The following is a 72089-nucleotide window of genomic DNA, read 5'->3' as shown; positions in this document are numbered from 1 at the left end:
AAGTGGAATAGCGTCAACGTCATTAGACTGAGGTTGATCAAAAATATGCTTGAATAATGAAGTATTGTCGGGTGACGTCGCGTTCCACCGTCACACTGGTGTGTCTACTTAAATTCGAATAAACCGGAAGGTTTGAATAATTTCTAAGAATTAACTTTAGATTTGGAAGATGAAAATATCCATGTAGCAGTGAGCAGTCAGCAGTTAGCAGCAAGATGCGGAACCTAACCTTTGTGAGCACAAGTGTGGAAAATAAAAACGAGACGCGCACACGTGGCCGCGACCGGACGAGCGCGCGCCACAGAGCACGACAAGCGCCAGTGCAACAACTTCTTATTAGTTTTGACCTATGATCGCCACATCTGATTGTACAGTTATTGGAATAGCATTATTATTAATACTGTTGCTCTACGAAAAGTAATCTCTTATTCGGCCAACTAGCTATTTATTTAATAAATAAAAATAAATGATTTTAATCACCAAGGACTGTTTTCTTTTTCTTTCCCCGTTTTAGTTAGGTAAGTTCAAAGAATAATATCGTATAACAAATTTTATTTAAAAATTATTTACAGCCAGATGAAATAGTGTCAGGATAGTCAATGCGAATAGTCAGGATAGCATATTTCTAAAAGTGAGATATCATCAAGAGGTCTGGGCGGTGGTCGCACTGCTCGCACCTCCCTGCTCTGTGGACTCGCAACTGCGCTGGCAGCCGGCAGGCAGTCGCTCCTAGTATTTAATCGCTTATTTAAATTTCAATGAGGTTCAACGAGAATGTGCTAGAACTGTTTATCAGTGGACATTTGCTTGCTGCCGCAAGACGCACTCCGCACGTTGCGCGTAACACGCTGCATAACGCACACCGAACGGCACATATAAAACAACACTCACGCACACACACATACGGTTAGATAACCTTTTTTGAACTAGATTCAAATTGAAGTGATTTAATGTAAAATCTTATCCATACTTATCAACTCAATATGACCAAAACGCCAAGATGAATATGATATCTCGTGACTGAAATAGGTGACAGACAATGTAGGTACCGTTCTTGCTTAGAGTCTGAGGCGGGGCTTGAATCCGTTCCTTGAATAACTTGTAACGTGTTGCATCTCTGTTGTCTCACCGGCCGCTAAACTAGAGCTCGGCTTGACCTTTTTATCAGCAGTTTTTGTCCAACGTTGCTGGTTTTATTTAAAATACAAGCCGACATGTTCAATGTCATAGCTACATAATCTTTATCAGCTCGTCGCCGACAGCCATCATTTGGGTTCGGGATTCAGCTCTGTTCATCAACAGTTCACTTGGTATCTTAAAAAAACATTTTCATCCGACGAACAATACAAGTCGTATTGTTAGTTTTTGCTTTATCAGCCTATTTTGTAACATTGTTTTACGATACAATCAAATATGTTAATTAGGAAATAATTCAACACAAACACTAATAGGACAGATTCCCTTTCTTGTCACGAGTATACTTGTTTATTACCTTTATCTATATATATAAAAGAAAGTTGTGTTAGTTACACCATTTATAACTCAAGAACGGCTGAATCGATTTAGCTGAAAATTGTTGGGTAGGTAGCTTAGAACCAGGAAAAGGACATAGGATTTTACCCCGTTTTCTTTTCTTTTTTTTTTTTATTCCGCGCGGACGGAGTCGCGGGTAAAAGCTAGTTACCTATATAAGTATTTCCTAGCGGACCATTTTTTTTTGTAAATCGGATTACATTTCATGAAAGAAAATTGTTCGTATAGTAGATATACTAGGCTGTCGGCCCGTTGGTATGGCACTACATAAATACCAAAACGTGTCGGTATTTCCCAGCAAATCCACAGAATCGCTCCCTTATAAGCAAAAGGAGGCGGCCTGGGTGCAGCCGTTTTTACGTCGTTTTTACTAATGCCAGAGGACATCACCGTGAACCCTATTACTATTGACATGACATAATACAAATCAGATGTCATGTGATTTACCACCCGGCCGAAGCCGGGGCGAGTTGCTAGTAATGTAACATAGGACATCATGTGTGAGCGACAGGCCGGCTGGCTGGCTTCCCGGCTGCCCTCGAGAATATTTTACCATCGATTTAAATAAATAAATGTATTTTTTTATTTCGTTCATGACCTTACCTTCCGGCGTATGATTTAACACATTATACTCAGATCAGCGATATTTCACTTTTCTTGGCGACTCAAACTATGAAATTAAATAATGCAAATTATGAATTATACTAGCTATCTACCGCGACTCTGTCCACGAAGAATTAAAAAAAATAATAGTAGCCTATGTGTTCTTGCAGACAGCCTAAATGCTCTACTTCTATGCCAAATATCATAGAGATCCATGCAGCTGTACTGCTGCGTGATACCTTCAAACAAACATACATCTATCCATCCATCTAAACATTTGCATTTATAACATTAGTAATTTGAAGATCGCCACCTTAATGTGTTTTCATTCCAGTCCCACTTCCTTAGGTCTTTTCTTCCTCACTCCGTCGCACGAGGCCGCACGAGGCCGCACGTGAGCATGTCATCGGTGTTTGAGCAGGTGCGACTGGTAGTGTTGTGCCTATGCTCATATCTATGTCAATGTCCAACCGGCAGCGACATCGCGGTGCACATTACTCGACATTACATTAATTCAATCACCACCAACGTCTGCAACCGACAGGGGTGGGCAGAGATTAATCATTAGAACCAGCTGATGTAGCATTATATTATTGCAGTGAACTTCCTACGACATCTACGGTTCCAAAAAAAGGCACAGGAGGGAGTCGGGTTCTAGAGCATCCTCTTCGACGGCGAAGCAAGGAGTTGCACAACAAAGTTTTGTTATTGTCAGAGGTTGACTTAAAGATCGCGCTATCGGCGCCATTAAATCGTATCGCGTTGTTTGTGTCAGAGGACGGGTCGGAGCGACCTCGCCGGCCCCGGCCGATAGCCGCGCCGGGTTCAGGGGCCGCGGCTTATCACCGCGCGCCGCCGCACGCCATTCCCGCCTCTGGGCCCACATCGCAGGTCCCAAAGTGCCGCGCGCAGACCTGCACTCGACTTGAGGTCGAGATGCTATCGCCGGCTGCGTTCGTTATTTTCCGATCGGTGATTAAGATGTATGTGCGAGTTTGTTTGTATGTGTGTACGAGTCGGTGTCGACGACGATGTCGAGTGTCGCCGCTCTATTTGTGTCCGCGGCTGCGCCGGACTGATAACGAGTTGCTAACGGTCCTTGGATGTTACGAATTTTGTCCTAAATCAGTGAACCAGAATTTTTTGGAAAAAATTAACTCTTAAGTACTTTTTCCAACAAGAAAAGGATATAGATATATAGATAGAATCGGAATTCTAAACCGTCATTTTATCCACATGGCCACCGAGCACGTGGCATTACACGTAACCTAGGTCACTAGGTCATCAGTCACTCATGAGAGGCGGTGTGGTAAGCAGAGGTTAGGGCTTTACATTCGGCGCTACCTGCCTGCACCGCACCATACCTTGCTCGCCTCTCCCACGTTCATACACATTAGGTAACTATACGATAAATATATATTTACACTACTAATTTAAATATCCGCATTAATTACTTTGACCGCACAAATGCACTGCAATATTTTATATGTTAGCAATACAGCAAGTCAGCAGTCAATAGTCAGCATTAGATAACTAGGATGATATATGACGAGAATGTCGTTCAATGACCTCTGTACGTTCTACTTTAATAAAATGTAAGCACTTAGGTACTTAGTGATTTGCTAATTGTGTTATTTGTGTAAGCAAAATTTATCGTCGCCCGTGAACTAAATTTAGATACTGTGTGTTTTTTACGAATCTGTTCTACGTGAGGATAGTCTATTGCGTTAGGCGAGGATAGACTTTAGGGAGGAACTGGACCACTACAAAGATCCGTCGCATCCACTAAACGAGAGGCAAGGCAGCAGCGGAATGATGAGCTAGGACACGACTAGAAAGTTGAGTGAAAGTTATCAACTCATCAGCATAATATGAAGACAGTCGCGAAAGTGGAAATTTGTTGGTCGTTAAACTTAATTTAATGTACTTAATTATAAAAAGCGGCTGCGCCCACCTCGCGCCACGCATTCGACTCTCACTCGTCCCGCGCGCCGTGCCTTAGCTCGCGGCCCTCGCCCGGCAATTTCTAGGGTGCGGAGGGGATCGTTTGCTTGTTGACACAATTCACAACTGTACATTCGGTATAAACCCCGTGTGCGGTTGAGTCCGAACATACAGTGCGGAAGGCACAAGGGATGAACCAGCATTAATCAACAGTAGACACCACTGTAGGTCGCGGTTAAATAAGACCACCTAATGTTGGTTAACAAAGAATGCTTTATTGGTAGAGATGTATCGCCTTATATTTCTCTTAAACAGCTGATCAAGCATAATCATTTACACCGTTTACATATTGTTTGTTTGTGTGTTCTAGTGAGCGAATATAACGAGGCTGAGAGTGTGCATTACGTGCGTTGCCCCAGTCTTCTAGATTTACTGTTTAAAATATTACTTGCACAGAAGATGTTTGCCCGTGTCCTACATAATCTTCTCCTTATTACATTGATTGCGCATCTTCTAATTTAGCGCACAAGCTCTACTTTGACCAAGGTCGTCAATTTGAATACAGCAGTATTAGGAAATGGAATTCCAAAGTTGCGCCGAACTCGCAATGTTCAAGACACATCGAAGTCTAGAAAGAATAAAATTGAAACGCCAATAGGTTTAATGGTTAAGCTTAATAAATTTAAGGTTAATCATTACCGACCACGCTGTTGTGAGTTCGAGTGTCGAATGTCGGACAGTATCTCAGCACGAGCATAGAACTTTGAAAGTTTATAACCACACCATCGCTTAAAATATTTTTAAAACTAGCAAACTTGACATGTTTTTATATTTCTATTCGCTTTACAACGATCGTAATATTTTTCGTGCGTATACAACTTTGTTTCATTTATGTAAATGCCACTGTGACGGCCTAGAGCCCAAAGTACTGAACCGATTTTGAAGAGTGAAGCGTCATTCGATTTCCTTCTTTCCTGAGGTGTCAATACGAGTATAACATCGGGACAAGACACTTAATATAGTGAACGTGAGAGATGAAAAAAAAATCTAAATATTTTTTATGTTTTCAAGTATATTCTAAGAAAGTGTTCATATAATATTTCTTTTAACGTGGACAATAGATGGCGTTATTTCATCTTTTAAAACCTCAATCAGTCAGTTTTTTTAAACAAGGTTTGGTTATTGTAATAGTGTACCTTCAAATAACCAAAAGGAAAAAGGTATATTTCATAACAAAATAATTTGCTAATTTACATTACAAAATATGTGAAATGGCCGCACTATTAACTACAGCGTTGTCTCGTAATTTGTAATTACATTGAACTAATTAGAGTTGAATATAAACAAGTGGACAAGTGGGCCGCGGCCGCGTCGCAACAGTGGCCGGCGCCGCGGCGGGCGGGCGGGGGGCGCGAGTTGTCATTCGTCGGCGGCGGGTGGCCGGCGGGGGTGCGAACTGTCACCCGGCGGCGGCGGGCGACGGGCGGCGGTAGCACAGATAACGATAACTGGGTGCGTGTCACTCAGGGCACTGGAATTTTGATGTTCTGTGTTGTGCTGTGTTTAACATACAAAGTAAGTGTAGACAAGCCTACATAAAATTTGCTTCTTTGTCTATGAATGTAGAACTAACTATTTAAAAAAATTATAATCAGAAATATTAAAAAAAAACAAAGTAGCTGACTCGTATCAACATAGGCGAATAATACCGGACCTTTAATTAATGATGTAGCAAGAACACAGACACAGAAGTTGGTGTATTACGAAAAATAACAACTTCTGGTCAAGACCATAGTTATTTTTTTCATATAGTTTCATATGAAAAAAATAATTATTCAGGTTTTTAATTTTTCTAAGAAATATAATTCCAGCGCCATCTAGGTAGTATAGGACGCATATCTGAGAAAATACTTTTTTATGTGCGCACAATACTCGTTGTTCATGTAGGTTACGAGATGGTACTAGTCTTACACATGAAGCTAATGGAAGGAATTCAAAAGTGTGCAAGCATTTATTTGAAATATGTTTTGCATTTGAAATTTTTTGTAAAGCAATATTTTATACGAGTCAGAATAAAAAAAACTTTTAAATGCAAAAATATAAAAGCTCTGTGCGTTTCCGCCAATTCGTAACAGATGTCTCTTTTCCTTTATAATTATTGAAGTCTTAGAAAAATTTTACTACATAATTGAAACTAATCGTTAATATTTTGGCAAATATTAAAATATTAAAAAAATTAGTCATTACTAAATTATACATGAATTTTCGAACATATTGTTAGTGTGTAATGAATAAGTAACGCCATCTGCTGACACCAGCGTGAACCTTTGAAAGTTTGTTTCACAAAATAGCAAACGCTTCAGCGAAATGTGATGTTTTTTGACAAATCTGTAACGGAGAGTAAATTTGTGCAGAATGGTTTTATTTTGTACACAATGTTCTTCTTTGTTGACTTACTATAATGTAAAGGATAGAACAAAATTATCTTTCGGCAGAAACTCACCGGCGAGATGAGACTATTGGACCGCGTCATCTTACTCTAGAGTTCTTTTATCAATGGAATAAATAATGATCCTCGGAAATGTGAAATACTAGCTGTCACCCGCGACTCCGTCCGCGCGAAATTAAAAAATGTGTACCTACCTAATGTAACAATACATAAATAAAAAATAAAAAAAAAACATAATAAGTACCCTATGTGTTCTTCCAGACTATTATGATCTACATATGTGCCAAATATAATCGAGATCCATTGAGCCGTTCTGGAGATACCTTCAAACAAATATCCATCCATCCATCCATCCATCCATCCAAACATTCGCATTTATAATAATTAGTAAGGTTACGAGCATGTCAACATTATGTAAGTGCTTTTGCGGGAAAGATCTATGTAACTTAGTATATAGTTAAAAAAAAAAATGTTTACAATGAAGGCGCGCAAATATTTCATCTTCCCATTGAGCGCGTTTCCATTGACGTAGTAGCTACTCTTATTAGTTGAATCGAAGAAAAGTATTGGAACTGAAGTAGTCCAGGACAAATAAGGTTAGAAACGTAAAATGTCACAAGTTTATGCAGTTACAAGGTTACCCGCGGAAGTGGCGACGCGCGGCGGCGGCTAGCTCTAACTTATTGTAAGTGTAATTTAATTAGGTCAGTGAGAGCCGAGCTGCACTTCATTAGCACTGCCGCCCTCGCTCTTGCAAGATTTATGCCCCTATAAAGATGTACTCTTCTGACGGTACATGTTTTTCTCTGAGGGCGGCCGCGTCACGCTTGCTCCGTGCCCCGGCTTATATAGATACTTACTTTTAATCATAATTTGTGGTACGACACATGTATTATAAAACCAAAGAAAGATTGGGCTTCGCTCTCGTATATCTATATCCATATGCTTCTTTGAACGAAAAGTTTCGGAATATAATATTCAGAAACTTTTTAAACCACAGCAGAACATTTTAAAGTTTTCAATATTTATTTACAAGGGGTTCCGGTTGGAGATAAGCACCGTGGCAAAGATCCGGGCGCGCGAAGAGCGTGACTTATCAGCGCTATGGTTTGTTATCAACTCCATTAAGCTAACAAAAGCTATCTAAACTACAAAGTGCTCTTTTACGACAGTTTTATTACAATAGAACTTTTAATCGTGATATAAATAGCACAGGAAAATCAGGAAAAAGAGAAAATCGCAGAAATTAAAAATAGCCGAAGTACAAAAGTACATTGGAGCGAACCAGACACGTATCCTGTGTAATTGGTGAAGTGAAAGGAGAGGTCGCAGTGGGATGATAATGACGACAGACACTGGTCGGTGCCTTGCAGCGGCCAGTGTCTGTCGTCATCGTACAAAGCTCTAGGACATTTTATTGTGTATGTCGTTTAGAGACTATAATCGCCGCGTTTTGAAGATTTATAAAAGCATTGTATACGAAGCAGATACAAACTTTGACCGTAACCTTCATCGTAGCGTTTTTTCCATCATTCTTAAAATTTATAGGAATATAGAATGTCTCTTATAATAGTATGTGTGTTCGGAACATCACTATTGCGTGCGGAACATCACTATCACGCGACGCGTGCGCTTGCACCGCTCGGTGACGCGACCGCTTTGACATTTCATTACCGCCACAAGTTTAACAAGAAGACGTGTTGTTCAAATGTATTAAAAAATTGTTATAATAAATTGGCGTAATCAATGTGACATACGAAAGTATTTTATTTAACTCAAGTACAAGAACAATAATGAAAGACTTTTGTTCAGAAAAATGTAAAATAGCAATATTTTTGATACAATTCCCTTAAATTGTTTTGTTCAATATGTTTTGTATCACGTTATTTGAATATATCGTTGCTTCAGAAAAGACAAATATTAGATTAGAAATATAACGTTCAAACATGGAACGATATAAAAGGAATGAACCGATGAGTTCACAATTTGCTAAGATTTAAGAACGACGTTGGCACAATAGTAACTGTCGGAGGTAGCGGCGGCGGCGGCGGCGGCGTCGGCGTGTACTCGCAACACTACTAAGTGCCACGTATTTTATTGAATATACTGTTTTTGCTTATAGCAGTGACTGCAATTATTCTACTCGTTTCAGATTCCAGATCAAACTTTTCATAAATACGTAAGAACGCACTCAAACTCTCATAAAGATGTTAATAACGTCAATAGTCTAGGAGCGCAGTTTATGGGCCACAAAGTTACTGTTCGTTTCCATTAAGTACACAAAAGCAGGCTGTAAACTTGTTCTTTGTGTTTTAAGTACTGTGAGGGCGCTGCGATGACATTGAGGCCAGAGCTGGCTGTGGCGGCGCCGGACTCCATCAGTGGCATACCTGCTGCCTTGCAGCCTGCAGCTGGTCCATTCTGCTGGTTCCATCATATCAGTGTCTAGCTATACTTAGTTTAGACTTCTCATAACAAATACACATTTACTCAGTATTAGTGAGCACTAACTCACTCTGGGTGCTAATGTAATGCTTGTATTCGTTAAATTAAAAGTATCTTGAAGCAAATCATCTAATACAATGAATACGACAACGAAATAATATTAATTAGTATAAAAATTAATTGTGCGATGAACTATGTAACGGTCTTATTGTTAAGAACATCTCAGTATTTATGTCAACTGTTTTCGTAAAATGTTTACATTTAATAAGAACAAACACTATACTGTGTATATAAAAGCGGGCTCGAGCTCCGCCGTGACTTTTATATTTCTCGGAGCGTTTCCCGATTGCAGTCTCGAGTCTCTCGAGATCGAGACAAACAATCAAAGTGGAAATATTTTTCTTTATAATTGCTTGTGCACTTACAGGAAACTTTCTACCTGAAATAAAAATTGTACTGCAATCTATCTGTGTTCTTATATACATTTTATTTGAGAAATTATTGTTAGTAGGGAAATAAGGGATAGAATTAAGACACTTATACAGTTCTAATTTTTCCAAAATTCTAGAAGTCTTTATTGTTTTAGTTAGAGCACAAAGATAGTACTTAGTTAATAAATAGTTTCGTCACACGTCATAGTATAACTTGCGAGATCAAAGGGAGCCGCCTCGAGGCTGGTCTACGGATGTTGAATGCGTCGGCGACTATTTCACTACTGAGAATGCTCTACTCTGGAATATGATGATATGAATGTGAGATGTCACATTCACAATTACGTTATTGTTGGTTTATGTAATAATATTAAAAATCAATGTTTGGTCTGTGAGGTTAACACTTAAACCGCCCATCGTCGTCTAATTTCTTAGCTGCGTCACGTGACTTCGACATTAATTAGTGGATGAAGTGAAGCGAGATGTTTAATACTCATTCAAATTAATGTAAATCGTGCTCAGAATACACACGAGATGCACGTGCGGGAATGTTACTGATGCTGTTTATATGTACTTTAATTATAGTTCATAGCACATACGTATGTTATGAACTAGTTGAAAGTTAATCACATGTGCATTTCGAGGACATCTCGCTACTTACATCTGCGTATAGTACGTCAAACGGATGAGGGTCACTAAGGACACAGAGGGTCTCCAAGGGCACAATGAATGAGATTGAAAACTCGTCAAATTAAACGTTGAAGTGTTCACGGTTCAAGTACTTGGCGCGTAATCTTTCGACTTTCATTGTAGGTTCTTAAGTCTCAAGTATACTCGAGTAGCAAACTGACTCCCAACATTGGAAGAGTGATACAAAAGTTAAACAAGTCATTTAACTGGGACTTGAACTACGATTTATCGAAAGCAGTAGGAGACGAACGAGGCATTGAGTAATAGAAGGATTAAAGCACGTCCCCGATCGGGGTCGGGTTCGAGTTCGTCCTTGTTGTGGAACTTTTAATTGGATGTGAGGAGATGCTACACTGCCATACGGATCGCGGACTGTCAATCGATTGACGGATAAATGTCACCCTCGGCGCGGTAACTTTAACTGCTCTAATTTGTTATTTAAATTATGTACAAAAAGATAATTTCTATTTATCCATAATTAACTAATTTTCATATTAAAGTGAGCAATGTGCATTATCTCTCATCTGTTAATGTCAAAGCGTTCATGTTATGAAAACCCTAAAGTCATAAAGTTAAAAAACGCAGTTCAAAAATGTCTTTAAATCCGCTCTTCTTTTACGGATATTCTTCAAGTATATGTAAATACAATTAATTAAGTTAAAATCTAAATACATTTCATTGTATTGGGTGGAGATAGTTTTTTTACACGAGCGAATAAAGAATTTGATTACAGTTTTATAACTGTGAGACCGCTCCGACCTCTCTAAATAATTACTTACGTTATTTTAATTCGACTGAAACAGAACTAAATTCGTCTGAGGTGGAATATAACGCTAACAATAGTCGGTGGTTTTAAAACAAATTATTACGAAGATTTAGAACTTGGAGCTGATAACGAAGATATAAATATTTCTGTGCGAGGCAACTTGTAGATGAATGTCTCTTAAACCTCGGTTTTTCGATTCGTTAACTATTTCTATTGAAGAGGTTTACGTCAAAGACATGTAATAAATCCTGCAAATTTGACAGTTCCAAAAACAAGGGTAAAGCAAAAGTCACATGACGACCTTTACATTGCGTTGTATTGAGAATAATGAAGCGTCTCGTCTAGCGATTGGTAGTTGGAAGGCTTGTCGTGACATTAACGCTAACCTTCGGCGTGGGCACCGAAGTGTCATAGTTCGGCACCGTCACGCCTTAGTCTGTAAAACATTATTTTCTGCCTGCAACAAAGCGGGAACCTGAATGATTCCCGCTCTGAGCGACGTGCGATGATCGCTGCAGGATTGCGGTTAGTTTTCGACGTGTTGCCATGTGATGACGGCGCGCTAATTTAACAGCGGTAGAGTCCCCTTCTCATTACACATGGCCGAAAAATCTTGTAAAGGTCCACACGGAAAGCGGTCTTGAAGTGGAAGTAATTCCGCGTTAAGTTGGATGAATGGGCGTGCCGGAGGCCCATTTCTAGTATCCTTTCCCTTCCATTCCATTTCTTATAAGGAAAGGATGGAAAGGGGAAGTGAATTCGGTGCGGGGACATATGGAAAGCGGAGATATCCTTTATGAACGTACCTAATCTGACCGTTTTATGAAGGCAACGCATCGCCAACCTGTCAACTGGTTGATGTATATGAACAGGTCACTCGTTTGTCAATTTTCACTATAAAAAATGTTGAAGGGAAGACGCACAACAGGTGTTGATATATCATATCTATAATTGTATCAATGTCTATAACTATTACATGCATATTATATGTACATAGCAGAGTTGAAGTCTGTAGTGAAAAAGGTACATAGTTCTCATGCAAACGAGTCGTGGGTAGCTCCAGCACTGGAACAGATAACATCTGGGAGAGCTCGCCCGCGGCTGGCATACGGGAGCGCGTTTGTTGGCGGCGCGGGCGGAGCACCGAGCAGATTGAGAAAGGAGCTCGTGTCCCTATCTAAACGTCTTGTATTGCCGGCGAACTGTACGAACGGATAAACTTTTATTGTTTTCCGATGTTATTTCAAAATAAAATGCGCGTTCGTGCGAAACTACGTGAAACACGTTTTTTATATTTGGATACGCAATATTAAAGATGTAATATTAACTTGTGCTCTGCACAAGATGAAATATTAAGTATTTTGTAACAATGTACCAACAAAATACAATACAATGAGAAGACTGATATGAGAGTACTAGTGAGGATTAGTAAACCATTATGTGCGTTATTTAAGTTATCGGTAGAACGGCTTTCTGAGTGGGAGGTTTAACAATGTGTACAGTCTCGAAAAACGGACGACGGATAAATTGATTTTTACACTCTTGCGTTTTTAATCATTTTTGTAATGTACAGATATTGTAAACTTTATTATCTGTTTCCATATGAACCATATAAATTGTGGCATAGCTAAAGACGTGATTCAATGTCACATTGCATATGTTTTTCACAAAGACATTGTCCGGGCGACTCGCCGGAACGCACGAGTCGTTAAAGCTTTACGCCGCCCATTATGTGATCTATTTATTGTTTTATGGTGCACGTATCGAAGCCCTTATACTTATTTATGGCGCGGCGGTAACATTAAACTATATTTACGACTTAGTTTTTAAAGAATTTTCAATTCACAACGCGTTTTTAGTGATTTATAGAAAAAATTAAAGGAATAAATGTTACAACGAGTTAAATGGCGCATTACTCGAGCGCATTGTCTGCTAATGCCAGACAAAAAATGACTGACCATGAAAGAAGAAAATCAATAAGTATGTCTTATTTATTCACACACCTAATAATATATTAAATAACAGCCGTTTCTTCTCATGAGAAGATTGTGATTTTTTATATGACCAAAGTTAACAATAAGCTGTGGAGATGTGACCACGTCGGCGGCCTATAGGTTTCTTACCAGATCGACATTTGCAAAACAATGCCGTTCTTTCAATTCGTCAAGCGATAATGGCACCATATCTACATTAGTACTTTTTATTAGAATGGTGGTATGTATTTATGTCACCATATTTACTTCAATTATAACACAAACTGAAGACTTTGAAAGCGCGCAGCTGGCGAGTGATAAACTTGCCGACACAAATGTTCAGTTCAAAGTTAGATATTCAGTTCGGTTTGTCTCTTGGTTTAGTATTTCACTTTCTCCGCACTTCAGTTTAAGCGAAAGTGAAAACAGGTCTCGAGTTGGGAGTTAGGAAAACTTACTTTGGCTACGGGTGTGTTTGCAATGAATCTTTGGTGGTTGCTTCATTTGCGCTACATTGCGGCGTCTGTCCGTCGTTCAACATATTGGCAGCAGTGGGATAGGGGAAGGAGTTGACGTCAATCTCCCAAAGACTAGATGCTGGCAGCGACGCTAACCGTGTTAAATAAACTCACAGAATCTGTGTATGTCGCACAGCGCCACACCTGTTAAGAAAAAATACACACACACTCTTTTAAGCTTTATATCAATTTATGTAAAGCAGTAAAAATCCTGAAACCGATAATACAAAATTACTCATAAAATGCTTCGATACCACTTTCAATAAAAGCTTTGACGTAAATTTTATGTCTCTGCAACTCCTTTTTATTATATACCTGACAACATAATCGACCTAAACGTGTGTTATTTGTGCTGGTGTGTGCAAAAAATTTAAATTATAAAATATATTTAGTATGAAAATTAAAAATAAAATAAAAACAAACAAAAAAATGCAAGGGATTGGGCAAAGGGCTGGGGCTCAGTAAAAGCTGCTCCTGGTGGCTGATTGCTTTCTTTACCTTCGGGACATGAGATATGCTCGGCAAGCGGCCGGGCAGGTTTCACATGGCGTGTTATACAAGTGTGAATAAGATTGTGTTAGCCTGACGATCCCTCTGGAGGCGGATAAGCGAATATGATTGTATCTCAGTCATATTAAAAAGAAGGCATGCGTCAGAGTTACAAAACATAAGGTGTCATAAAACATATGGGTCAGAGTTATCACGAGCGACGGTTTTACTGCTTTTTTATTAAAAGCTTCAAGGAGTAAAGGCCATTGACGTGCTCTCAAAAAGGAAGAAATAAAATTTGCGAAAGATGTTCACCGCGTTGAAGAATGGCTCACTTATCTTTATTATCAACATCAAATATACTGCGCGAGGCGGCAAGGCTGCGGAAGGCTGTGAGTCGCGGGGACAAACAATGTATATTGATACCGGGCTACGACTCGCCGCACCAGAACTCCTCACACAAATTTATTACAACTATGAACTTCGATGGAAACTATTTTCGTCCAAAATATGGAGCTTTGACCTGGCGAGCATCAATCCCACCCAGTCAGTATAGCTACACAGTTTTAAACTATTATCAAAATATGCGCTTGCCTAGTCTTTGTCAACTACTTTCCCCAGTTTTCTTTCAATTTATGTGTATCCTTGAGTATTTTATAGCCATAGTAATATGAGCATAAATGTATTATCGTGACTCGGGGGGGAGGGGAGAGGGGAGAGAGATGAGGGGCGAGGGGTGAGGGGCTACGTTTGTGTAAATTTATTATATTTGTCCGCTTCATCGTAGTCAATTTGGGTTATGAAAATCTATAAAAATAATATTACCTAATAAACGTACTACTTTATACGAAGAAGCGCAGAAAACTTATTGTGATCGGCGCTTTACTTTCCACTTTATGACGAGCTGTTCTCGAATGATATATGTTTATTATCTAGTAAAGGAAAAATCTGGTTCAAGTAGTGACATCCAGTGGCGAGTTTGCAACAGCAACAATACAATCACGTGCAGATGCTGTGATGTACAGATTTTTGTGCGCCGCTTTGTATTTATCTTGAGTTGATTGATGGTTATTTACCTAATATTAAAGAAAATAGCAAATATCGCAATTACAATGTTTTTTCGCAAATGACGTTTTCAAGACGCAAATAAAATAGAACTTTTTGTAGAACGTTTTTCTTTTATCCTGTGCTACTAATATTTTTTTCGTAGCAGTAAAGAGATACGTTACCATAGTTTTGTGTTGAGGAATATATCCGTAGATGTAGTACTGCGAAAAGCGGCGAGAAAGTCGACACAAATAAGAGAGTAGCGGCTATTGAAATGACTGTCAATAGAAACGTTTAAAAGTGGGAAAAGTTTAAAGAATTCACAATAATACATTTTCATGGAATTCATTTTACCGAGCGACAAACGACACAAAGAAAAATAAATGTTTTTTTTCCGAAGGAAGTATTTCATGGGTTATAATAAACGACAAATTTTTATTGTCCGCGCTCGGAGGTTGTCTTTCTCCGCCTACAGATTAAATAAGGCTGAGAAGGAAGGAAGGATGTCAAGACGATGAATTGCTCAACAACATTAAGTAACAATATTTGGTTCACTTTGTCTTGCGCACGGATTTAGGTGGCTTCACCCCAACATTTTTACTTTTTGAAGACCGATTTTGATAGACATAAATTGTACTTGATATATCAGTTTCCAATAAACATACAGTCATTATCGGTACATATAAAATAAAATAATTATAAATTTTCCTACACATTATGTTTGTGACAGTCAGAACTTTGTTATCACTGTCACGTGCTCATCATATAAGATGCTCATTGGTATTTGTTTGGGATTACGAAACCCTGAAGTTCGACCTCTGAAATATTTCAGAACTTAATTAAAATGTTCGAGCCGAGTTTCGGAGATAAAGCAATTATTTTAAAAAATTTCAAATATTTCCCTTGGGATGTTAGAATGTAAACTGCAGTGCCAGGAGCAAGGAATTGCTGTTTTTAAATTAATCTTACAGATTTTTTTATTGTAGAATTATGTTTTACATATCCAGTAACATTGTAGATATTGTAGACCGCACAAAATCAGAGTTTAAGAATTAATTAATCAAATGGAGTGATAAAATCAAAGCATATTTGAACGGTATCGGCTTGGCGGGCGGTCGGCGCAGCCAGTCGGCAGCGCTATTGAAATAAACCTTCTGGAAAATTGATTGTAATGCATTCGCTTTGATCAAATTGACAGCCTAACAGTTTGGAAATTATTTATACAACAGAGCAAAGTATCTTTTGCTCGTCATTACTGCGATTGAGAATTTTGATTGAATTTTCTCGATTACTTCAAAATAACTAGTTGTTAATAATAACTACACGTATTAAATGTCAATCAAAATCATGTCATCAAATCAAAAAACTTAAACAGTGTTTCAAATAATATTTATGGTGAAATATATCACAACTTTGCTGTCAATAACAACAATCAGCAGCGGTGAAAGGGTTAAACACTTTTTTAACTATTCAGTGTCTGATTGTTTTTTTTGGAGTAATACAGTTTGTACACAATACTTAACAAACCTTTTTGTTTTTATAGTATATAATGTATACATAATAATATAATTGTTTATTTTACGCAATGTCCATTCTGTGCGCGCTACGACCTTGTGAACTCTGTAAGAATGTAACAGAGACGCAAAATGATGCGCTACGAAACATATATCTATATGTAAATTAATTTATGTTCTCACAATAATTGTTACAGCCAAGGAGGCCTTGTAGTTAATTACTATAGTGAAATTGTAAATGGCGTTGGCTTCATGCAACGCCATTTGTAGCGCGGCTCCTTTCAGCGGCAACACAATGGATATCGCTGCTTTACAAATTTACGGCGATTAATTGATCTTGTATAACTTGTAGGCGGCCAATTAGACTCATATTAATAAATCATATACTGTTTTGATATTTGCACAGAATCAAATTAAAATAAAAAAATCTAATTAAAATTCACGGACTGTCATGTCAAAAAAGTGCAGGCCGCTTCTCGAGACATGCCGCTCTTAACGATATCGTGCGCCGGTCTCTTGCCAACGTCAACGTGCCAAGTCTTCTTGAACCGACTGGTATTGCCAGAGACGATGGCAAGAGGCCGGACGGTATGAGTTTGATTCCATGGAAGATGGGTCGGGTGCTGGTATGGGATGCAACCTGTTCAGACACACTGGCCCCTTCTCATCTACATGGAACAATCAATAGAGCTGGTGCGGCTTGTGAAGCGGCTGAAAAAGCTAAAGCTTGCAAATACAGGGGTCTGGGCACCGAATACGAATTTGTCCCATTCGGTGTCGAGACCCTTGGTCCGTGGGGTCCTAGCGCTAGAAAGCTTTTTAAGGAAGTACCAAAAAGGTTAGTCGACATCACAGGAGACCGAAGAGCTGGCAGCTACCTCGAACAAAGAATAAGTTTAGCTATTCAAAGGGGGAACGCTGCCAGTATCTTCGGAACCTTGCCTAAAGGGACTCCTTTTAATGATATATTTTAGCTTTTATATTATATTTAAGATAGTTGATCATATTAAAATTATATCATTTCATGTTGTATTGTATTTCATTACAACAATTTCTAAGTAACGTGGACTAAAGAAATCCTAAGAAGTAATGTTATTAGAACCTTTATTTCTTGTATTTTGTAATTAAATAGTATGTCTAAGTTACTTGGCAATAAAATGGCGGACAAGCGTTGTCCTACATTTCATCGTCGCCGTCGTAAGCGACGTCGCTGGCGCGGTGCGCGGGTTGCGGGGGGGAGCTCATATCACTCGCTTCACGGATAAATATTTATTGGTGCTCGCTGAGAACCTATATCCAATAGAATGTGTACGTTTCATTGTTTGTTCGGAATATATTGGCAAACACGCGCGGCCGGCGTGACGTCAGCTGTCGCCGGACATGATCGACGACCGCCGACCCCCGTCTACATTAAATTCATAACAATTTAATTTTTAAAGACACCAGTATTTCTATTAAATAAAAATGTTTTACAAACTTTTCTTTACAAACAGTTAATTAATAAAATAAGTTTAGTTTTAACTATCTGTATAACTAATTGCTACAACTAGGTAATGTCATTACGAAGTAGAAACTCGAACAGAAAACACTTTGTTATTTTGAAAACGTCGTTCGTCGCTGAAGAAAATAAACTGTTAAGAATTCGTTAAAATAATACAATGAGAATTATTCAGAGTCGAAATCGAATTTAGCAGCGGCCGTTTGTTTTGATGATGTCTTCCTGCCCTCAAGAATATTCACGTCTTAGGAATAATTTCCAAATTAATGTTTTAAATAACGCGTCATAAAAATGTACCTGAATTACATATTATTCAGATAAAGTACTACAAGTATAATAAATAGTTGACTTTAAATTGTAAGTCTTAATAATGTTAGACACGAAACAGTTTTGTGAATCAATCTTAAACCTTACCCGAATATTATCTCTACTTAACAACATCCCATTAACACTAGGAACACTAAAGTACGATGCGGGTTTCAACCGCAACCTATAACATAAAGGTCTTATAGGCATACAGCCTTCACAAAGTAGCAACAAAGTAGGGACAAGTGAAAAAATTAACTTTACTGTATCATAATTTACACACCACAACATATTTAAACTAGTTTATTTAATAGAATAACTATCGAATTTACGTTTGTTCCAATAAAATAAACGTCAAAAACTAAATTAGGCTAATGTTTAAAAAATAAATGTTATTAAAAAATATAAATGATTTAAGACTTAGTGTGACTATTTAACACGTGAAAACTGTACACACTCTACCTCTATGTACCCTTTATTGCGTATTTATTTTTTTGAGCAATGACACTTATTTCTGTTGTCCGAAAATAAAGAAATTTGAATTTGAATGATCCGTGAGGTGTTATCACTGCGGCTCAATCGTAGAGGGCCTACGTCGCTACGCCGCTACGGTGCTACACCGCTACTTGCCGACGTCTGCCAGGTTATCAGCGATGGCTGCGGGCACCAGGCAGTCAGTTCGCGCGCCGCGCTCGTCTCTGCTGCACGTGTCTTTCTCCCGGCCGATCGAGAAACTTTATTCGCACACTTCGTGTTCACATCGGGTTTGGATTTCTGTTTTAGTGATTTCATATTATAGTTAGTTACCAAGCTATGTAATTTTAAAAATCTTTGTGATCATCGCGATATTTCGTTGGAGAAAATTCAAGTAAGTACATACTTTTGAAAAGTTGTATGAAATCTAATTTTTATTTTTTATTTAAATCGTTTAGAATCTATTACAACTATGAACCTTATTGACCAACAAAAGCTTGAATTGTATGGAATTTTGTAAATAAAATTAGTAGGAGATCTGTTTATAATATACACACGTTATACATCCAACTATAAAATGGTATTGTTGAAAATATAATTTAAAATTCTATTTTCAACTAATTTCATAAATGCTTAGCCTGTCTTTTCCTTTAAATAATCGCAGTTATTGCTGGAAAATAAGTTAGCCTACATACGTTGTATGCCGGCTTACTGGATTGAACTAATCTTTCTGGCCCATATAACCCTTCAGCGATATATCCAAATCTTTACGACTTAGGATTCCTTAAGAAGCGAGCGATCCTTTACCTTAAAAACTGGCAACGTATCTGTGATTCCTCCGGTTACAAATTAAGGATCCCACATCTCGTTTGGCCTTTTATCATGTGAAAAAATATGTAACTGTGAGCGACCATTTTCATCTAGAATATTTTCAAGTTAAAGAAAAGGCTACACTACTTTACAGATCAAAACCTTCACCTATATTAAATACAACCGCAAGGCCTTCACGGCCAGATGCTACATTGAATATTATCAAAGCGGTATTTAGTCTGTTTGGTTTTGAGCGGAGTGTAACCGTGTTTTATCAGCGGTTAAATTTCACGCCGGTTGCGAAAACACGCACAAATGTGAATTCATTATTTATCATTTTTGTACTGATATGAGCTGAATGGGTATTCCCATTAAATACTTAAACATTTATTAGAGAAATATTACACTGTTCTACGTTAAACATTAAAGTTCAATTTATAACAACAATGTATCGGATATTTTACTTATATTTTGATAGCAATGATTTGGTCAATCAGAAGGTTATGTCGTTTGTACTGTATGATGTAGCTGTAGAAGCAGCGGGGGTAAGTGACAACAACCACGCCTGGGGAGAAAAACGGGATGGCATAGCGCTGCCTTAAAAAAATCGTCGTTTATGGCGCAAACTGGCACAATTACTATAAGAGATTAAGTACACGAACTTAGCATTGTAATGTTAAAATTTTCTTCACATAAAACACGCCGAATAAACTGTTCTAAGTATTAGGTAGATTCAGGATCGTATTTTGCAAAGATTTTATTTTGAATTACATGTCTAGAAAGGTTAGGAAATTTGGCAACTGAGGCAACAGAAAATGCTCTCGTGTACTTCTTTAGGTAAATGATTTCGGTGCGCTGTCAGGTTTTTAGTATTATCTGTGGTGAATGCTAAAATCTAGGTTATGGGAAACTAGGCAAAATTGTCCGTAGCCAAATCGCGCAGTGTGCCACCGAGACACAAACGGGACTATTTTGTACAGTATTCGATCACACAGACTTGATAAACAGTATTTTTCGCTGTGAGTCATAAGGATATATAAAATAGTTGATATTTACTTACATGAAACAATCGTTAGTAATATGCAACAATTTTGTTTATTATGTATTGCAAAGCCTTTGTGATAAATAAACTTTGTTGTCGAGTTTTGTTTCGACGCGTACTAATGAACACTTTATTACGGCTCGAAGGATTCATGAGCAACAAAAACGTACGAGTTCCAGCGTATTTGATCAAGTAAAAGGAGGCCAATTAAATAGCAAAGAAAATTAAGCGATTCTGCAAGGTCGGCTACATATGCGCTCGTTGCGAGACTCGTGCGCTGCCGTCTGCTGACGTCAGACTCTTCTTGTAGCGGAAGAGCTTCTTATCAAAGGCCAAAAAAAAACTCCTTGTGCCAAAAATTATCAATACCTACGTTGACTGTATGGAGGTCGAAATGTGACTCACAAGTATTTACATTCAAATGAAAATTCGCTGAATTGGAATCGTGAACGATATAGTAAAGTTCCCACATAATTGAAATCAAGGAATTCAATTAATTCAACATTACACATTACGCCTCATAACCGATAATAACTTCTCAACATATAAAAGAATATAGGTATGTATTTTTTTCTGTAAACACTAACTATTTTTACTTTTATAACAGAGAAAATGTAGAGCATTTTCACTTGGAAGCAATAATCAATTCGTGCAAATTACAATACTTTTGTCACTACCCGTATTGAAAACCAGAGATTTTAATTGAAATGAAACGATCGCAGGCCAATTTTTGTGTGACCCCCACATCCCCGCGACCCCGCGCCCCGTGCCTCAAACACCATGGCGGTACTCTTTACCATAGTGACATATAAGTTCGTATTTGAGTATAAGAAACTAAAATTTAGAGAATATGAAATATAAATTGAAATGTGTTAAAACTCTACAATATTTTGATTATTGATTTTTTTTAATAGGAAAAGCAGAAATATCAACAGAGTTTGAATATATGTGTGCTCTCAAAACACTTTCAGTACGATCCTCTCCGGTGTGCTCCCGCGTTCTTATTTACACGACATGCAACAAGAATGTCTAACTAACATTATCATAGCACATTAATTTGGGTGAAAATAATTCAAATCCAAATTATTTAACGAAAGTACCTCGGCGTCTGTAGGTAGGCGAAATATTTGAATTATTAAATCGCTCAACTCAACGAGCAATGCCAACTGATAACAATATTTTATGTTCAAATTAATGCAAAATATCGCGGCATTACCGACACAACATTTGGCGATGGCGAGGCGAGGGCGGGGCTAATCTCGACAGCCATTTATCTGCGTGTAAAGAGTTGCGTCATTTTAACGAACACGTGATGACATTGTTTGATAAGTTAACTGAAGTCGACTCAGAAGCGTTCCTGTCTATCTGAGTGCCTGTCTGCCCGAAAGTAATGTTTCCATAATTAGTAAAAAACGATTTTTTAGTTTTGTTAAGATTATTTAAAAGGCGATCTACGATCGTTGTCCATTTTTGAGGAAAATGGAATTATCTAGTAAATGAGTAATACCAATTTTTATAGTTTTTGTGTAGAAGGTATAATAATAAGTTATAAAAATAAGAATATTTGATAACTTTTATTCCTATTTAGAAATGTAATGCTCCCAAAGTATTTACTTTGTGACGTAACGAGACGTACGCTGTTGTCGATGCGAGGCGACATTTAGTAAACTACCGAACGGAGTCGACACACTAGTCGTAACTTTGCAATAAGTCAATTGCAGTTTAAGATCCTTATTTTTGCAAAAAAGAGTTACCCAGGAAGCATATCATTGAAATTAATTCATCTTAATTTTAAGTGAGTCAACAAATCGAAGAGAATTTTAGCGTCCCAAAATAAAATGGCAAAGATATAATAATTTCTGTCAACGTAATATACATAAAAAGATTTCTTCGATACGCACCGATTACAAATAATTCGTGAATAAAATGTAACAAAATAAGCAGATATCAAAAAATACAAAGTTCGTTTAATGTTCGAGGAGCTTCTATTTGAGGTATAGTTTGTTTGTGTTGGCCTGCTTTGCCCCGAGCCGCGCCGCACCATTCCACAGACACTTTTCATTTGTGCTCACCTGTTTATAGCGCGGCGATGTAGAGTGATCGCTGCGCCGACAAACTAACGGCTTACCATTTGCTGAGCGACCAAATTTACAAAAAAAAAACATGTCACTCACTTCTTTGCGATCTAAAGCAACCATAAACGTAAACAGAAATGTGGAAAGTTAGTTGTAATGATTTTTTTGCAGAAATATCAGTTTTTTAATAAATTTGTTATACAAAATGTCTGAAACAAATTCATACTCAGTCAGTACCATATTCAGTTAAACCAAATAATTTTCTTTTTCATTAACACCTTCGAAAATAACACTGATTGAACGGCGTATTCCTCGTCTGTCGTAGTTATCTGCTCAAAATCATAAAAAGTGACAAAAACGAAAGCGTCCTCCGCTGCGCGGTAAAGCTTTGTCCAACTTCAACCAGATGAAAACTACGTTACGTCGCCGTCCGCCGCCGCCAGAGCCGAACGGCGCGCAGCCGATGGTCCTCTGTACTCAGCACAGTATGAAAGTAGTATTAAACAGTGACAAAAATATGTGTTTGGGAACGTAGGCTTAGGCAAAGTCTTTTTGCGATGTAAAATTATTACAAATTGGTAAAGAAATTCTTCTTTGCTGAGAATAAATTTAGTTTAAAGATTTAGGGAAAGGAAATCTGATAACCATTATGTTCAAGCTATAATCTTGTAATTAAATGTGTATTTAAGCTAGATCATTTTAATTAGTATTCATTAGAGTGTGCTTTGGGCGGGGTAATTACAGCGTATTACAAGCGGTATTTCAACAGAGACAAGGGGTGGGCTCTGCCGCGTACATGGGAACCCGTCTTAATGAACGCGGCGCGACACAACATCAACAGTGCTGAAGACGATATTGTGGATATAATCAGTACATTTTGTGCCCCCGGAAACGCTAATAACAACACCAACACTGCTTTGGTATCAACCTCGTCAACGACGCCGGCGCACCCCGCGCCCCCCGCCCCCTCAAGACGCGCCCTAAGAGCGCAGGCGCGCAGTGAGCGACGGGCCGCGTCCGCGAAATAATACCAATCCCACTCACCCTGATGAAGAGCCCCCGTAGGGCTCGAAACTAGTCGGTGACGACACCGGATATATATACGTGAGTGTTTTAGCCGTTTCTATATAAGTTAATTACAGCGTGTACTCGGGGCGGCCGTAAAGCGCGCTGGGCTCGTTCGTTTTACGATGCGACGCGCCGACGGTGACGGGACGATGTCGCGTCTTCCCTCCGCCCTTATCTAGTTTTTTTTATAGATTACAACCGTTTACACCTGTGTGCCTTCCACCAGCCGCATTCACTTTTCTCTTTATTATGTTTTAAACGGGCCAAACCTGTGTTTCTACGATTTGAGAGGTTTGCTTTACTTTGTTATATTGTAATTGTCTTGTCTGACCAATTATGCGCGTCGGTCTTGCACACGGCGCTTGTATCGAATCTCCAAGTCGTGATATATTTTGGACTTAGTGTTTTTGCAATTTAACAATTCAGCTAGTTAATGTGAAATAAATTTAACGGCAACTTTGTAAGTAGATTTGGATCAAAATCGAACAAATTGCACTAAAATACAAACATAACAAAAGAATTACACAACAATAAAATGTGTCGTTGTAAACAGTAATCGGACAAATGCATCAACGAGGACACAAATATCCCGCCTCAGTGTATTCATGAATGCTCAAGCGCTCGTTGTGCCGCCGCGCCGCGTAGTGCCGACTTGACGAGGTTTACGTTCGCATTATAATGGAGTACCTTCTTTGAATATCGTATCGGAGCTGAATCTGTTTACTTCTCCGCACGTTTTATGGTAAGTAATTGTGCGGGACACATAGGAATTATGTCGGTAAACAGAATAACTTTACAAAGATAATTTATATAGTTTTATTCGTCGAGTCAGTGCAGCGGATGTTTTTAAAAATGTTGCTTGTAAACAAAACACTGAAGCGTTCAGAAACAAAGTAAGATTTAGAGTTGATAGGTCGATGTTTATTCAGAGTGAATAATGCTTAGTGACAGTTTTTTTCTTCCTGATGACAACAGTTATGTTACACGCTGTGCTAGGGGTAGATCTCTTCCCGGGGAGGTGGATTATTTTGTACGAAATTTAAATCTCTTTGAAAATTTTGTTGCTTTCATTAAAAAGGTGGTAAAACAAATAACCGGCAGGTGTGACTTTTTCAATGTAGCGGCGAAAGATAAATGCATGTAGAGAGTTCGATAACCACAACACAGGCGGTGGCGGCGGCGCGCCCTCTGGCGATGTCATGCCCTGTGCCCCTCGTCCCTTCGCCACGGCACTCCGTTACACGTGCACTGAAAATGCAACCTCTAGAGCTTTTGTTTTACGTCTATAATGATAGACATAATACTTTAATTGTATTAAAACTCTCTAATTATTCGCGGACGTCAAAATATGTATTGTGCGTAACAAATATAATGACAGTTTAAAGATGATTTATTTTCCTGTAAGTCTCCTTATTTACTTTTGATGATATGCTAATTGTTGCAGAAATAACTGTCTGTTTCTCAATTGTTACCTCAATTATAAATCAACAAGCTAACCCATGTCCAGCTAAATATTGCAACAAGTGAATGTTTATGTCGATAGAGTTCTTTGTTGCCTTCTTGCTTGTCGGGATGGCAGAGCATGCAGAGCGCGGGCGCTGTCTAGTCGGCGCGGCCGGCGTCGGGCACGCGATAAGATAATAAGTTGTGTCTGTTAATTACACGCGTGCGGCTGGAGAGGGCGGCTTAGCGTATCGCGTATCGGCAACGACAAGAGATAAGCCGGCCCCCGCCCGCGCCCGCGCCCGCGCCTGCTCGCTGTGCCCGTCGCGCACTGTGCCCACAACTTAATTGAATAATTAAACATTACGTAGATACGATTCCTATGTTATCGTTTGTTGTATGAATGGGGAATTTTCTTTATCTAGTTCAAATATTTAGCTCAGTAATATATTTAGCGGGAATTTGTCTATTGTAAGAATGTATCGTTGGATGCAACACAACTGTGAAGGATCCGAAGAACACTCACTAAATCCATGCACATTGAGAAAACAAATAACGATTCCGCAAAGGCAGCGTAAGGGGATGATAATATAAATGGTGACAAAAGTAAAATGTAATTTGAATCCATATAAATGTGAGTCAAATTCGGGCATTAGACGACAGGCCGTGAACAGCGCGGCGCGGTGCTTGCGCCCGCCTTCTTCTCGCTGCTGGCGCTGTATTTCGAGTCCAACCTTCGCTACAAATGTGAAGGTGATGGATGTGCACGGTTTGCCAATCATTATTTGTGGAACTAGATACGTGTTCTACAAATAGTCGGCGGTCATATTTCATCTGTTTTCGTTAAATATAATCAATAATTGGGTGTGAAATTTTGACAAGGCATAGGCATACATAATATTTTAATATGTTTTAGTTCTGATTACAGTTATAATAAAAGCAAACCTAACGAACCTATCTCAGAAAGCTTCATTCCAAGGACGAGACTTAAATAGAAGTATTGAGTAGTGAGGTAATTATTGACACTCCGATGATTGCTCTCACAAATAACGTTGGCAATGTGGTTGTAGTACTTCGTCAAAGAAATCGGCTAACACAAAGTAAATATTAACTAATATATTTTGTGTGAGATAAAAGAAATATCTTCGGCATGGGGGGACGGCGAGGGCGTATTTTTGTTGACGTTTAATTAACTCCATACTACACTCGCTCACGTCGATGTCAATGGCCGCCCGAATGGCCGCTCGGACGGTGCAATAGCACGACCATACAGAAGACAGGCGTTAAATGGTAGTAATTTCGCGTAACGTCTAGGTTCCGAACATCCTCTACTCTGTTTATTAAAGGTGTCTATAGTCTATAAGAATATGGTACACATAAAATATATAAATTAAACGTTCAGACACGTGTTTAGTCACGTTCCGTAAATTTTACAAAAGCTATAAAGTAAAAGGATCGCGTCAACAGAGCAGCTGCGGTGCCAGTATAACACAAAATGATATATTATGAGCTACGAGTACAGTACTGCAAGTAGTCTAACGAAGACTTTTATATACAAGAAGTAATCAGTCTTTTACCGCGTTCGGTTCTCGTTTTTCATCTGGAGACTTTTGACCCGATTCCTAACAACTAGCTACTACTACTACTAGCTTCTACAATATAAATAGATAAATAATTTTACGTGTTGTTGTTAAAATGATGATCAAAACAATTTCAATAATGATAAGCGACTTGATCATTATTTTAAACAAGCAAAAGTGGAATCACAGAAACTTTGCAACGACAAGTAATTACGGAAATATGCGTTCAGAGAGCGCCCGGCTGCTGCCAAGCCGCGGCGGCTTATTTGTTACATCTCAGCTATTTTATTGGCGGGGATCTTAGTTGAATTAATGGTACGTATGTCCCGGCCCGCGCCCCCCCCCCGCATCGCCCCGCGCGCCTTCCCGCTCAGCGAGATTAATTGACTCGACAAAAATCGCCCCACTTATATATTTGAATTGATAAATGTATTTGCATTGTTACGCAAGTCTGATCTTTTGTTAACTTAATATATCGACCTCGGTGATATCAGATCGGCGGTAGCTCGGTCGCCGTGCTGCTGTAAGAAAAATTATAATGCATTCTAACAAAATAAATATATTATGAGAACAGGTTCCACACGGCGTGGTCATGGTATTCACAGCGTTGTTACAGCCCGCAGCGATGGATTAGAGAGGTGCCCTCTCAGAATTTGCATTAATACATGGATACCCAACGTATGCAAATGAGGTATACGGAAGTTATTGATTGCAGACTTATAGATAATCCTTTGCGAAGTCATCGTACCGATATCCCTTACCCATCTTATTTCAGTCTGACATGACATGGGCAGACAGACTGACACGTGTGGGCATTTATGCACGCTTGTTACTTAGGATCACCATTCTATTGCTCTCGTTTTTCCGGATGTTGGTCTCTCTATGTAAAGATATGTAGGTGATGTCATGATTTTATTATTAGAGTGGAAAATGTTTCAAATCTCCTAGTATTTCCAGCAGCAGTGCTCTTTGCACAGGCGGCCTGGTAGTTGAGAGCATTGCGGCTATTTTTATCTGCAAACTGTTAGGTAAAGCGCGTATCAAAGTAAAAGGGCACTACATGTCATGGTCGGTGCTACGACCATCGACACTTTCTACCTCATATCCGTCTCGTTGACCTGGACATTATTAAACATATAGAGAAATTTAATTTAGGTATTATCTGACTACTAGCGCTGGCTCACAACTAGAGAAACTAAACCTACACTTGGGAATGCTATAGCTTCACTTTCACTATTTTGTTGCTAAATTTGTGGAAAAAGTTTATGAGAAATATTCGAGAAAATAAATCATAGTAATGGCGGTAGTTAAGGGAACATGGTGCGGTGCGGAGTATTTTTGTTTCACGGTTAATTAAGGTTTACTTCCTTATTGAGGCCCGAGTAGGGGCGAGGGACGCGGGGCGCAGGGAGCGGGGAAACTATGAAGGAAAATAAAATTTTGAATAAAGTGTGAGAAGTTGTTGTAAAATGTATTTGTTCTGAAGTCGTTATTTAGTTTCCAAGTGATTTATTAGCTTCACATACAGTAGTACTTTATGGTTAAAAAATAAGGTTCCGAAAACTTACTCTGACGTCTTCAGCTGTCCGTTGTCTGCATTATGCAGACAAAAAGCCTTCGCCGAGCCATAATAAAGTTAGCGAATATTCTGATAGGCAAATAAATTTACTAAACAAATACCTTTACAAAAGCCGGTTCTTCGTGTTTTGGACGCTTCTTCCTGACATTTTATTTGAACCTACAGGGAAACGCCGGAAACACTTATCAATTTTGTTAGAATTGGGAAACGATAGCTTTATGAAAACCTGAGTACGACTTATTATAAATTCAGCCTTTGATTAGTTCAACTTCAAAAGAGTTTCAAGATGTTTTTGATTATAATACTGTTTGATATGAAACATGGCGGAGCTGTGGGGACTCGAAGCATTATACTACTATTTGTAATTGGCACAAACCGTAGGAGTACGAGTAATTTTTACCTTTAAAAAACCAAAACACGAGGCAAAAATATAGCTTCTTGTGTCGCAAGTCACCGACCACGCGCTCCTTTATGACTGCACCTGGTTGTTTACAAGAAGCGCAACGCAATAAAATGATAAACGTGTGAGCACTAAGTTTGCTTGCGAAGCAAACAGGACGCATTGTCTGGGAAATTCTCGGATTAAATTATAACAACAGTGGAGAGTTCCGTGGTACAGTGCTTATGTGTGTGTGTGCACATGCATGTTATTATGAACAATTGTAGGCATATTGTGCAAACATACGCCACGCGTCTCTCTAATGATAATAGTAATACAATGTTTGTCTATCTCTTCGTTTGTCCCACGTAGTTGGACGCTGATTACTGCAACCTAACTAGCTCGCGTGTAAACGTTGAAAATAAAAAAAAATATCTAATATTTTATTAAGGAAAGTTACAGTTCAGAAAGAGTTGTCTAACTTTCAACAATCCAATTCACAGAGACTATTAAATATGTAATTGTCGAAATCAAATTAAGAACAACAAATCATTAATATGCTGTGAGAACCTTCTTAGAAAGAATAGGATCAGAAAGTGCGTCTTAAAATGTCCTCAAAATGACTTTTGCATTCATTTTAATCTCCTCAGATTTTAATTTTAATAAAAAAATAAAGAGAAAGAGTTGAAAAAGTTCCAGTAGTAATAAAGTTAACGAGGGAAAATAACCTCATTTCAGACTCGACTTCAACAATTACTATCTCTTAAACGTAATTTACGAGCGAGTCGCATCGTTTCGTATTTACGAAATTCTTAAAGCTTGCGAGTGTAATGTTTCGGGAAAACGTCTTGACCGTAATTCTGGCGACTTGTAACAATTAATATGACGTTAACGTCTTGGAGGATAACATATTAACCCAGCGGGTTGTAACGTGCGCTGCTGATTGTCGCACAATGTGGCGGCGGCGCGTGCGTCACGCGGATACTTCGCTAACAAACATCGCAGGAGAGCTGTTAACACAGAGAATCTGCCGGTACTTTTAACGTCTACATTACGTCGTCAGCATTGACATGATTTATGACATCTTTACGTGTTTACAGAGGTACCTTAAAACATTTTAATTTATGTGGCAAAAAGAATGGAACGATTAAGGTTCGTCAGGGGCTGCCATTGCACAATGATAATTTTTAGATAGTAATTTTTTATATTAATATAAAACGTGTGAACATGAAAGAGGATAACCTTAAGATTACCTTAAAAAAATGTAAAAGTTTTCAACAAGACAAAGGTGTATTCTTTATGAGAACTATGAGTACTGCTCTGTACTCCTCAGCTGTTGCTCCGCACGGACATAATGATGATAAATAACCACTGAAGATGCGCATTTCCATAACGTAACATATTAAAACGTGTATTTTTAGCCTTCATATATATGTTTATATTATTTTCATTAATAACTAATTAAGTGATGTGGTAAATATTTATAACATTTCACATGAAACAGATTTATTGCCACTGCAGCGAAATTAAAGCATTCCAAATAATATTTTTGTATGAAATTAAGTCGATGTTGTTGAAAACGGCGCGTCATGTGTATTTTGATTTATCAAGCAATTCTGGCAAAATAAAATCTTTAGTGTCGGCAATAATTTTAGCAATAAACCCGCAAATCCCTTCCCCATTGGATTTGGCCGCGAGCCGTATATTACGACAAAACATTATTAAAGTCAGACGTCATGCAACAAATTCAATGTTCAGCTCAGTTGTGCTACACGACAAAGTAAAAAGTAAGTCTAACATTCTCGATAAAAATGTGAATGCAGAATAAAAATAAATCTAAATAAAAAATAGGCATCTCTATAAATAGGACCCGCCCCTTCTTAAATCTCATATATTATGTTAAGGCAAATATTATGTTAATAATGTTTTACGTGTGTTCTGAAGCAAAACATTCATTGTTTGTAGCCTACATCTTTCTTACTTCAATGTTTATAAAGAGCACAGAATATTTATCACAAAAGTACTTCCAACTATTTATCAATTATGAAATAAACCCAGCAATATGTGTTAATTTTCATACGAATACCAGTAAATATAATTTGGTAATGTCTTCAGAAAAAATATCGTTTGCAAAACATCGGCTTAAGTCTTGATCCTGTCGCCATTTGTCTCTCTCGTTGACAACGTGATACATCAATTTCACAAAACTTGTGACTCGTGTCTCATTGTGGGATGATAATTTCTCAGTTTACATATAAATTTCTTTGTCAGATCGTTCTTTTTAAATTATGTTTTTATTTTACTTTACAGCTCATTAAATGACACGTGTATGTTATTAACAGTATAATTGTTATATTTTTATGTTATTACATTATTTTTTTACATTACATACATATCTATGTAGTTTTATATCTACATTCTTCTAGTTGTTTTAAGTAATAAAGGGTTAATCTAAATTATCATTACGAGAGTAACTTACACTTTTGTATTTTACAATAAAGTGAGCATGGACGCGATACTTATCTAGACCAACATTCTCACTGTGTATTCTCTTAGCCATTCATCATATTCAGAATATTTTTTTAGATGACATTGAATACCAACAACGTAAATGACTACGTCAAAGAACGTACACGTTACAGACGGTAGTGTAGCGGGAACTGTAAACAGAGGCGAGGGCCCGCGTGCTGCGCGACGCGAAATGTATGGCGAATAGAGCTGGAGCACGCAGCATTCAGCCTCGCGCCGCGCCGCGCACAATGCTCACACGATGAGCGCGCCATGAATAAAACATTGTAACCTTTTGTCGCCGAGAAGTGCTGTTATGAATGTTTGACTCGATTATTTATATAATTTTACTGCTACATGTCCGGGTGTTTCATTTCAGAAAAAAATTCTACGCCTCGCAATAAACAAAAGAAAACGATAATTCAAACAATATTTATGTTCCACGCGGCGAGCGACGATTGATGCGGAAATTTTGATTTGTTATGTTGGCCTCCGCGGCGCGCGAAATAACTTACTGCATATCGCATAGGAGTAGCCACTGTAGATGACTTCTAAGGCTTATCCTAGCTGAGTCATAGATTCCATCATAGCTACTAACGTGTTAGTAGTGACGGGGCGTAGGAAACAAGTTATGGCATATAATTGCATCGGAGAAAAACAAACGATGTTATGCACACCGTTGCATTTTATTGTTTGTTTGCCAAGTGTACGGCACAGTGGGGTGCAGAAAGGGAGTGCTGCGACGCACGGGGTTGTCGGCCGCGCCGCGAGCGATGACCTGTCCGCGACACTTCTGAAACCTCGCCTATACCGACATTGTACACCTTGCAATACGTTACACCCTATAACAGTACACACTACACGTGAACTTAATTGACTCAAGCTCAATAACCTAGCGGATGTGACCAATGTTTACTATTCTTATATTCTATCTCAGGTTGCACTTCTTTCAAGCACTTATTAGAAATATTATTATAGGTACAATGAAAAGTTAGATTTTTTATTACAAGGTGGCAAACGAGCAAGCGGTCACCTAAATTCGTCAAAATATCCAACCGACCGCTCCTAAACCTACCTTTGATCGACAGAGGAGGGAATCGACAGAAAGAGGATATTTTCCTTTCAAATGTCAAATCCAGATCCCCATTTCATCTTCCTTTCAAGCAAAGGATGTGAAGGGGAAGAGGATCAAAATTAGATTTCCGATGGGCACACTCATGGGACGAAATTGATTCAGTGTGGTCGTGGTATTTCACCGGACGAGCCGACAAATTCCTGCAACAGATGATGTTGCTTGCTCTACCACTGATAAAGTTTTGAAGATATTTGTTTATTCAAATGTCGAAAGTTAAATTCATGATATTTAAGATGTGGCCTAAATTGGCTGTTATTTTGATAAGGCGGGGGTTTTTGGCGGTTATGAACTCGTCGTCGCGCGGTGCTCCGGGGCCCCGCCTTAGCGCTTCCACAACAATCAATCAGTGTCCGCGTACGCCACGGCCGCTAACGAATTTATAGTTTAAATTGAGTTAAAACAGAATAACTAACGGGCCCAGTTGTTTGTCGGTCTGTGGTCGGTGGTCGGTGCTACGCCTACGCTTACAGAGAAGAATCCTATACTCAACTTTACGGCCTCGCTTAATAGATATACTAAGTACTTAGACTTATTAACTTTAACTAATTAAATACCTCTTCATAGTTTAGTTAAAATTGTAAGCAGACTTGTTGGCTACCTATATTGCAATAAGTACTTTGTTGTCCGAGTTTGGTTCGTAAACGTAAAGCGCGGCCGCGAGCCAGGGGCGGTCGTAAGTTTTGTGTCACAAGTAAGTCGTCGTTTGTCGTTTATGAAAGTACAGGAACTGAAATTATCACTTATAGGGGTTTAATAAATTAAACAGCAAATGCGCAGAACAAACACAAATATAGTTTTTGTTACTTATAGACGTAACGTACGCTCAACTCTCAGTTATACAGGTATAGATACGTAGCAGTCTCACTTATCGAGATCTATGCAAAAAAATTGAAGGCCGCCACTCTCGCTTATACAGGTCTCCACTTCTCTCTTACAGAGATTTTAGGGGTTAAAAAGTCAGGACCAGATGTTGGGATGACGCTCGCTTATAGGGATTTCTCGCTTATTTAGTTCTTTTTTTATAAGAGAAGGGGGCATACGAGCAGCGGGAACACCAAGGTGTTCATCGACGCCCATGGACATCTGCAATACCAGAGGAATCGCAGATGCGTTGCAGTTTTTGCTCATTGCGCTTACATTATGAGGAGATATTTATACCGTTTACATTGTTTTCATAATTTCACAACAAATTCATATCTCTCCAAAGTTTGAAATACTTTTAGTTTGCTAAGTTATTTTGAGCTACAGGAATAAATCTTCATTAATTTGTTGAGCGGCCGCCTACAGACAGCCGACACCCGAAAGTCTAGAATAAATCAGCGGCGCTCAGAGATCCGCTGACGCGGGCGCTCTTTGGAATTTCATTCGCTATGACGTCTCCGATCGATACTCAGAGATGGACATCGGACAGATTATTTACTGATCGTACGATAAAATGTTTATGAGTCTCCAAAAATGACTTCCTATTTTCGTTAATATTGGCTACATTGGCCTCGTGGCGCCCTCTGGTTCGATAAACGAAGCGTTAAAATCTTGGTAAAAAAAGTTCCCTGAAGGAATACCATTGCACTCTGTGATCTGCGAGCATCAAAACCTACCGCGGGACAGTTAACGGGCAGACGTCCGCAGTTCGGTTCAAGTCTTAAGTACCGTGGGCCTAAGGAGCCGAGCACAAGGGCGCGGGCCGCCGCCACTTTCTCCAACATTACCAAAGCTAATATAACATTGTTACGCAAACATTTTCTTTATGTGAACTGAATGAAACTTTCGTATAGTTCAAGTTGAATATTTACACAAGATTTTGAAATAAGTAAGTAACTTGTGTCTGAGCAAATATTTTCATCAGTGTTCTGTTGTTGTTACAAAAATTTTTTTTTCTACGTCATTCAATTCTACGTGGTTTTGAAGCCGTAATTGATTCTGATATCAAGTAACTAAAACCAGGTCTGGTTAAAAGCCAGACTCTTTCGAAGACAGTCTTAAACACTTTTCATCTTATGATTGTTTAGTTATATTATTTGTTTTGTGTCAGTGGTCAGTTTACGTGTCCATTTCCAACGCACGGGCAGCTTTGTTGAATTGAGTAATAGAATGGTTGGTGCAAAAACATCTTAATTTATTATGCATGATGTGCCGCCGCGGTCGGACGCGGACGGTGCACGGGCGGAGGCGCGGAGAGTTGATTTCGTGTAATTGTTATGGCGGTGGTTTAGGAATTCATAAATTCTTTTGAATTTAACTTTATTTTTGTGTTATTTCCACATTCGTCGAAAAACAAAATTTTGCATTTGAACAATTTTATTTTCTTATTCTGCCACTTATGTCTATTAGCTATACTAGAATCTGATCGATATAGGTACGATAACAATGAATCAACAAGGAAACAAAAGTACTTAACTGTCACAGCCGGTACAGGTAGAGCCGCGTTATATTTTGAATGTAGTCGTATAGATATAAAATAGTTTATTAAAAGAAAAAAAAAGGATATTAGTTATTACGTGTGGCAAAATGCCAACACCGCGCCGCGCCGGGAACGAATCACAAGTTCCTGATGAATTTTGTTGTTAGTATAATTTAAAAATGTGTTATCAACAGTTAGTAATAAATGTTATTGTTGTAGTTGCGCGTGTATCCGATGCCCATAGACATCCTCAATTGCAGACGCGTTGCTTACCTTTAATCGACGGAGGATGGGACCCACAGTAAGAGAATCTTTCCCCTTCATATGCGTCCCCTCCTCCATGAAATCAACTTCCCCTTTCCTTATATTAATAGGGTGGAAAGAAAAAGAAGACTAAAATTAGACCCACTAATTGGTAGCCTATGTGTTCTTTCAGACTATGTTCTACATCTATGCCAAATTTTAACCTTCAAACAAACATCCATCCATCCATCCATCTATACATTCCCATTTATAATATTAGTAAGATTAATAAGATTTATACCAATATTATAAAGAGGAAAGATTTGATTGTTTGTTTGTTTATGTGTTTGAATTGTCTTTTACTGTTAAAAATCTCTTGTAGCTAATCGTTTTAGGTTTTGTATTTGTGTAAAAAGGGTAAAGGAGTACACAGGGTAGAGGAGGATCGGGTTCGCGGTGGAACCTGGCGGCGGGCGCGGTCGCTCTGCATGCGGCGTATACCTTTATTGCAAGAATACATGGCTGAAAAATGCCTTTATATTTACAGCTCTAATTAAACATTTATGCTTTTTAAACAAATTACATTAATAAAGTGTTGTGTACCTACATTAAGTAATATGACTATAACACAATTGAGTTAATTAACGAATAGATGGTGTGGGTGGTGTGCCATTAGCAATTGTGTGGTGTTCGCCCTTAGTGCTTTCTTTACGACTATATTTTACGAGCAAAAACATATCGGATATTTAAAATAAGTAGGAGTTAGTATTGTTGTTAGTGTATTCGTGGATATTTATACTATTGTGAGTATGTAATACCACGCACATTATTTGCTTTAATTTTACCTTAAAAATACTCACATATTTTAAAAACGCGTATAGTATAATCACCATAGTAATCACAAAAGGTAATTAATGTTGGAAAATGTAAATGTAAAGGGTCGGCACATTTTAATACGCAGAAAGTGCTTGCGAGGCGGAGATACGGCGCGGCTGGCATGGCGGCTCGCAGTGACGGCTGGCGCGGGACGGGAATCGCTCAGATAAAACATTCAAAACCGTAATCACTCGGTATTTTTCTGTGTCGTATCAGTATTGCCAGAATGGTCGTAGTCATACGTTATACTCGGCATCTCCACTAATTTAGGTATAACACACAGGTAAAAAATAATTTATACAATATTTTGTTGCCAGTCTTTGACATGTAGACGATGGCGGTGCTCAGTGCATGGGCTTCTTAATATATCTTGGGAATGTGACTGAGAAAAAGAATGAAATAATGCCCATAGACGTTAGTTTTCCCGAGTAAAGTTAGAACTGACGTGTGACCAGTCCTTTTTCGTTTCTTTAAATAAAGCTATTATTGTCTCGATCTCGGCATAAACAAAGTAATAAACATAACTTTTTGTTTATAATCATGTTTATTTACTACAAACACCAACCACAATGTCACAGGATTCTTTCCTATTTACACTTACCACATTTGCTAAACACTCTTAAATTCTTTTAGGCGCGTGGTGAGAGTTCAACGACCTCCGCGCCCCATGCCGCCCGGCCAGGCCGCTAGCGGGACGCGCAGCGACGTAAACACATTTTCCTTGTTCTGATCTTGGAAATTCATTTAATAAAAGAGGAAAATTTTGTTATTTACCGTCACATTAATGTTCACACAGACGCATCCAAAACAAAAGTTAAATATGGTGTTGATTAGTAATTTTTTAAACATTACATTTATTTTTAGACAACAATAATATTCTCAAAAACGAATGTATTAAAAATTAACAAAATTATACCGTGTTATTGTGTATTTACTGTTAAAGCTGTACTCTATTGTTTATTGCCTATAGTAGTTAAAATACTTAAGTTATTAAATAGAAAGTTCAAAACCTTTATGAAATTAGCGAAATCCTAAATATATTGTGAGAAGACACGCGAGAGTGCGCGAAGTGCGCGGAGTGCGGAGGCCGTTTACACCGCCCGCGCCGCTCCGTCGGACTGTATACCAGACTGTCCATTTATTAATGTCACCAAAGATATTTGTTGATACAAACAGTTCACTGCCTATTGTTATAATACCTAAATCAGTTTGTACTAGGAATTAATAAATTTGTTTTTCCGCTACGATATTTTAAGTTACCTTAAGATCATATTGTAAAAATATTCCGTCCTATATCACATTAGTAGGGTCGTAAATCACACGAGCATCCTCAACACGCGAATTTTAAATAACAATATTTTTTCTATTCCAAATACGTTAAAGTCCTGAGTGAACGATACGGTACGATAATAATGACTCGACAGTTCATCACCATCAATGTGTGGTCACATCGTTATAATGATCGTCTACACTTAAGACATACAGGACGGATGTGAAGCAACAGAGAAGAGAGTAACAGTGGTAGATCCCGCAGCAACAATATTTGTTGGGTGCACGAATGGGCTGATTCGATCGGTGAAATACCACGACCATACAGAAGACAGGCATCGAATGGAAGCAATTCCGCGTTTCGTCTGATGAGTGTGGTGCCGGAGGCCTAATTTTAGTCCACATTCCCTCCACATCTTTTTCTTATACGGAAAGGATGAGAAGGTGAAGTGGATTTGATGGACGAAGGGACGCATAGCAAGCGGATGTATCCTCCTCTGTCGATTAAAAGTAGGCAACGTATCTGTGGATGTTTATGGGCAGCGGTCGCTTCGCTTTTTAAGCGTATTCAAAGATATGAACAGGACAGGGTATAATGAAAAGCGGCCATAAAACACATTGTATACCATTAGCCGCTTGTTGCTTAAACACTTTTCATCTTCGTTCAATCCAAGCTTAAAAGCTGAGGCGTTTAAAAAAATATCGCGATAATTTTTATTATGCTATACAAAGCTTTTCTTTGTTGTATCCACGAAAAACGGCCTGTGAAGGGAAGTTAAAGCCATTATAAACCTTTGTAACCTCACATTTATAAAGATAAAGTAACTTTTTGTGATTTTTTCGCGCCTAACAAAGACTTTTTATATTTATGTATATATTTTATATTAAAACATTAATTAACGAGACAAGACCTTTTCAGTTTTTTGTACATTTGCATTATGAAAAGCACATTTATTTATTTTATTATTTATTTATTTATTTATTTACAATACAATAAAAAAACCTAAAATAGAACTATGTCCCACAAAATTATATAAATTAATTCGACTGTGGGATCAAGAAATTTAATTTCAATTTAAATTGATATAATATAAAATTAGATTAGTATGATAATTAAAAATTAAATTAAATTTCATTTAAATTTAAATTTATATAAAATAAAATTAGATAAGTATGATAATTAAAATTAAAATAAATTTAAAGAAAGTATAATGAAATCAGTTATGAGAAAAGAAGTTATGGCAATGCATGTAATAAATATTTTTTGAGCTTTGTTTTAAATTTCCCTTTGATACTTTCATCCGTAATGAATGCAGGTAAACTATTAAATATATACGGTACATCTTTTTTAAGAGTTCGGTCTCCGTATATATTATGTACCCTGGGCACCTATTGGCATATATTTACCTGCAATCATTGCTCGCGTATTTTTATATTTTATAAAATATATGTAATACCTACAGGTATTACATATATTTTAAAAAATATATGTAATACCTACAGGTATTACATATATTTTAAAAAATATATGTAATACCTACAGGTATTACATATATTTAAAAAAAAAGAAGTATGCTCACGATTGTTAACTGCAATTAAATATTTATGTTTGACACTAACAGGAAGTATTTTACATATTTTACATGTACATTTAAAAATTCATATCAAATTCATTATTGTTATTCACAAATTATATTCTTACAAAGTTGTTTTATCAACTAAGAAGACTCATAGTAAACGCTTTCCAAGAACTTGTAACAGACGGGTTTAGAATATACAATAGAGCGCGACGACTGAACCTTTGTCTTCGGGCTGTAATTGCCTCGGCTGAAACCAATATTATCGATCATCTTTATTTGAAACAGAGCACAAATATCAAAGTACAAATTGATCGAATGATCGACCTCAAAAAGATAGATCACTTTTTCTATAGCGATGTTTACAGCCTTTAAATAAGAGTCAAGTGGATTAAGATTTTAATTGTAAATAATGCGGATAAGCAAAAATGGTTCAAGATAGAATATTGATGTAGGCCGTAAATGTGTTGCTCTCACTCGAGCCCAAACAATGTTCTATTTCGGCGGCCACCAATCATCGTAGCGTAAACAAACGACTACGCTTCGAGACTCGTTCCGAGTTGCGTTGAGCGCCAACATATGTACGGGCTGCGATACCTGTTCTATGATTATTGTTTATATTTTTTAAACTATAATTAAATAGGATTTGAGTATCTCATAACACATCTCATATCTCTAAACATATCTCACTGAAATTTGGCATAAACGTAGAACACAGTCTAGAAGAACACATAGGCTACTAATTTGTTATTTTTTTAATTTCGCGCCAACGAAGTTGTGTGCAAATTACATCAGTTCATTTAGCATTATAATCACAATGTACGAATAAAAGGAGCTGTTTATTTCGGGCGTAAAAAAAATTTCAACTAAAATTTAACTTTAAACTTTATTTTTTGTATGAAAATAATATTTTTCGAATATTCCGTTGAAAATAACTTGCATAAATAACAATTGTTGTAAACTTTACACAAATGTTTCAGCAGGTTTATGTTATATTGCCGCTGAAACAACATAACATTTGTAACATGTACGAGTATTTACACCTTTGTTTCAATCTTCAACTAATATTTAAAGCTGTAGAATAAACAACTGGCTGCAATGCAATAATTATTTCCACGGCAATATTATTCAATAAAATAATTGTTATTGTTTTTCGTAAAATTTTTGAATGAATACTGAATTATAGGTATAATTATTATACGATATATATAAAATGTGTAACATTTATGTTGTTTGCAACTTGCTAGAAATTTAATATAATAAAAAAAATAATGAATGGATAAAGAATTTATTTTTTGCGTAATATTGTAATAAATTTAGTGGAAAATAATTGTATTTGCATTGTTTCAGATGGCTGTTTATGAAGTTTTGCGAAAATATTGTGCGCTGCTCGCTGGCTGTCGCTAGTAGCTACGTGCTCGTACAATGTAAGCAATACGATAATCATATCTGCTTCACATGACTTGCTCAGTTAGTAACTTATTATATTATGCTATTTTTCTAAGAAGCTGACCGAAATGCAATACAGTAATTTCTCAATTGCAATTGTTACTCTTATGGTAGAGAATAATAAGATCAAAAGTACAAGGTCAGACCTGTTGTGCCTTAGTATTTGTTCTAATAAGTAAGAAAAATACATAGTAATAAAAAATATAACGATTTTTTGTTTTCAGGTAAAGCCGAGTGGAAGAAGACATTTTATTTCAAGAAATAAAAACATCGCCAAGATGGAGATCGAGGAAGTGGAGATGTACGGCCACAGCAATTACTCCTTCGACGAGAACTCGACGTTGAACGGCACTTACGAGAACTGCCCCAACATAAACCTGCCCGTCGTGTACGTGGTGACGCAGGTGTTGTACGCACTCGTGTGCGTCGTCGGTCTGCTGGGCAACACGCTCGTTATCTACGTCGTGCTGCGCTACTCCAAGATGCAGACCGTCACCAACATGTACATCGTCAATTTGGCCATTGCTGACGAGTGCTTCCTCATAGGGATCCCCTTTCTCATAATAACGATGTCGGTGCGCTCTTGGCCGTTCGGACGCTTCATGTGCAAGGCGTATATGATATCGACCGGCATCAACCAGTTCACGAGCAGCATCTTCCTGTGCATCATGAGCGCGGACCGGTACATCGCGGTGTGTCACCCCATCGCCGCGCCGCGCCTGCGCACGCCTTTCGTGTCGCGCCTCGTGTCTGCCGCCGCGTGGACCGCCTCCGCGCTTGTCATGACGCCCATCTTCATGTACACCACGCTGATACAGAGCGACAATGGGCTCTCGTGCAACATCGTATGGCCCGAGCGCGAGTTCGCCAAGGGTCAGGCCTCCTTCACACTCTACTCCTTCGCGTTGGGCTTCGCTGCACCCCTCACTCTTATATTCATCTTCTACTGCCTTGTCATCCGCAAGCTGAAAACCGTTGGTCCGAAAAATAAGTCAAAGGAGAAGAAGCGCTCGCACAGGAAAGTAACAAAGCTGGTGTTGACGGTGATAGCGGTGTACGTGCTGTGCTGGCTGCCGTACTGGGCGTTCCAGGTGGCGCTGATCTACTCACCGCCCACCGAGTGCGCCAGCAGGATCACCATCACCGTGTTCCTGGTGGCGGCTTGTTTCAGTTACAGCAACTCCGCCATGAATCCCATCCTGTATGCCTTCCTGTCGGACAACTTCAAGAAGAGCTTCCTGAAGGCGTGCTCCTGTGCTGCCGGAAAAGACGTGAACGCCACGTTACACGTGGAGAACAGTGTGATACCGAGGAAGAAGGGCGGTGGGACTGCTCGAGCGCAAGCGCGAGCCGCGGCGGAGACGCGCGGACTGACAGCTGGCGTCGGCGCGAGCGGCGCAGCACGCGCGGTCTGCCCAGCCGGCTCGCGTTCTGAGGCCTCAACCGCAGTAACGTCGAGGTCGGCGGCGAGCGAGGCGCTGGCGCTGGAGGCACGCCCTGCGGCGTCCCCTGCTACTCTCACGCCCCTCATAGCGCACAACGGCGTGTCGCACTCGCGGCTCTGAGTGCGGGCCTCTCGCCCTCGTCGCGAGCCCTCGAGTGCTGTACTCGAGGAGGATACTCTCATCGTGTCCATCGATTAAACTGGTAAAGACTATCCGATTGTGGCCTCGCGAGGTCGAAAAACTATTCACACCTAGCTGTAAAGTTACAAGTGTTTTTGTTGGTATATAAATTTTCGCGGACCCGAGTGGGAAATGTGAGTGATTGTAACTCGGGACGAGTATAACGAGCACAGTTTCGGCCTAGGGTTGTAACGATGAATTTATTAATGTAGTTAGATTTTTATCACATAGTTAATAAGTTTACCGTTTGTATACCATTAATAAAAGATATTGTTGTAAAAATGTACATATCGTGTAAATAAAAATTCGCAGAATGTCATAATATTTGAATAGAATTAAATTGGTAATCTACTATCGACATTATTTTTTTTTCTTACCACCCTTTGCCACTTTACCATTTATTACCTAAAGTTTTTGCCTGCGAGTTTGTTTGTGCGGGATTAAATAAAAACTTAGTAAGTAGCCTGTTCTTCCCGGCTATGTTATATACATCTGTACTAAATTTCATTGAAATCCGCAATGCCGTTTTGGAGATGAGATACGTAATAGTAATAAATATCTATCCATCCCAAATTTCACATTTATCATATTACTAGCTTTTACCCGCGACTCCGTCCGCGCGGAATAAAAAATAGAAAACGGGGTAAAAATTTTCCTGGTTCTAAGCTACCTGCTCACCAATTTTTAGTCAAATCGATTCAGCCGTTCTTTAGTTATAAATAGTGTAACTAACACGACTTTCTTTTATAAATATAGATTATGATAGTATGAAGTATGATTTAGTTTTACAAATATTCCAAATACAATATTAAAACACAATTTGTGTTGCTGATGACACAACTCTATAGAAAACCTTTAAGCATGACAGCAGGTCATGGTATGTCTTTAGGCATATATTATGCGCTGGTGTTGTGCGTGTTCATATGTGGCGGAGATCAGGCGACGTCGACACACTGCTGTTGTATATAATCATTCAAAAAACAAAAGAGTGAGATGTAAACAAAGGTACAACTAGTATAGTCGTTGCTGGCAACACTTTATCTCTACACGACACCTCTTTATTGAAAGTTAAGCTTATACAGACATTAAAGACTCTATTAGATAATACATAATGCAGCACACGACGTTCTCAACGGGGAAGTTTAGCGCGTGTCTGATCGCGTGTGAAAGAATTTCTTGATTAGATCATTAACAGAGGAAACCCGAGTTGGACCTTCACCACTAAGACGATGTTTGTGTAAAATATAACTTTACAGTTATAAAATAAGTGTGTCTCAAATGTAAGTATGATAATGCATCTCAGATAACATCTTCAGGATAAGACCAAAGTGTTTATTACAATATGAAAACACTGTAGTGGTCGTCGACTTGCGCGCCGCCCGCTGCAGTAATCTTGTTGTAGAGAGTAAGCAATAAATAATTCATGGATAGCTGTCGTGCTTGCTGCCCACAAACATGGCGCATTGTATTGAGCTTCATAGAAATCTAGCTCTCAGTTAAGAAAGCCTACCTATAAAGATTATGTTTGTATATATACATCAGGCTGACTGTTTTTAATCTTAAATTACCTTTTTGGCTGAATTACCGTAAAAAAGGTTTACTTAATTAGAACTTTTGTGTTCAAGGTAATGTTTTAATATAACTGAGTAATTAATTTTTATTCTTATCGAAGTTCTCCTCGCGGCCGTACGCGAGTATTGATATTGCTGCGGTCATTTTGTTCTACGACTGCTGTTGTTCAACTCTGTAAAAGTTTGACATATTAACTTTGATTTAAAAATAATTTTTGTACTTTAGTTTCGGCATCATATTTAGAATGTAATTAGTTTAATACTATTAAAAAGTTACGTATTATGAGAAAAGTTATTACTGTTAGACAAAGAGTGGTAGCTGTTTTTTTTTTCCTAGATCCTAGAGCTTAAGAGTGGTAAAGATTAACGTCTTGCGATGGATTTTATTGTAGTGTAGAGTTGACTCCCAGTGTGTTGTAGGAGTAATGTTGGTCGATCTGATTGATTGAATATTACTTTAAAAAAATTGCATCGTAATTGACAAAAACAAATTAGAAACCTTGCGTGCGCATGGAGACATACCACTGCCTAATCCGGCTAGTGAAGAAGTTAAGACAAGCGATAAATTTTCATTGTTATAACTTTGTTTTGTGTCAGCCATGTTGTTCTATTTTATATTTATTTTAAAACAGAAATATCTGAGAAGATGCAACAATGATTACAATTATTTTCTTTGTACGGTTTTTTAATTCAAAATATATTAAAACATGAACGAGAATAAAGACAATTCAGTTCATATAAAATTTCCATACCATTGGATTTTTCTTACTTTGATACATACAATTAAAACTTTGTAGACGGTTTTATTGGATTTAATTAACAATTTTATTCTAAAGAGTATGCAGTAAATGCCGATTCTATGTAAAATGGTTTTTCTAAAGGAAAATTATCTAAAAATCTTTACGAGTAATTTATAAATTTGGAAAAGCATTTCCTATAGTAATAAAATGGGACTAAAAATTACAGTTGTATAAATTGCAGTTACAGACCACAATAGATTTTAATGCTCAAATTTCTAGTATTTTACTGAACATCGAATGTATTGCAGAGTTTAATTTGTTGAATTTTTAGCCTTTAAATGAGTTGTTTGTATGTAATAAACGTCAGAACGAGACAAACTCCGCGCCTTGCGCCCGGGGACCGATGTGTTCGCGAACAACCGCCAGAGGACGTTAACGGCACAATAAAACTGAAATATCTGACAACACTCTCACTGCTGCCACATTAATGTACCGACGTGGTTTAGTTCCTACTGACTTATTGCACTGCAAATTAGTTTGCAAGTCCATAAAATCGGTTGCAAATTGTCATTATGTCGCATTAAATGTCATCCGACATAACATTTAATTTAAATGTTTATTTTTCGTAACCTAACCTAGTTTTAATAGAATATCTCCTCAAATTGGTATAAAAGTACGCACGAACAAATTCTTAGTTAAAAGAATTGAAACGAGCGTTAAAATTCAAAACATTCCGAGATGTTTACACTCAGTGGAGTTATAAACTAAAATAAAAAACAAAACGAAGACGCAAATTAGTTGTTGTGCTCTCAAGAAAACAAGTTTTAATAATTTTTCCATTTTCTCGGCACTTTGATTTTTTTTTCCTTTTAGTGCCTTTGAATAATTTACTTTGTTATTAACACAGCGTCACTTGAAGCGACTTCATCATTATTCAATTAATTTAATTTTAAAAGAAACATTCATAAGATAAATTTTTATAAATACATCTCTTTTGTTGTTATTGTTAAAATATTATAGTAAACGAACAATAGTAGAGGATATTCTACATACATACATAGCAAACATACAAAATAACTCCCCTTCATGATATAAGCAAGCAGTAAGGAGAAGATAAAGAGATATCTTCTAAATATTTTTGGGCTGAAAATCTTAAGCTACACTTGGCATAAAGCTGAACTTTACTTTAATCTCTACAATAAATGGAAATAACACTAAATGTAAACTCGAGAACCACGCCGAGAACCTCGCAGTAAAATGTTGTGAATTATCTTTGTGGTACAATTTTGCCAAGTCAGTGGTGAGGTGAGGTGAGGTGAGGTGAGGTGAGGTGAGGTGAGGTGAGGTGAGGTGAGGTGAGGTGAGGTGAGGTGAGGTGAGGTGAGGTGAGGTGAGGTGAGGTGAGGTGAGGTGAGGTGAGGTGAGGTGAGGTGAGGTGAGGTGAGGTGAGGTGAGGTGAGGTGAGGTGAGGTGAGGTGAGGTGAGGTGAGGTGAGGTGAGGTGAGGTGAGGTGAGGTGAGGTGAGGTGAGGTGAGGTGAGGTGAGGTGAGGTGAGGTGAGGTGAGGTGAGGTGAGGTGAGGTGAGGTGAGGTGAGGTGAGGTGAGGTGAGGTGAGGTGAGGTGAGGTGAGGTGAGGTGAGGTGAGGTGAGGTGAGGGCTCCATTTCCGCATTAACCAGTTCATTTACAGGGAAATAGGACTATCAAACGACATCACGATTCCGCCTCAAGGAACCTTTATCTTGTTATAAGTATTTTAAAATAGAGCCATTGTAATGATAAATGAGATGTTATTACATTTAATTATTGTAGGAGATTTTTTTTAATAATTAGTATTAATTAATAGATTGTGAAATACCAAAAAAAAAAAAATTATAGAAAATGACTTAATTGTTACCCACAACTTGACTTAGGAGTAATTATTGATTATGGAATTTATGTCTTAATCAATATTTATATTATAACTAAATAAGTACTTTAAAAATATGTCAAAACATCATTCAACGTTGCCTTTTGATATTACAAGCACAAATATCATCAAGATAAAAATTAATTTAATCTGTGTAAATTTAAGCAAACAAATCGGAAGTTCAAATATTTATTGCAGCGGTGTTATGTAAACACGAACGGTGGCGTGAGAGCTGATAGCGGTGTCGACACACCGGTGACAAGCCGGCGCTAGGCCTCACGTGTCACATTTATGAGGCACCCTGCGCCTAGAAGCCGGGGCACAGCGCTCTGCGCCCTGCGCCCTTCGTCCCATGCCCGCAGACAGCGTGCTATCGCAGCTTCGCAATTATATTATCAAGTTGAGAATCGTTAATTATACGACAGTTATTACAGCGGGAATGTTTTCAGAGGAGCACAAGTTCCTTTGAAAGGAGATTATAGGAGATTTGCATTGGATTTTATTTGGTGATAAAATAATGTAGATGAACGTGCTTTATATATTGTAGAAAGTAGTTTGTGTTTCGTTTAAAAGAGTAAAAATGTCATAGAATAGCGACATCAATACATTGTCTTATACAAATTTTTAAAGCCAATAATCTAAGTCACAATATAATGATAGGTAAATAATGACTAGTATTTAATAGCCACACACTGTACTAACTTTGAAGTATATAATCTGTAAATTTAGCGATTAAAGTCAGATTTTATTCTAAGTTTAATTGATTAAAGTTCATAAAAGGATTAAAAAGGATTAGGAAGCGCTTTGAATTCAGTTAGGCGGTCGCTGTAGGTCGCAGTCAACCAGCTCGCAACTGAAACTCGTCTACCTAAAGGCTTTTTGAGAACTATTTCAACTGCAATTTTACGACAACAAGGAGAAAAGTTACTCGTGAAATTGACAATGACAGATATTGCACTTCTTTTGAAGCTACGTAGCTGTATCTTCTTTGTTGATATCGCATATGCAATAAAAGTTGGAGGAGACGACTCCGTCCGCGCGGAATTAAAATAAACTTTATTAGTAGCCTATTTGTTAGTCAAACAGACATGAATCCATCCTTCTATCTAAACATTCGTATTTATAATATTAGTAAGATTAAGTAACATTGTAAAAAAAAACATGTTTCTCTGATCCAGATTGCCACCGAGCCCAAGCCAAGAGGACAAATCGTTAGTCTGTAAGCGATTAGTGAATACTTGACGTCACATATTTTTCACGTTTTTGTAAGTTATGATAGAAGTATGATTATTCCAATCCCTGTTTCATTTATCTTTATTGTTTATACAAAACAATAATTTAATCGTCGATATGAAGTAAGAAAAACAAATATAAATTTGTATGTTCCTGATTTCCGTGTTTTTGTCAACTCCGCTGTATGGTGTTGACTTATATACATACAAACAGTTATAAATTCATAAAATAAGGAAATAGGAAAACAAGCAGGGACGACAAATCTCGTCGCGTGTTCTGTGATGTTACGAGGCGAGCGGCGAACGGCGAACGGCGAGCGGTAGTAACAAACATCTGCAAAATAACATTATTATTACACAATGTCAAAACACAATCACGTTTGGATAATTTTTTGAATTCCATTAAAAACGTTTTCATGAAATTCCAAGTTGTTTTAATTGTCCAATGAAGCGTGGGATCATTTCGCAGAAGGCATTTCATTAAAAATACAAAGCAAAATGCTCAGTACTTTTGTAGCGCGAAATTCCCTTTTCGTACCCTAAATTTATTTTAAGACATTGCTCGGAAAATTAGTATCTATACTTGGAAACTCGATAATCGTTATAAAAAATAAATTAAAAAATACAGAATCTGCAATTAATAAAATTTTAGTGTCTGGATTTAATATAGAAAAAAAAAATTGTCTGTCCTCAAGTCCGTGTTGTTACCACCGGACCGATTTTTTAGGCCGGCATTTTTTAGGGTTCCGTACGTTTATTCCGTAGTTTCCGTTACGTATATGAGCCGGGAACAATCACCGCAAAGTCCGCATGCGGTATTTTACTGTGAGATACGAACCACCCTCCCCTCACCCCTCTCGCAGACCCTCGACATATATTTCGGATATTGCCTGTACAAATATCGTACTACAAGCGACGACAGGCTTATAGTGCGACAGTGAACTACAAAACTTTATTGCATTTATGATGCGCATTGTATTACTCAGAATGACCTAGACAGAGGCTAGTATTCTCTACATGTGGGTTTATCAATACTCAAACTGTATAGGATCAGGCAAGAGAACACTGATTATATCTCAATAGAGTATAAATTACGCAGTAAGTGGACAATAAAAGAATAACGACGCGACGCATGTTTGTCGGCGGGACGTCCACAATAAGTATTATCAGATTAGGTGAGCGTCGTGTCGCTTGTGCCCGCCACACTAACGAGCTAATTGAATTGATCCCGTGCTTCGATCAATATAAATATCCTTTTTATGAACGAGGAATTACAAAACATTTTATCGAATAAAAAGAAAGTAATAGAACAAAGTATAACAGAATCACTTCGAAATGTGGATGGTAAAAAAGATCAATTAAAAATATTGAAAGGCTCGACTGAGGATGGTTTTTATTTCTAGAAACAAAAGGTAGCTACTGCTTATATCTACACACACAGCCCCGACTAATCTGACTGATTAAAGAAGCCGTCGGTTGACAAAGTTAACTTGCAGGTTAATGAGTGGCGAATTATTTGCAGTTATTTTTATTTCGTTGGCTTTATTCGAACTGTTATTTAAAAAAAATGATAGGTAATAGTGCGTTAAGTACAAACAACTCGTTTAGTAGGATCAATGTTTACGTTCACTTCAGACTATAGAGTACAGACTACACAGAGCACGCAGAATTCGCGGGATTAGCTGCAGATAGTGTGAGAGGTGCGAGCGGCGCGGTGCGTCAATATTTGTGTTTGATGGCGGCCCGACGGAGCGCAGTGCGTACCGAGCGGAGGAGCCAACTTGAAAACGTGTAATTCGGTCTTTGTATATCTACCGGAAACAAATAGAACCGTAATTCTCTCGTTATATATAGAGATAAAAAAGTTTTCTTATGCAAAGATCAAAGTTCGACAATTTAGGAAAAAGAACTTTCAATTTATCTTAAGTCTTTTAAAATATCGTCATTGGTAAGAGAATTATTTGGTAAGAGATGAAATAATTTCAAAGAAACAAAAAAAAAAAAAACAGTGGAGAGAGTGTAGTAGTATCGTCGGTATCGAACTGGGTCAAGTACTCCATCCCTCGATTTAATCGAGTTCTTAGTACCGAAAGAATTCGTAAGCAGGCGGAGAATAACAGAAAAAGGATATTAGCAATTAACACGAGTCTGTGATGGAGCTCGCGTGTGCCGGCGCGCGGGGTCCACCAAACCTTGCTCTGAATAAAGATGGCCGAATTATAAAAACATATTACATTGGAACTTAAACGAGAATACAAATCCATGTTTTGAGTAGATAGGATACAGCTGTCTGAGTCTACAATTTACCTTTCTTTGTTGCAAAACATGAAATACAAAGTATAGTAAAAAAAGTTGTGACATATTTATCATGTTAATTATAATTATTGTATGGTCGAAGCAAAAACAAAATGTGATATTTTGAGTCCATTACGAGTAATAAAAAGCCACCAACGACACTACTTTGCCTCAGTGAGTGAGTTCGTAATTTATATTTATGAGGTCCGGAATATTTCGTACCTTCAAGTTTCCGAGGGTGATCATAATAGGAAACTTAGATGTAATAAATGCGTTCATATGTATTCCTTTGATTACGACGTTAATGCTTTGTATATTTAGTGTTAATTTTCATATGAGGAGGATCTCTGAGTACGAACCAACAGAAACCAAAATGAATAACTGTTTGTCGGCTTCTGCCCGATACCTACGTCAATGTATACTGCGTAATTATTCCATATACTAATCAAACCTTCGTCGCATGAAAATAATATTTGTGATATTGAACCATTCACGTTTACTTATAAATAACGGTTAGGAGGTTTTTAATAAAGTAGTAAATCGTAGTGACGTATGACCAGTCTGAGCAGCCTACAGACACAAGTAATGTCTTCGATACCGCAAGTTGTTGAATGGATTTTGTTTATATTTCTTATACTTTTCAGACATATTTAAGTAAGTAGCAATTTATTACTATTTATAGCAAATAAATAAAACGTGTCGGGCTGTACATCAACATGACAGACGCCGCAACCCCCTGTCCCTAGCCCCCTCTCCTGCTCCCCCGCATGTTATAATGTTATTGGAAGGTCTGCTATTATATTAATATAAGAAATTGAAGAAATGGAGAGCACACAACGAGCTACCTAAATGAGATACCTAAGTAATATTTAGTGAGTTGTCAGTAAGAAGTATGACAGCTGATGATGTTCAGAAGAGAGTTAGTATACTGCGCCGACCCTCCGTAAGGAAAAGGGCAGGATGATTATGTAATATGCTAATATAACGTCAGTATTAATGTTGCACAAACATACTTTTTGGGAATCGAATTCTGTCCCGAAGTTAACTCGTGCACCTGACTAAACTTTTTCTAAATTTATTCCTTTTCTCTGTTTATTTTAAGCAAGCTTCGGGAGCAGACTTTGGCAGTGATAAAGGTTCAGTTTAAAGTTGTTTTGCTAGCGCATAACTTATGGCCGATACTACAAAGAATGTTTAATGGCGATCCAATACGTTTTTAAAGTTAAAACAACCGTAAATACGATATTTTGCTGATACGTCAATGCATTGCACCTGAAACCTTAAAAGAGCAATGACCCTAAGAGCTTTAAGGTTTTGCTCACTTTTTTGTTCTTTTTATCAGTGAATTGTAAAATATCATTTCTAAAGCATTAAACGGCGGGAAACTATTTGAAAAATCCTTAGCAATGACTTGTTTTTTTTTTTAATTTTTAACACTTTGAATTCAGCAACAATTTAATGTTATTTGATAGATACTACTACTTCTACCTTCTACTACTTTAAAGACTTACGAGTACTGCGCCTATTAGTGCGCTGCGTCACCTGTCACCTGTCACATTTTATTTCAGTCTGACAAAATTATAACACCACCGGGAGCATAAGTGAAACTAAATTATCAAAGCTCATTAGCGCCTACTTATCAAGTTCAAAAATGCGTCACAAATTATTTGACGGACTATAACTGTCTTGTCATGTAATGTATAAATTTCTTGGTCTAATTAGGTTTTATATATTTCTAGCAGTACTAACAACTAACTAACCGCGATAACAGCGTCTGTCTCACCGGGTCGGAAAAGTTTGTCACAGTATAGGTACACGAACACTAATTATATTAAAATTTGTTCAACACCGACTCTAACTTTTATCTGTTCAGATAATTAAGTTAGGTCTTATTTAGATTATTAAATTTATTAGTTAATAGAGCAACCCAGCTCAACAACGTTGTCTTTTAGAATAAATAAACGAATAAGCAAATTTAACAAGTAGGATAGACTATTAATAATATAATATTATTGGTCAATAAAATCTAAGAGAAGTGTGGAAATTGAGAGAAAACAATAGATAGAAACAAATATAAGTAAACGTGTTTTTTAAACACTTTTCTCATCAGGCACGCCAACAGTCGTGCACAAACAATTTCGATTGTATTTTTTATCAAAGGATTTTTAGTCAAAAAAGAATTTTTAACCGGATTTCAAAAGATTTTAGTCGACTTTTTTATTTTAAAAGCGCAAATGAGATAACTAGATTAAATGGAGCAAAAATTTATTTTACGGTAAAAATATATCAGCGATAAAAGTATCAAGAGCACTGAAGCGCACTTTATGTTGTGCACACAATTTCATTATACGCACTCGACTTGCCCAACAGCGTTTTGTTATACAATATATCAGCTATCTATTTTATATATGATTGAAGACTTTCAATTGTTTGGAGATAAAAAATGCAATTTCTTTTTATATTGAAAATATTACACAACAAAGTACTTATTACATTTTATATATTTAGGATTAGGTACATCTCGAGAACTGAATATATTTTACTACGTGCTTTTTAAATGTCGATTCTTGGGCCGCGTTGACAGGTCCAATACCATGACCACACAAAAGACAGGCGTCAAGTGGTAGCAATTTCACTTTTTGTCTGATGAGTGTGCGTTTCGAAGGTCCTCTTTCCCTACCCGCTTTTTTCTTATTATGAAAGGATGGGTTGGGGAAGTGGAATTGGCGGAAGAGGGAGGCATAAGAAGGGGAAATATCCCCCTTTTGTGCATCCCGTTCTATGTTGATTAAAGGTAGGCAACGCTTGTGCAATTGCAGATGATCTTGGCTAGCGGTCGCTTTGCTATTTTGGAGAATTCATGTGGTCGTTTGCTCGTTTGCAACGTTACGATTTAAAAAAACGTACTAAGCGTTAGCGTTCTACATCGCAGATTACTTGCTTACAAAGAAGTTGAAGATGTGATAGAGGTACATAATGAAAGGCGAAAAGTCTGCATAGCTCACTCAGTGGACGGCGGCGGCGGCGGTGGGACAATACAAAATGAATTCATCTCGTACCTTCGTAACATAAATCATTTTAAATTTATTTTGAGTCCTTTAGAATTTATTACGGTTAATTTTATAAAGTACTTTAGCATGGAAATTATTGTGTTTAGGTATTTCGCAAATATAGACATACAAAATCTAGAACACAAACACGTAGCAAGGTTAAGTTTGCTTAGTATTTTTATTGTAAACACATTAATGCTGAAAGGATAAAAAATTCTTTAAGTAAAAAGCAGAACTAAGCAATAATAATATTAAAGATGTGTAAGACATAAATCAAAGTTTCCGTTTGAAAGGCGTCTTGCAGTTAGTTTATAAAGTCAAGACAAGTTCGCAGACGGCGAAGTACGAATTCTAACAACTTGCCTAACATTATGAATAATGCGATGTAATCTTACTAATATTATGAATGCGAATGTTTGGATGAATGGATGGATGTTTGTTTGAAGGTATCTTAAGAACGACTTAATTGATTTCGATGAAATGTGGCACAGATGTACATGCTACTTATTATGTTCTTGTTAATTCCGAGTCGCGGGCGACAGCTAGTCATACATAATGACTTAAGCTGAGTCTTCAAATTATTAATACTCGTAGTTTGAAGTTTTTAAATAATAACCATGAATTTTCAAACTAAAAACTTTGATGCAAAAAAAGTGAAAAGATATTCGAAAATTAAAAGCGTCTTAATAGAGAATAGATACAGATTATAAAAAGGCGAAATAGGTTTCGTGTCATATGCCACTTGTCAATGGGATTAACCCATGCTGGCTGCTGAAGCTCTGTTCTTAAAAATAAAGCTAGTGTCCAAACAAAAAAGACAATAAGAGACAGCGTTTTCCTTTCATTGTATTTGTTAGAAAACATCAGAGCACGTGTATAATAAATGGACTAGGTAATGATTGTTTATTTTCAATGTAACCTGTGTGTCGGCGATGGCGGGTTGCGAGGGAGGCTGGTCGATGGAGCGGTGTAAGAAGCTTCTTACTCTCATCTAAACAGAGATCAAGTAAAAATACGCCCCAAGACGTTATTCCTCAACTATTGAATTGGAACAAATTGTTTCTATAATTTATATGATGTGGGAGACTCTTTGTACAACAAAGACGTTTTTTGTAAGTAATAACTAGTTAAAGAAATAAATTATGTTCATAATTTACTTTGTCGTAGCCAACGGCGGCAATGAGGTATTATCCAGAATTTGTAATTTTGTCCATATTTGTACGAAAGTTTCCTTCAATTAACACCTCCAAATTTTAGGGACCAATATGAAATATTACCTTAAATACTACATTAAAAAAGTTTTAAAATTTGCTTATTACAACATTTAAGCCGGGTTCATCATAAAAAGTTTTAAATAATGAACCTAAACTAATAAAGTCGGTTAAAGCTAAAGGAAAATATTTCATTAAAAGTTAATTACAGTTTTTATGTTCATTTTCAGTTTGACGATTGTTTTAACGTACATTTGTTGTTTTTTGAAATATCTATGGTTAATTTTGTCCTCGAAATGCTAATGGGACGAAGTGGAATCAAACAAAAACTCATTAATTTCGTTAAAAAGTCAAACCCAACGCCTTTATTTATGACTGGGTATATAGTAGTGGTGCTCGCGGCTGTTTTTTTTCTCGCTCGGATTTTTTTCTTATTTCATATTTTGAACCATAACTTTGAATTATAGAAGGTATTGATGCCAAACAATTCACAATGTCTCCTCAGCCAGTGTGCAATTGGCGACCGATATTACATTATGTTTGTCTGTCCAGTGCAAGTTTTCCCATTCCAACATTAAAATAGATTCACTTGACTTTCTACACGACTCATAGTGTGTGCAAAATTTCTGTAAGGATGTTAAATCAAAATAAACAGTATTACGTTGGCATTTAAAATATTGAGTTAGAAGATGAAAATATCAAGTGACATAAAAAATATTTACGACACAAAGATTTATTAGGGAAGTGCGAGGATCCGGGCACATTTCACGCGAGACGATGTTATGCTTACGCGGCTTCCCGTCGGGCCGCGCCGGGTGAGGGTGAGTAATGGCCCGCCCACACGATCTGCCCTCGTCACCGCGCCTCGCCGCGCGTCTGTGCTCGCTCTACTCGCACACATTCGCCACGGCATGGCGTCGTGAGATTTACATCATTATTTATTTAATATTGATTACTTCTACATTATTGTCAAGCTGATTTATAGATTTTTTTTTTCAATCTTACATTTATTACAGGAATAGGAATTTAAATATGCATACAAACTATGTACATTTGTGATCCATAATTATGCCTGCATATTTCTAATGATAGATGCATATTCTTTAAGCTCTCTTGTCTCCAACTTATGAGTTAGTTTCTTATTATTTTTCCAAGCCGAAATAGAGTATACGTTATCTCATTGTACAAATTGAAAACAACATCACGGTAGCCAAAAATGCCTTATTACGCTGTTAAATATTTTATTCTAAAACTATATACATATTTATAATCACAGTTCCATCACACTCAATTCCTGAATACATTTCGTAGGCAACTTCGTAACCCGCGTTATTCTCTTTTCACTCCTCTATCTTTTTCTAATGAAAAAAGGCAAAGTTCTCGGTAGCCAGTATGTCACATGTTTGGCAGAATGTTTAATTCTACACTCAACACCCATAACTATACACACATATACCATTTGTAATTATACATCTATTCAAAATGCCATTATCCGGGTAAATTAGTTTGTTGGGATCAAAGAGCTTTAGCTATTGTTTGTGTTTACATTATTCAAAGTTAACGACAAATACATACGGTGTTGTTCAGGAAGCCGTAAATCATTCCATATTTACGTCTGATAAAGACGAAGGCAGTAATCCACTTACACAAACATTTTGATATGTTGTTGTGACAATGTTATGTAGCTTTAACTTCAATACAATGTACAACTATTGTCAACGCCGACAATAAATAACGTCAATTATGTGTCAAATTCCTCGGACCATTATTGAAGGAGGATGAAAAGATAAATTAATTTGACTCAATATTTACTTCAAATGAAACATAATTATTGCAACGGATTTTTTAACGCAAATTTCATGTCTCTGGTGGAATAGGAAACGTTAGCGAGTTCTGTTTTGAGGTCATTGAACCTGTCACAACAGGAGCGAGCATTTATCTTCCGCGATCGCCGACTCCACCGCTGCGGCGACGTGACGGCGACGTGCCGTCGACTGTCGACACCTCGCGCCACCGCCATGATGGATGATCCCTGCCATTTGTGCGCTCAATTCTACAGCGTTTATAACTCTAGCTGAGTTAACACGAACTGATTTAGGGCACGGCACACCGATATAACCAGCCGTTGTGATATAATTCTAGCCCCTGAAACAAACCTATCCTCTTATATTACAATTTTTATATATAATAGGTTTTATATCACGTTTTCGTTTTTTATAGACTACTAGAAATAAGTTTGCACTAATCAGGTCGTGCGAAATGAGTTAGGATTCTCTTCGCGCGACCTCAGTATAAGTACTATCCCACAATGTTTACAGTTTTGTGATACACTTTATACTAAAAAAAAAAAACACTTTATTTCAAGAGAATTTACCTAATCGTGTTGCTAACGCCATCTTTAAGCAAATTATAATTAGAGGTATAATATAATAGAACGTTAAAAAATTAAAATACATATTTTTTTTAATTATATTTAACAAATTATGACAAGGTATAACTAATAGCGTGCCATCCCAAAGCACCGCATTTTTCTACTTAAATAAATAAAAATAATGTTAAAATAAAAATATACAGATGTTCTTTTTCCATCCACATTCATTATTCCAAAGTAACACGTTGATGTCTTAACATTTCCTAACACATACTCGTAAGCGGCTTTGCAAATAACTCTGTGATAGCTTGAGGTCAACATGGTACGAATTAGATATTGTTTGATGATGTCAATGACCTTGCAGACATTTGCTGTGAATATGTTTGACATTAGATCATACAGATCATACAGAGACTGTAACTCTGTTTGCTCGCGGTTACATATAGAATACTTCATTATGTACTCGCTAAATATGTGTCAAGACGTGTTTTTTTTCTCTCTCCTTAATAAACAACATTTTTTCTACTCGCGGTATTCCAGTATACATTGGAATAAGACGAAGTTTGTTTTATTAAGTCAGAGACGCAAATTAATTAAGTTTAGTTAGATTACTTATAGTTGTGGTGCGGAAGAGATTTCCCGGGAGGCGGGATGCAGCCATGAAAAAATGCTATTTGCAACCGAGACCAACATAAAATAATTTAATTTTCTGATGACGGATTATTAATAACACAACCGCAACGCAATCAAGTTAAAATATTTATTAAATTTCGTAAAGATAATGGGAATTGTATCTGACAACCATATATTCTGTAAAATATTACATGTTAATTATTACCGTATATAACCGTCTTTAAACTTTATAATGAACAAATTTTTATAACTATGTAACTATCAAATGTACGAAGTTCAGTGTTAGTACTGAATCTACATATTCAGAAGCCAATAATTTATTCAAGTCATATGACATGATGTAAATTATGTTATTTACATGTATATTATATAATATTTGAACGTGATGATGTAATACAAGTGAATTGAACTCACTCGGCTGTCTAATATGACTAACATGAAATGTTGTTTTTATTTTCATAATCATTTCTCGTAACTTCTCCTAATAATGTAGGTTCTAATTAAATGGTATGTCAACATTATCAATCACTTAAATTTACTTCTCGATTTCTTTGAACAAAATCGTAATGATTCTCTTTAATGGAAACGAACCATAACAATGTTTGTTTTAACTTGTTTACCTTTCAGCCTTTTATCCAGTAATTGTGTACTTAATTCACTGAAATACCATTCCGAGGCGTTACTTGGTAATAAAAATAACAATTCTAAGTAAAGATACATGCCAAAGTAATAAATTTTATATTCTATATCCTTAGTGTTTTTCTTAATAGACGTATGTACATTCAACCAGACAAGATAATGGTATGAAATAAGTGGAAGTAATACTTATCTTTGATTTTATAAGTAAAAACATTTTTTTGGCTATTTAGTTGCGAATGTCTAGATGGATGGATGTTTGTTTGATAGTATCTCCAGAACGGCTGTACGAAAACTGAAATTTGACATAGATGACATAGCCTGGAAAAACACATAGGCTATTAAGTTGTTTATTAATACCGCGCGGATGGAGTCGCCGACGACAACTAGTTTTACATTAAAAAGAACTTTAACAGTGAAATATTTTTACGACGTATTTAGTTCATTTCTTTATAGATTAATTAATATTATATAAAATATTATATACACATATTATTTCATATACGGAAGATTTTCTTAGTTCACTTAATCCACAAAGAGAATTCCTGCCAAAAAGTCTGTCAGTGTGACAGTTGAAATATATTTTAGTTTTAATATGGCATTAATGTGTCTTCCGGAAGTTTAGGCTTATTGCTCGCCTCGGCGCGGGCGACATGTTCCGCCATCTGCCCATTAGCCCAAAACTTTATACTTTAATATTAACTTTCTACTTAATGGTTGTTGGTATATTAAATAACGTAATTAGTGCATAGGATTAGAATAATTTTAAGTCAATGTCGTTTTAAACGTATTAAAGTAAATAGGCAATATTTATTTGTAACCTATAATGTGATTGTAGAACTAGATTTCGCTACGTGGAAAGTTGTGTAACTCGTGAGGTATTCGGAGCTTATTTGCGGCTGAGTTGTGATACACCAGGACACCAATGTCCTGGTGTATCACAACTCTTTGTGAATCACAAGTAAGCGCTTCATTATTTACAAATTTACAAAGGACATTTTCTTATCGTTCCGCAAACTACAAAATGGTGGTATTTTCAAGTTTACTATAAGTTGTGTAAGTTTATTAAAATTCAATTTATTTATTTTACTGTCGCTTTCAATTATTGACTCACGAGTAAATTTTTAGTTAGTTAAATATAAAATGATTAAAAATATTAAATTCGTAAAATAGATCACGGTGCCATATAGATTAATCAAAAGATAAGCCCGATTAAGAAAATATAAAGTTGTGATGCAATTCAATTTATAAACTACAACTTATAGAAAATTTATGAGATATGCATGAGTACGAAACTTTCCGTTTGTGAAGTTAAAATGATCAGCAAAGTAGTCTGTTGTAGTATTTTATTACATAACTCCCAAAGTTGTAACTTTGTAGAAACCATTTCTTTGAAAGTAATAGCAAAGTTTCTTTAGTAAAAATAAGTGTTATTGTTAGAAATGTATGAGCCGAGGAAACAGAGTCCACGGTCGTTGAGCGCCGCCTGGTGGCAATCGGCAGAAGCTTCTATTAATTTAGTCAAATAAACAAATGAAAATTTTCAGGCAGGCGCTTGACGTATTTTAGTTTCAGTTTATTTAATTATTTTTTGCTTAGTTATTTGTTTACTGGTAAATTTTATTGTATTAAATAAAATATATTGATTTTAGGGCAAAATAATAATGAAATTTTACCTGTTAATAAAATTTGTATTATGTTTCCTGAGATGTCCGAAGTCCTTTATGAGAGAGTACATCGCTTCATTCCTTCCGGTGCGCCCCAACTCACGTCACGTGACAGCTCCGCCAGCGCCACTGCCGACACCAGCGCCTCTAGCGGACCTAACCTGCAACTCCAAAACCCGGGAGCACGCCACCAAGCCACCACCTTGTCATTGTTCGACTCATAACCGAATTATTTTGGTGGAATAACCACCAGAAAGCCCTTGTCTGGACTTCGGACATCTCAGGAAACATAATACAAATTTTATTAACAGGTAAAATTTCATTATTATGTGTTCCGTTCGATGTCCGAAGTCCTTTATGAGAGATCTGTTTGTTATCTTCTGGTGGCTTGTGAAATAAGAACGCAACAATGTGATAAAACACTTAATTTTTCGTTAAAAAGATCGTTAGAGGTATTTTGATCACTAATCGCAATTTAATCGATCCGGATGATTTGTATTACTAACCCGGAAAAAAGAATATCTTGATAAAAGTAATTGAAAAATCGATTGCTCCAGTTTTGCTCGGCTATGTAGTACACATATGCTTAGCCTTTTCGTGGCATCATCGTCATTCTCGGGCTCGGAGCCTGCCGTAAACTAGGGACGACTAGGCCACAGTCAACCGCCTGGCCCAGTTCGGCTTGGTGGACTTCACGCTATCTTTGAAATTCTATGCAGATTTTCGTGGCATATTCAGGACCATTTTCAATCCATAAATAAACAGAAAACGTCAAAGTACTATCAGATGCAATTTAACTTACACCAAGATAAACATGTGAAGCTGTGAAGCTCTTTCGACATATTTAGCAAGATAAGTGGTCCTGAATCAGCCTTTATAATAATATATCTGAGAAAACAATAACTTACTCAAACAGTGATAGAAGTAAAATCGTTATTTTCTAAGCAACACGTAGCCATGCGTAAAGCTAAATCGTGAAATTTTAGTTACGTACGACTTAACATGACAAAAAGAAAAGAGAGAACAAAATAAGATTTTGCATTGTTTAAAAGTCAACTGATTTGACTTATATCCCCGTTTTGATTATCTGTTCAAAGAGTAGAATAAAGTAACTACATTCAAATTGTTAGACGGGGAATTACAAGATTGTCGGTACTTAGCATAATTTGTATTATGAACAAAAAATTAATTTCAAGTTAAGCGATTTAGGACGTTCCACTTTCAGTTAGCTTATTTTAGGTAATGAAACGGCTAAAAAGCAATGAAAACATCTTATCAATATAAGAACACCTATAAATGTATGTTTTCTTATATGTACTGAGATCATATCACAAAATAAAGCGACGTTCAATCTATGAATCTATCAAGCGATACAGCCCTTCTAGGGGCTAGGTTGGCTCATGACAGTGTGTCGGTGAAACTGACCCAGAGGGCAAACCATCGAAAATCTTTTCTTCTTCGGATGCTTGAAAGGTTTCCATCCAGAGAAGTGCCACAACATATAAATTTTTTCCGTCACTGTCAAGTGTGTGTTAACGTATGGTATAAATGGCAGCAGGGAAAGCAAAACTTTTCCTGACGAAGTCGTATTCCAACATCTATTGAAAGAGTCGCGACAACATCTATTCGAGTGTAATAAGTCGGCTGTATTAAAATTTGTTAAGTAGCGAACCGTTATTACCGCATCGGCTTTGCTGTTGTTATGCTTAACATGCCCTGCTGCTAAGGCTCCCTTATTGGTCTGGTGAGCGGTGAGGAGCCGTGAAGTACTGTCCAACTTTGAGGGACAAGTACGATGTCTAAAACTTTTTGCTAGAACCGGAAAATACTTTGTCAATCCTGAAGGCTATACAATTGTACTGTCCTGTTTGAGGGAGCAATACGTGCTATCAGGTCGTTCACCAGTGCAATTACACTTGTCAATCTCTGAAGGTATACATAACGTAATACTGTCCCAGTTTGGGGGAGCAGAACAATATCTAAAGCAGTTCACTCATGCCGCTTCAGAAGTACGCTTGTCAATCTAAGACACCTTACAGTCATACTGTCCTAGCTTAAGGGAGCAGTAGGAGCTTCGAGGTGCTTGACTAGTGCCTGAAGTAAACTTTTCAATCCGCCGAAACGTCGCGAATACTACTGTCTGGGATTGGGTACTGTCCCAGTTTGAGGAAGCAGTATGAGTTTCCATCTACAGTTATTGGCAATGCAACTTTCCCCGTGGGGTGATGAAAGTCGCAGAATTGAACATCCTAAGAGGCAGGGCCAGCTCAAGAGGTCAATTGCCAAATGCTAAGCGATCCCATCTCATCTTGTCCCGGGCAAACATTTTGGAAGTCTTGACTTGTTTTACGTGTCTACCGGAACACCGTAATCGTTTTAAATGAGATTGGCTAATGTTCTTCTATAACTGTCAAAGGCGACGAGCTTAGGCTACAGAGATATTAAAGCTACTATCGTGTAAAAGCGCTTGAGCTTGCGCTTAAGCAGCGATACGCGTACGTTACGTAAAACTCTGCGTTTATTCACAATCAAGAAGTCGTTCAGGTATTTAGTTGACGTAAACCGTGGTTGCGAAAACGGACGACCGGTAAAATTGACAGATGTACACAGCATCGGTGCAACTGCAGACACGTCATCCGCTAACATATGTGACGTTAATGGATTAGCAGAAACGAAGGTCAAGCTTCAATGACAAACGTATGTCACCATATACAACCGCAATACACCTTAGCGCCATGAAAATATTGAGCCATCGATAGGCGACAATAAATTTGTAGATATCGAGCATATCTGTAAGGAACCCGAATACTTAGTACCACAAACTATTTCGTATCAAAATAAAACTAAAGGTTGCAACTCGATTAATTGACAACATAGTATTAAGATAATGTTCGCTTTGTCTGTTGTTCTCTGCTACTGAGTGTACGGGTAATAGCGGGTACTTATAAAATTGGAGCTACAATGGCATGACTATCGTTCCATCTTTATTTTTTTTTTATTTTTTTATTAAATTCTTACACAAATGTGTTCTAAAACTAGTTGATATGATTGTATCACTTCTAGTACAAAGAAAAATCTATATATATAAAGGAAAGTCGTGTTAGTTACACTATCCACAACTCAAGAAAGGCCGAATCGATTCGACTGAAAATTGGTGGGCTCAGAACCAGGAAACGGACACAGGATAACTTTTACCCAGCTTCCTATTTCTTATTCCGCGCGGACGGAGTCGCGGGTAAATACTAGTAAAAAATTTATTAAAGGTGATTAATAAATAAAAGGTAATTAACTATGGTTGTTATTAAAACTCTGGATTCTACATGGTGAGATTGCGTCAGACAGCCACCACAAATAACCTATAGTCACCTTGTTTTATCCTAATCCTATTTATTGCCCCTCCCCCTCTTTCTTTTTCGATAATGTCAATATTCACGACTGTTTTGAGTACACTTGGTACGATTTAGAATAATAACTTCTAAAAGGGGGGTCCAATGACAGCCATTAAAGGAATTTTCATGCAGCTATTCTTAGCAACACTAAACCGGGTGGCGACTCATTGCATGGCATAGACGTACAAATAACTTATTTACGAAGGTTAATAATTTGACCGCACTTTGCTAAAGTTATTACTATGCCTCTGTATCAGGCGTATGAATCATTAGACAGAAATCTATTTAACAATACGAACAGCACGTACGCGGTACGAGTTTAAACAGCTACAATGACAAGAATGTGTAGCGAACCTAAGAGGGCGTGTCGTGGTGAGCACTGCCAAAAAGGTATCTTGACACACTATTCTACAGCTTCGTATATTGTAGCACTTAAGGTTGAGTGTAATCGACGTACTAAAATTCGTCCAGTACGGTAAGGATAATCCATTTGAAATAAATGTATTTCAATAAATTAACATCTTGGAAACATATGGCACGTAGAATATATTTAAAAAACAAATGACATGTTAACGATCTTGGTTCATTGCAAATTTCGTTATAGACGATTATTACACATGTACCTTGTAATTTTCTTTTTATTTTTTGCTAAGACGGTATATACTTTTTCGGTTTGAACAAAAGAAACACTATGAAATAGCCTTTTCGATTAAGATTATACTGTAAAAACCAAGAGAACAGTGAACTTTTTTACTTGTAATGACATTTATTTAACTAACTATTCTATAATATCGAACTATTTGCGAGGTAGTTGGCTTCAAATTCGGCAATTCGTACGGAGTTTGACACGTCCCAACGATTTCCTGATTGTTACAATACGCTTCAGTAATCTCATAATGTACAAATTGACACGTACGCAACATAAAATAATGGAAGTATTATCGAAGTATTTCAAATAGGTCAATGAACTAGCGTTCCGTAATGTGTAACGTCAACATAAGTATGTAAAACGACATCGATAACGATATAAAATTTCCATTTCCTCCATGATCTTTAGTATGGAGATAGCGAAGCTGAAGCCGCAGCTCACGCAAGGTTCGAGCATCGCTATCGTTAATGCTCGAGCTGCATTTGGGTCTTCGAACCGCACAAACGTCTCGAGGCTCCATCAGAACTTACTCGTTTCGTCCATTTGTTCTGCAGCATTCGGCAACGACGACTTTCCCCGTAGGGTGATGAAAGTCGCCAAGTTGAATACCCTAAGTGGCTGGGCCAGCTAGAGGGTTCAACAGCCGGCTGTTAACGCTGTTATACTCACGACCGTCGAAGTTTTCTTGTAGACTCTTCTAATATCACGTGACGCACTTCTTCAAAAAATTTTTAACTTATAACTTTGTAATAAAGAACTTTTTAAAGAACTATTTGTTTGAAAACCTAGGGACGACCGTTCGGTTTGAAAAACGACGCAACAATGACAAGGTGGTGGCTTGGTGGCGTGCTCCCGGGTTTTGGAGTTGCAGGTTAGGTCCGCTAGAGGCGCTGGTGTCGGCAGTGGCGCTGGCGGAGCTGTCACGTGACGTGAGTTGGGGCGCACCGGAAGGAATGAAGCGATGTACTCTCTCATAAAGGACTTCGGACATCGAACGGAACACATAATAATGGTTGTTAGAATTCTTAATTATCTTTTGGAAGTGTCAGAAATATCAGTTTTCCAATTTAATTTGAATTTATTAGATAAATATTCCCGTTTGTAAAGACGGGATTGATTTAATTGAATTTATTCTCGGAACGGGGACTCAAATCAAGGGACAATTTACTCACAATTTATTGATTTTATCCTAAGTTTTTGTCAAGACTTGGAAAAGATTACGAGTATACAAATTGTCGCAAGTTATTTGTCATTCTTTACTACAAATATTGATTCTTTAGAGGAGCTTAAGATACACAAATTAAAGTCGATGATTACTTTAATTATTATAGGAAAATATGCGAAGTTACTAAAATGTGAGTAGAAGTTACATTTTTACATTTGTCAAAAAAAATAATTCAGTCAATTTGTTCTGAAAGAAAATATGCTTAGAAAACAGAATGAAGCAACCCGTTCGGCATAAAAGTCAGAAAGATGACATAATGTTGTCTGAAACATGTTGACTTTTAGAGCTCAGCAAAATGTTGTCTTTTCGATAACTTTTTGTCGATGTCATTTTAAAGCAATCTCAATGATAACTAAATGATGACTTTTCGAGATCATATTTTTTTGTTAATAATTAATTTTTTGTTAATAATAATTAAAACTTTAAAAAAATTTCAGATTTATTGAATTTCCTTAATAATCATTTTTAAAAAACAATTCTAGTTACTTTTTCAAAAATAAATTTGGTGTTCAATTCAAAAATAATTCGAAATTGAAATATACGAAAAATTGAATTGTTAGTACTCTTCGCGACAACAGCGGCCATTTTGTTCTATACGGACCTCTCACTCATCCATTAAAGAGTGATTGTTGACAAGCGTGAATTGCATCGTAATTCGTTCGGCATTGCTAAGTGGTTTTATTCAATTATTACAACATAAACGTAATATTTTTGACTTAACATACTGGTTGAAAATATAATTAATAGTATTTGTGATTCTTATTATTCAGTTAGTTATCAAGAATTTAATTGCCGAACAAATAAACTTGTAAGTATGAATATAGGTTATAAACACATTTTTTTTATATTTTATAACTAATTAAATTATTTAAAATTGTTGTAAGACGATGCTCGTCGCTATTTTAATTAAATGCATTTTAAATATTTTACTTTTTAAAATATTTCTAACTTTAAACATTTGTATACAATTTTGTTCATTTAATTCATACATTCATACATAATAAAAAAAAAACTTATCAGCATCGTCTTTGTAAAAGTGTCTGATAAAATTTAGAATGCGCTAAAATTTAATGAATATTTTCAATTTCTAATTTGATATTTTTTAGGATTCAACACAAGATGTAAAAGTAAGAAACTAAAAGTAGAAAGAGGATAATATCGTCAAGTTCTTCTGATAATAAGGGTATGTAACAAATAAAGTTGTTCAATTATATATAATTATTTTGTTCCTTATTAATAAAAGACTTTATTTTTAGATAGCGGAATAAATAATATACCAATGCCACCTGCCACGTACGTGAGCCAAAAGGATCAGCAACCACCACCAACATTTAAAACTCCTATATCATTACTTGAGCCGTAAAAGTATTTATAATTTTAATAATAAGATTATTTATATTGGTATGTCATATCGTTATTATTCATTGTGTTATCAAATAAACAATAATTAAACCTATTTACCATGTCGATTTTAATTTTACACTAGCCTCTTAATTTTAACATAAAAACGTTAACTTTCTGATATCTTTTTAATGATCTCTAAAAGATGGCGCTAGATGGCTCATAAGAGAGCTTTATGTTAACTTTATGTTAACTTTATGTTGATTTTTTGGTTATCATTTCTGATATCAGATCTTGAATAATGTTAACATTAAGAGAACTTTATGCTATCTTCTTGCCGAACGGGAACGCTCGTTTCATAAATCAATTGTTACGATACTCTTGACATTTTCTAAAGGAAGCAGGAATAAGATCATTACTTCGTTTTTTTTTTATAAAATCAGATGAAAAAAATAAATAATATTGCTTGTCCTTTGTGTCAAAAATGGAGAAAAAAAGGGGGACTGGTAATCTCATTATCTATATAAAATGTGTTTACCAATCATGTTTAAAAAAAACACTAACAAAACAAATAATATAACCTAACCTAACATTGTACAAGACACCTGTCTATTTAATGTATTTTATTTTTTAAATTAATATTTACTAGAAGAACACAACAAGATGTATCTTCACCAAGTTGAGTACATAATTATAATATTATATAATATATCGGAGGTGCAGCGATGTTGGCAGTAGCGGTGCAGTGACGAATGCCTTGCCCAACGCCGACGTCGGCTTCTGATTGATGACGTCATCGGTTGGCGAGCTGATATACATCATACTGTTGCTCAAAAACATATAATATATATGTACATTAAAATCCATCATATTCATAACAATAGCATAGTATAAAAAATCGACCGCCTAGTGTCATATGTCCGCAACTTTGAAAGCGCTTGGAATATGGCTAATTATTTTTGGTCATGTTTTCCAGGAGAAGGTTGTAAAAAAAGTTTGAAAACAAAAATGACGTATCAAAGGCGGAATAGTTACAAGCCTCGATCAATTGTTTATTTCAATATATTATTGAACACAGAGTGTCGTGTAATGGCGAAGATGTCGACCTTATCCTGTGACCTCGCCCGTGTCACTGTCAACTTCAGACTTTGGCAGAATTTACTAGTTGTTTATCTCTAGTTGTAATAACTTCATAGTTACCTTATCCGGATTTAAATGTCAGGAACGGCATTACAACAGGTCATTATAAAGTTCAGTTCATTAAATCTCTGTTCTGCGACGTATTGTTCAATCGCAGCGTTTGGAAGGAAATCGACAAGTCGTTAATAATCTGACTCAAAAGAGAGCATCGTGCAGCTACGACTGGCGAGCTTCACCTAACAAAAAACTAATTTTATCCTGTTATTTCTTACTAGTTCTGTTGATGTCTTTATATATTTTGTTTTATTGTTTATTTTCATCTAAATCTTTTAGTTTGGTTATTTTAAAAAGAAAACGTAAGATTTTTTTCAAGGCAATTATTCTTATTTTATCGGTAGGATTAAGCTACGACTACTAAATGTGTGATTCACGACAATATAACGCATTCAAAGTTTGCCAATAAATTATAAAGAAAAGCATTACTTGGATTTATTCGTTCCGTTTGCGAGACGTTAAGAGGCTAGACATTGGCAATGAAAGGTACACACTTTAAAGTTGTTCTTCAAGCACATAACTAACACTTTATATGACAAAGCACGCCGTACATCCTGGCAAGACATTTTAAAAGTTAAAACTACCGTAAATCTCGATACACAGCTAAGTAATGCATGCCCTCTCATTGCACTTACACGTTTGTTTGTATACTAGTCATAATTTATCCGTCTATTTTTTTTTCAAAATAAATTAATAATAAAATTATTTATACTTCTACTTTTTAATTGTGTACCAGATAACAATATTTTATTACATATGTTTTTATCAGAGGTTATATTTATGTGCGGGATAAATGGCTATGGCTTTCGGCAATGATAGGATTGGCTGCCCGAGCCAACTGACATGCGACAAACGAAGCGACAGATTATGCGGTCAGCCGTGTTGCCGATAATATCGACCCCACCGCATCGGATTACCTTTTAATACTTACTATCTGCTGACCACGATACCACTCAATACATTTGTTATGATAAAAATAAAAGCGACTTAACAATTGTAAATTGCACTGCATGTGGAAGTTGTCATCGTGTCCCTGTTATTTTCTTTGCCCCTGCTAATATTAATTCCAGAGGTAGAAAACTATACTCAAAGCTCTACTTTTCACAAACAAACAAAAGCAAACCTCGGCTCGTTGCAATCTTTATATAAATTGTACAGAGAATAAAAGCGAAGCAAACTAATTCCAAACCTTAAGCTGGCTTCATTCATACTCTCCGGCAGCAAAGGAAAGAAACACTAATTACTTCTCTTTTAGCTAGAATTTCAACTTCAAAATGACGAATTTTAGAAAAGATTACGTATATTACTAAAAGACAAAAAAACAGAAGTTCTTAGATTAAATGTGGACAGAATAGTGAATTATTTATCTTTAAGATTTTTTTTTTAAATCTTTACGTTCATAACAAATAATGTTACTAAATATATAAACTAGATATTGCCTTTTTCATGTCAAAAATGAAATATATGGAGAAGGAGGTTATTTCATTGCGGTCCGTCGTGTTCCAGCAGCTCCACCCAAGCGACACTAACACCCTCTCGCTTTGTAGTTGCGCACCACATTCAACTCCAAATATCCCTTAGTTGTTCGCGATCCCCTCGTTACTTGATTTTCTTTTCATCTCTAAGGATGCATGAACGCTTATGATCTTATATTTTCTTAGCACCGCGTAAAGTATATGTTTCTTTGCTTTAATTTTATCTGAATTCATTCAATAAAATAAACCATATCTCAACTACATACACACTTTTTTCAAATTGATTTAAATAGCTGCGTTTAGGCTATTTACTAAATATAAAAATAGGCCTAACTTTATTTTTATTTGATGTCAAAGTCCATTTAATCCGTAATACTTAACATCGCAGCGCATACGTGACGTCACTCGATCGTTAAAGCTATGAAACGGTTTTTAGAGAATCGTTCGAAGCGGAATAGAGTCGTTATTCTGGTGACTTAATTTCAAATAAACGATTTTAGGTCGTTGTTTTAAATTATCATTGCAAATGGCTACATTCTTTGTTCTTTTTTGACAATAATGTTCTATTACATTTGATTTTTACAAACCACGTCAAAACAGATATATCACACACACATCGGGACAATATCAACAACTTGTTGCCTGACGATGGATGCAAAGGAATATTCGCTATTGCGTTGTACTGTAGAGAGTTTTTAAATGAATCTTGTTCAACCATTCTCAACTCTCCTTGAGACTTGATACTATTCTCTCCTCATAAAATGACCTAAACTGACAAACTAATCAATCACTTGAAATCCAACTTTGACTAAATGTTTCACTAAATCAGGCTCTCATTTCTACTTGTGAATCGTGAAGGAGTCAGATGATAATCACCATAGTTAAATTGTAACTGCTTCCTCGCAGATGTTACACTTCAAATAAAGCCATAGTATTCTGCATTAAGGTTTTGATACATTAATTGTTACGTAAATTTTAATACCTTTGGTCGTTACTACGTTATAAAGTTTTCGGTAAAAGAAGAGAAAAACCTCTTTTTTTAAATAACATCACATCAAAAATTATTATATTTCATTTCACACAAAAAGGTAACTGCAAATACAAGTGGAGTTTCGATACGAATAAGTAACCTTTATTTTTGCATAGGAAAAATACTAAGATATAAAGCTTTTATTTCCACAAAAACAACTTCCAAAAATTTTCAACGTTCGAAAACATACAGCGGATAACGAAAACTCATGTATTTCATAGAATATTTCATTATAACTTTAATCATCAATAACCATTTATTAGAGTGAACTTTCCTTTTAATTACATTGTTTACATGAGCGATGCCAATTGGCACAATTACACCAGTTATAAATGAAACTATGATCAGCTATATATCGAGGGAAATAACTTGAATAATGAAACGTCTATTTTTCAGGTAAAGTCAATAGTTGATCAGAATAAAGACAGCTGATGCGTGAGCAATACATGTTTATCCAGATAAAAGAAACAGCGGAAATTCGATTCGACGTGAAGTAACTGGGTTCAAATCTCACCTCAATGAACCGTAAGTTAGGTGTAAGATTTTAGTGCTGTTCGTAGGTTACCATAATTATAACTAGAAATTTATTATAACCGTTATCATAAAAAGAAAATTGAAAATAAAATACTTACACATTTGTATTTTTATGAAAATTGTTATCGCGAATAATATTTTTTAAGTTAATCTTGCACGATATTAATAAAATTCGTTGGTTGTTTGTATATTTTCGCAGAAATTGGAATTAAAATAATAACATGTCTAGACAAGTTACACGCAGCAACAGGCACGTGCTCTAATTATATGATGGTGTCAATGTCAATTAATATAACAAAGTTTCTCTGAAACAATCTTGTTTTTTATTTATGAATCATGTGAACTGTTTATTATAGAACCGTTTATTATTCTCCACGAAATTCTTATAAGTACATTGTGTCTATTTGATTTTTAGATATTTTAAAAAGTTTTTTAACTTAAATCAAAATTGAAAAATTCAAAAAATATTAACCACTTTTATGACGTATATAATTAATAGTTTGGTAATATTTAAGTAAATACATCTATAGGTAGTTGTAACGCTCTTTGATTTCTTAATTGTTTAAAACAGAAAAGTGCTGTTGTAAATTCGATGTAGAAATTTCTATTTAAACTAAAAAAGAAAGTTTTTAGGCTGAGTAGTACTCCAGACAGTATTGTTTTAAACACATCTGTTTAAGCACATCAACCAGTATGCTTGCTAAAGTTGTCAATCAGGCCGTTGACCTCACCAGTTATGACAATCAATAAGGTTGGGTAATAAGTACTTAAATAATTAAGAACAAAATTAATGCTCGCTTTAAATTTTTCAAGTAAAATCTATATAAAAACCAAAGGAAACCTTATGCAAGCAGAATTTACAAATAAAAGTACAAAAAAGTAAAAATACAGTCGCGTAAACATCACGTACAATAAAAAGCATTTATATTTACAAAACCTTATTTTGTAAAGACAGTTTATGGCAGCAGTATTCAGAGACGGCAAGAAAATGAAGTCCTACTAACTTGTAGCGTTATAAAATTTATTACGAGTAGAGATGAACTTTGTTTATAAAAGAACAATTTGCAAATTGCAATCTTATATCTCACACAAAAAGTTTTCAATTCAACACACGCATGCACTCATCAAATCATATCATTCAATTACAATTAAGCAATACTGAAAAGAGGCATTTATACTTTAGCATAATTTGAATATTTAAACATGATTGTATATGAGATCATTGTAACGTTCAGCTCACAACCAATAGACTTGATTGTACGACAACTTTTGTCTCTATGTATTCGAATGTGCTTCTTACATTACAATGTCTAGACGTTTATCTACTTTTGATATGCTAATACTTATGTACAGGTTGAGTATGTCTGTACTAAAGACTGTATTAAATGTTAATACTTTTTTTATTCTCACCGGTCCACAAAGGCAAAAGCCACCTGTGTTACTGCCAGAATTTCATATAAATACTTAAAAATGTTATACCATAATACGATATAGATTATCATTTAAGGTCAATTAGTGTTTGGTTTATATATTTAGAACTACATAATTGAAATAACAGCATAAATTATGTTTGAAATCGAGAAATGTACTTAAAGAAATTTAAGTTAATATGTTAAATTGACATGGTTAGTATACTAAGTAATGTTTTATCTTTATCATAAATAATTAGTCAAGAGAATTTATTTATATCTATAATTATTTACTGAGAATGATAGTATGGCTTTACAGATGCCAGTCAAGGCCGGCGTCGGCGGGTGGTCTGCGCTGTGGCGCCGCGCACGTCTCAATAAACTATAACTTACATACAATCTACAGACACTTTCGTGTCTACACATTCATTCTGAAAACTTTCTTTGTATAACTTATATCGTTTTTGTATAATTTGAGCAACAAAATGTATGTGAACGTTCTTATTTCAATCATCATAAAACATTTGTGACTTGATTAAAAGTTTTTTTCCTTCTATTTGTATAATATATTTAATCGACATGTTTGACAAATTTTTACTCATAATATTATATTACAAAAAAGACCAGTTCGTTTAATAATCGAGAAGTCTGTTGCCGCGAGTCATAAAATTTCTAACAATAACAGTTATTTCAAACAAAAAACTGGGACATAACTTTTACTGTTAAACTGTTTTCAAAGAAAGTAATATACTATCAAATTGAATCAGATACAATAACATCCATTGTATTT

General features: G+C 36.6%; 1 protein-coding gene and 1 long non-coding RNA gene across 2 annotated transcripts; both read left to right on the top strand.

Moving 5' to 3' along the window:
* Window positions 1-18897: 18897 nt before the first annotated feature.
* LOC106716281 (somatostatin receptor type 2) lies at window positions 18898-42046 on the top strand. Its single transcript, XM_014509764.2, has 3 exons — window positions 18898-19074; window positions 40016-40092; window positions 40339-42046. Exon 3 carries the CDS (start codon window positions 40393-40395, stop codon window positions 41677-41679), a length of 1287 nt encoding a protein of 428 aa, XP_014365250.1. The 5' UTR covers window positions 18898-19074; window positions 40016-40092; window positions 40339-40392; the 3' UTR covers window positions 41680-42046.
* Window positions 42047-65088: 23042 nt separating this feature from the next.
* LOC123720955 lies at window positions 65089-65700 on the top strand. The gene is made up of 3 exons (XR_006756115.1): window positions 65089-65124; window positions 65423-65499; window positions 65573-65700. It is a non-coding gene; the product is annotated as an uncharacterized LOC123720955 (long non-coding RNA).
* Window positions 65701-72089: the final 6389 nt, after the last annotated feature.

Source organism: Papilio machaon, chromosome 4 (assembly GCF_912999745.1).
Source record: "Papilio machaon chromosome 4, ilPapMach1.1, whole genome shotgun sequence".
Classification (NCBI taxonomy): Eukaryota; Metazoa; Arthropoda; class Insecta; order Lepidoptera; family Papilionidae; genus Papilio; species Papilio machaon.
The sequence above is the reverse complement of the archived record's forward strand: the minus strand, read 5'-3'. Positions and strand labels throughout refer to the sequence as shown.

Excerpts from the sequence above, each read along its gene's own strand:
- LOC106716281 (XM_014509764.2), top strand. The coding sequence starts at position 40,393 with ATGGAGATCGAGGAAGTGGAGATGTACGGCCACAGCAATTACTCCTTC.